Source organism: Prunus avium, chromosome 3 (genome assembly GCF_965620075.1).
Source record: "Prunus avium chromosome 3, drPruAviu1.hap1.1, whole genome shotgun sequence".
Lineage (NCBI taxonomy): Eukaryota > Viridiplantae > Streptophyta > Magnoliopsida > Rosales > Rosaceae > Prunus > Prunus avium.
In genome coordinates, this window is record NC_142286.1 from 12,749,147 (window position 1) to 12,820,464 (window position 71,318).

At 37.5% G+C, this 71,318-nt stretch overlaps 5 protein-coding genes and 1 pseudogene across 6 annotated transcripts; 3 read left to right on the plus strand and 3 right to left on the minus strand.

The window, feature by feature from the left end:
• The first annotated feature begins 6,427 nt into the window (after positions 1-6,427).
• LOC110767249 (transcription factor TCP4-like) lies at positions 6,428-9,417 on the plus strand. Its single transcript, XM_021970739.2, has 3 exons — positions 6,428-6,592; positions 7,004-8,546; positions 8,824-9,417. Exon 2 carries the CDS (start codon positions 7,399-7,401, stop codon positions 8,533-8,535), a length of 1,137 nt encoding a protein of 378 aa, XP_021826431.1. The 5' UTR covers positions 6,428-6,592; positions 7,004-7,398; the 3' UTR covers positions 8,536-8,546; positions 8,824-9,417.
• A 24,386-nt stretch (positions 9,418-33,803) lies between these two features.
• Positions 33,804-34,834, plus strand: LOC110767253 (E3 ubiquitin-protein ligase ATL41-like). Its single transcript, XM_021970742.2, has one exon. The coding sequence runs from the start codon at positions 33,916-33,918 to the stop codon at positions 34,693-34,695; it is 780 nt and encodes a 259-aa protein (XP_021826434.2). The 5' UTR covers positions 33,804-33,915; the 3' UTR covers positions 34,696-34,834.
• A 4,949-nt stretch (positions 34,835-39,783) lies between these two features.
• LOC148295657 (uncharacterized) lies at positions 39,784-40,351 on the plus strand (annotated as a pseudogene).
• A 1,460-nt stretch (positions 40,352-41,811) lies between these two features.
• Positions 41,812-43,190, minus strand: PDCB5 (plasmodesmata callose-binding protein 5). Its single transcript, XM_021970743.2, has 3 exons — positions 42,725-43,190; positions 42,523-42,550; positions 41,812-42,213 (listed from the first exon to the last, which is right to left on the minus strand). Exons 1-3 carry the CDS (start codon positions 43,056-43,058, stop codon positions 42,057-42,059), a joined length of 519 nt encoding a protein of 172 aa, XP_021826435.2. The 5' UTR covers positions 43,059-43,190; the 3' UTR covers positions 41,812-42,056.
• Positions 43,191-61,396: 18,206 nt separating this feature from the next.
• On the minus strand, positions 61,397-66,341 carry LOC110767252 (sodium/calcium exchanger NCL-like). The gene is made up of 7 exons (XM_021970741.2): positions 65,909-66,341; positions 63,859-64,044; positions 63,326-63,507; positions 63,035-63,180; positions 62,250-62,526; positions 61,852-62,151; positions 61,397-61,709 (listed from the first exon to the last, which is right to left on the minus strand). The coding sequence occupies exons 1-7, from the start codon at positions 66,294-66,296 to the stop codon at positions 61,461-61,463; spliced, it is 1,728 nt and encodes a 575-aa protein (XP_021826433.2). The 5' UTR covers positions 66,297-66,341; the 3' UTR covers positions 61,397-61,460.
• A 1,770-nt stretch (positions 66,342-68,111) lies between these two features.
• Positions 68,112-70,397, minus strand: LOC110767248 (uncharacterized). 2 transcript variants are annotated; one of them, XM_088249935.1, is made up of 4 exons: positions 70,234-70,397; positions 69,680-69,793; positions 69,247-69,323; positions 68,112-68,498 (listed from the first exon to the last, which is right to left on the minus strand). In XM_088249935.1, the coding sequence occupies exons 2-4, from the start codon at positions 69,778-69,780 to the stop codon at positions 68,338-68,340; spliced, it is 339 nt and encodes a 112-aa protein (XP_088106061.1). In that variant the 5' UTR covers positions 69,781-69,793; positions 70,234-70,397; the 3' UTR covers positions 68,112-68,337. The 2 variants fall into 2 exon arrangements, with proteins under 2 accessions (XP_088106061.1, XP_088106060.1); XM_088249934.1 differs by having other exon boundaries at positions 69,680-69,797; positions 70,234-70,394.
• Positions 70,398-71,318: the final 921 nt, after the last annotated feature.

Genomic DNA, 71,318 nt, shown 5'->3' on the forward strand with positions numbered 1-71,318 from the left:
CATGATTGGTATGACCACAAGCTCTCAAATCCTTTAGATGTTAATGGGAAATCTTTTTTCATTTTGTTTTTTTTCCCCTTTTGAGGACAAGCTCTCAATATTTTCGATGGAAGTTTTATCATCGCATATGTTATGAATATGTTTTCTCAATATTAAGCCTGAAAGTTATCACTATTGGTCGTAATTTGTCGAATTTTATACTTCAATTTTTGTAGTTTTCGTTTTAGTGATTTGACTTATATAGTTTGATATTCATCGCAATTTAAAGAGACGCTCAAATTCCGATCCAATCAATGTGAGAGATACGTCATTATCCAATCACGAAATTGTATGGATCATAAATTACTAGAATTGAAACCACAGATGAAACCGAAAGTAGATGTATGTAGCCATATGCGAATTTAGAATTAGGTCGATTGCAACTATGGTTGATGGTCTTGCAATTGCTGGCTTGAGAGCAAATAAAATGCTTTTTGTTGCAAACCTTAGCCATGTTCTAAAATTAATGTGATATATACATATATCTTAGAGACAGCTAAGGTTTGTCTTTTTTCTCTGCGTGTCTCTAGAAACTGGAAAGGCAGTGTCATTGTGTAAGTGGGTCACCGTTTAATTGCTTTCTTGCCATGCGCAATCAATTCATATCCATGTACAACAACACCCACATTGATGCCGATTGTGACAACATCAACATGTGAGTTGTGGAATCTTATATACCATTCAATAAACAAGATTCTTCAATGTCAAAAGAAATTTGTAGTCGTCCATGTAGTTTCATATGGTTTTCAATTAATTTCCTGCCTCTAATTTAAAAGCACACCCATCTAATTTACATTGCCCAAAATCTTAACTGTTGTGTTAATAAAATCGAGGCCTTTTTGTCATCAGCAAGGTTATTTTGGTCATTTTGTGCCTTGTTATTTTAGACCCGTAATCATTCATTTCGTTGTCTTGCAATAGTTGTGTTTTGTGTTTTGCATCTTGATATTGTTGGTAAAAGAATTTGTGTTCCTCTCTAGATCTGTCTCTGTATCTTGTATTTGGCCTTCTTATTATGAGGGTTTGCTCAAAAGCATCTCCTAACTTGGCTCTTTCAGCACTGCCATATAATGTAATCTAGTATGATTGGACGTTTTTAACTACACATAGGTACGATGTTGTAAACCCTAATAAACTGCATGCAGTAAAATTATCTTTTGGCATTTTTTTAAACCTTCTAAACTTGAAATTATGATCCATCTCACTTGAGGCAAGTTCGGGCAAACAATTCAGATTTTCATTGTAATTTTTGTTTTTTTCTAGTAGATTTTCATTGTAAAGCATGTCAAATGACCAATCGAACCAAGAGCTTGTAGCTCAGCATCCGAGGTCTTGTTTGTTCGAATCCCTCCTCCCCTAGTATCACTCATGTCAAAATTGACCAATCGATTACAGCAAAGTTACACTCCTCGTAAATATGCTCCATTAATTTTGATACTAATATATATAGAAACCAGAAGAACTGAAATTACATCACATTTTTGTCTAGCTAGCTTCTGATCTCTGTGTTCTGTGGAGTTGGGTAATAAAAAAGCTCTCTAACTCATCAAAATAACCATTTGGAAGTTGCTGCTGATGGTCCATAACTGGGGAATCAAGTTGATCAACTTTTGCGGCTATACTCTTTTACCTTTTAACTCTTTCCTTCTAGTGTAATTTGTTTTTCTTTGAAGAACTGAAACGTTTTTGGCATTTCTGAAGAACCATTAATATATAGCCTTGTAGCCTTTGGAGCTAGGGTTCAATCTGTAAAGGATACTTCACTGTCTTTAGGGTTTCTAGCTATAACCAACTGCAACTCATCAGAAAAATTCAAAAGGAAGAGAAAAAGAAGCAGTTTTAGAGCATATATAAATGCCAGTAAGCCTTTCATAAAGGGAAAGTAACTGCCTATAGCTCTGTAAATTTTTTTCTTATAAATTTTTTTCTTGTTTTTGGTTATAGCTTCCGCAGGCTGCAGTAAATTTAGAGTGCAAGTAAACGTGGGCTAAAAATGAAAGCTGTGTGGTTGCCATAGAAGAGAGGCAAAAAAAACTTTGCAGATTCTGCCATCTCATAAATAATTAATTGCATTCCGACAATATATTTGCTCTCTTTCTTCTAGCTCTCATTCAGAGACACACAGAGAGACACAGAGAGACACAGAGAGATACAGAATATAACAGTGGGACATTTAAACCATCTCGGATCACGAGCCTGATTTGTGGCTTTCACTTTTTCAACAGATGATATATAGAAGAGGAAGGGTGATGTGAATTAATCATCTGCTTCTTTTCTCTGCCATTGTCCTTTTCTAGGACTGCTCCACCTCATTGCTATAAATGACAGGGTTATTTATTTACTTGGTTTTTTAGATTTATTGCTGGAGAAAACTATATATATATATATATATATTCAAATTTTGGGAATATTTGAGACAAAATGCATCATTATTAGTTCAACAACTCTTTGTGTTGATGCAAGTTTTGTTGGAATATGAGCCCTCATTAACAACTTTGGTTGAGTGAGAAGGCTTATTAATGGGGGAAAGTGCTTACAAAAGCAAGGAGGAGAGACTTTTGGTTGAATTGGAAGAATCCATGATGATAATCTGCGCTTGGGGTTTGTGACATAGAGGAGCCCCTACAAATTGGGTGTCTCGTCTTTAGGAAAAAGAAACCTTTCAAGCCAAGAGCCCCTACAAATTGGGTGTGAGTTCCTAGCTCCCACACCACAACTGCTCAAGCCGAACTTAATCCTAATTCACTAAAGCAAGCATCCCCCGCAATTGATACCTAAATGAGTCAATGATCTCCAGCTCCCTAAGGTCTTCATATCATTTTGGAGTTTTTGGGCCTAGTTCCGGAAAATCAAAAAAGGGAAACTGAAAAATCATAAAAGGGGTACCGGAACTCTTTACTGTCCATCGAGCCAACTTGAACTCTCAACTAAAAATCACCTACCATAATTAATGAAATTATGAACTCATATCAAAACTTAAAATAGAATACCCCTCTGCAGCCCATTCTACTGACATGGGCTTAATCAAGTTGGCTAGAGCGGATGTGCTCCCCACTCTGCACCGGAGTTCGAATCTCCCTCCCTATAGTTTCGATTAGATTAACGTAGAATATCACTTATATAAAAAATAATAATAATAATAAATAAAGTTAGAGTTTTAATTAAATTCAAACTCATCCTGACTTTATTGTAACGACCGACTCGAATTTTCATTTATTTAGTTGAATTCTTGTGTGCTCTGCTTTGATCATTACGCCCTTTTAGTAACAGAATTATTGAAATATAGTGGCTCTCGTATTTAGAGGCTAGTGGTGGAATTTTACTTTGATCCATGACACAAGGCTCAAGTTCACGAGAGCGTGGCTCAAACGGAAATTAAATTGAAAAATTATGTCTCCTTGGAGTTGAGGGGCGTTTTTAAGAGAATTCCATTGTTAAGCTCAATAAGAAAATGTCAAATATGCCCCCTTATTCTCCTTAACGGATTTAAATAATAGATTGAATAGTTATATGGCTACTATTGCAATTCTCAAATCTCACTTTCTGATTGGTTCATACTTCTACGCTCCCTTTTTTTTTGTAAAGAGAAGTGCCATTAAACTGAGAGCTATTTAGCTATTCGGTATCATGTAACGAACTTAAAATGTCCAAAATGCCACAAACTAATATCACCTCGAAGAGTGTATCTATGATTGTAATAGTCGACGTAATGCTTAATTGTTTTTGCCATGGAAATCAAATCAAGATTAAGTTGGTAAGATATTGCGGCCACTATAAAGTTATACACGAGAAAAAAGTCTTAGATTGCAATATTGAAATTTTGGAAGTTAATTAATTTTAAGTTGAAATCTCCAACTGCAACAAGGTATTAGGCACACAATCATCCACCTCTAAAGCTACGTTGTTCTACGTTACCTACTCTAATATATTCATATTTTCCGCTAACCTAAACCTAGGAAGGAGGGCAAATTACTGCAGCTAAAGTTTGGTTAATTATTAGTAGCTATCATCAATTAAACATGAGGGTAGTACTTCTTTTTAAAACAAAACAAAATTAAAAAAACAGATAGGAGACGGGAGATACGAACTTGAGATCTCTTTCAAAACTGAAAAGAGAGGTACCACTAGACCAATGACTCTCTGGTGCTATACTCATTGAGATTCAATTGAATGCTCATACGTACCCAAAGGAAAAAAAATTGAATTGAATGCTCCGCCCACTTTTTGTAAAACAAAGACTAGTTTAAATTGGGAAAGCTGCTACCTAAATTCCGAGCTTGTAGTTTTCATATGATATATAGCAAGTAGGATAGGGCTTAACGCTACCTTAGTCGAAATAATGTAATTGTAGTCGATATTTAGTTGGCAAGCTGATTTATGAGCATCTCAAACCTTATAGGCAGTATCTGAAGTCTTAGGTTCGATTTCATTCGCTTAATATTACTTTTATAAAATAAATATAAAAACCCTTGTAGGCAGGCATGTAACATATCGCAATTATATCGTCCAATCGTTTCTTCCTTCTTGCTGTATATTGTACAGTCTTTCTTCTTTTCTTGAGACACTTCTCTTTAGAATTGATGGTGGTGATAGGCTTTGAGGTCATGATTTCTAATACCTTATCCAACCTTTTGTTGTGTCAATTATGTCATGCTTGCACTTTATGCATATGATTCTCGGTTTATATTCTTGAACGAACAGACTATATACTTCTAAAAAGACTTTGTAGCTTGCATTGCATGGTTACAACTTTTCCAACTTGAGGAAGAGAAAAGAAATACAATTTGGCAATTTCATTCTATACCCACTCTCCCTTTATTACCCACTTGCCCGTCAATGGAAGATAATGGCTGCACATAGAATCTAAACCTTTATATACTCCATATTTTGTAGCTATAAAAAATGAAAAGAAAAGAAAAAAAAAATCATGTTCATTGGTCCACGTGTTGGAAGCAAATGACATGGGCGGCCAATATCCATTTTGGTACAAGGACAAGGCCCGTCATATATGGTGTGCTTGAGAAAAGATGGAGAAAGCCCCTATGAAAATGAATTCTAGACATCTTCTTGATAGAGCCTTTTACATCAATAATATTCCTAAGTTTTAAATTAAAAATAGAAAATAGAAAGAAAATTGGAGAATGTATGGTGCACATTGCTGCTGCTTCTTTAGAGGCAAAGTTGCACTGCAGACTTAATAAAGGCTACAAGCCTAGAAGTCACACCCTCATATGCCAACCATGTACTCTTTCTCGATCTTGTGCATCATCACATTAAAGAAAGGCATCTCTTCTTGCCTCTTGCCCACATAAATCTACATATATATCTCGAACCCTAAAATAAATGTACCTGCAAGTTGATAGATTTACAATTAAACCATCTCATCAATTAAAGCTATACTACGTACGATGATTTGATTAGAAAATTAAAATTAGAATTTCTTAGAGAGAAAGTATGTGTAAATACCACTAATCTAACCACCTGATCAAGGGCGGAGCCACTCTTAGACTAGGATGGGCTCTAACCCCGTCCAAGTTTTTGTAGACGTATAACAATTTGGTGCCGCGTACTTTTTAGAAAATTTAGCCTACCAAGTGGAAATTAGCCCAACTGTTAATTTTTGCTTTAAAAATAGGTGGTAATACCAAAGTTTTTCTCTAAATTTATTATGAAACTTGGTAAAACCAAAGTTTTTCTCTAGTTGTATATGTCTCTTATTCGTCTCCCATCTTTTTCCCCTTTCTTGAGTCCCTAATTTATTTATTTTTTGAACACAAGGAGAGGAGAGAGAAGGAAAACTTGCTGCCCTTTGTTCCCTTTTGCATAAAAACAAACACGGCAGTGACTAAGCTTGCCAAGTAAGCTCCTGTCCTTTGTAGCCATGTGACAAACCCTGGATCGAACAGATTGTGGGAGTACAAAATGCATAAAAAGGAGCTGATCAGAAAAGTGTAGTTGAAGGGAGCACGTTTGTCGTTTATTTTAGTGAAACCATACATATCTTTGTGGTGGAACTATGAGCATAAATAAATATAAATAAAGAGAGAGTAAAGGAACCATAAAAGCTGTTAGATATCATTATCAACGCCTTCAAAAGGAGTGTGTGAAGGAGGTAGCCATCGACAGTCGCCTCTCTATGAACCATGCACTCTAATCATAGCTGATTAACCCTAAACTCTTTTAATAACATATGCTTAAAAAGTTACTCTATCTTATAAAAGTTTGAGAGAGGCCAACGAGATCTAATTCAGTGGCAAATGCCTTGACTTGAAGACCAATTGGCTTAGATTCGAACCCCATGACACATTGACAGTGCGTGAGTGAGAAAATATCCTCTCCAAATATCGCTTTGCTTTTATAAGATAGAGTTAAGAGTAGAAGGAGTTGGGCTAGAGTTAGACATTGACTTGTTGAGTTTTGGTTGGGACCTGGTTTGATATATATGTGGGTTGTGGGGTTGAGATGACCCAAGATTTTAATCTCCTCTAGCTCCCTGACCAAACTCTGCCACCCTTAACAGATTTATTTACAGCTCTCATGGTCATAGGCCAAGGTAGGAGTTTTCTTTCACATCTCTACATCTCCAAACCTCATTCACTGATTTCTCCTAAGCCCTCCTTCAAACCATTCCAGTTTTCTTTTGCAAAATCCCAAAGTTCTTCTGGGAGTCTCTTCCCTTTTTCTTGGTGGAATATATATATACACCCAATACAATTACAACCCACTTCTGTTGTTAATTGATTCCTTTTTTTTAATCTTTAATACAGTAGTTTTGTGCCCGCATAGAAAAACCCACCAACCTAGTCTGCATGCTCTTACTCTTTTCATGGAGATGATATGGACCAATAAGTTTACCTTATCTGTAAATTTGTAGAAACAAAACAGGAGTCAAATTTCTGGGTCTGTACTGGTGAGACTGGCTTTTTTGTATTTTGAATGAGGGTTGTGGAATTTTTTCTTGTAGGGTTTATTGGGGTTAGGAATCTGGAGATTGCAATGGCAGAGTTTTTGGGATTAGCAGCAGCAGCAACAGGAGTATCAGAATTGTGACAGCTTGCAAAGGAAGAGCTACAAGCAACCCCAACAACAGCAGTAGATAAGAGTGAAAGCAAGCAAAAGCAAAAGCAAAAGAAATCAACCATTTTTGAAGCCCAAAATCAGAGAAAAAAGATTAGGAATCTGGATTTCCAAGAGAATCAGCAATATCTCCAACTTCTCCAAAACCAGCATCAAACACATGGGGAGCTCATAAATTCTCACCCAGCACAAACACAAGTAGCTCCCAACACCAACAACAACCAAATTCTAGACCACCAAAGCATTCAACAAGAATATGCAAAGCAAAGAGGAGGAGAGAGAATGGGAATGAAGAGCGCTGGAGGAGGAGCAGGAGGAGAGATTATACAAGTTCAAGGAGGCCACATTGTTCGATCCACCGGCCGCAAAGACCGCCACAGCAAGGTATACACAGCCAAAGGCCCCCGAGACCGCCGCGTCCGGCTGTCTGCCCACACCGCCATCCAATTCTACGATGTTCAAGACCGCCTCGGCTACGACCGCCCCAGCAAAGCGGTTGACTGGCTCATCAAGAAAGCAAAATCCTCCATTGACAGGCTTGCTGAGCTTCCACCTTGGCACCCTATCACTGGTGTTGCAGCAAACAATGCTGACCCCAATCAATCCAATCCAAATGAAATGGTGATTGCAGGAGGAACAGAGGAAACAGAGTCCTGTGGCTACAATTTCCACCAGCTGCAGAGGCAAATGAGTGAGAATAACAACAACAACAACCAAGCAAATAATGTTTCAAGCTTCAACATTCCTCCATCTCTAGACTCAGACACCATAGCTGACACCATGAAATCATTCTTCCCCACAAGCTCAGCAGCCACTTCATCCATCAATTTCCAAAGCTACCCACCTGATCATGATCTGATTTCAAGAACCACCAACCTAAACCCTAGCCAAGACCTTGGCCTCTCTCTCCACTCTTTCCAAGACCAAGGCCTAAACATCCATCACACTCACAGCCAGCAATCCCAAGGAGACACCAACCACAACAACGATCAGATTCAGACCCTTTTTGCCGCGGGGGCGGGAGGATCAACGGTGGGATTTGATACAAGTTATCAGAGAATGGTGGCATGGAGCAATCAGAACAGAGGAGTTGATGGTGGATTTGTATTCAACTCACACACACAAGCATTGCCACAGCAAGCATACGCTCATGCTCAGGGGGGTACCCTTCAGTCCAGTTTTTCGCCATCAGTTTCAGCTCGGGCCTGGAACGATTCTTCTATCTTCGGCACACAGCAGAGAACACAGCAGCAGCAGCCAATGATTCACCATTCTTCAATCTTTGGCACCCGCTTCGCCTCTGATGGCGGCTTGCCTGTGTTCTGCATCCCCACGCGTATTGACGCTGAGGAGGGGGATAATGGCGGTGTTTCAGATCGACCATCATCCACTTCCTCTCCCAATTCCACCCACCATTGATTGGATAACTAGTATGTACTCCATATCCCATTGTTCAATTTTTTTTTTTAAAATTTTTTATTCAAGAACAGTATTCACGAGATTCAAACACACGACCTCCTTTATCAGAATGGAGAAATATTGCTTGCTCAAATATTGTTTCCATGGAAAGTGTAAAGGTTCTTCAAGATTGATTGGGAAATTAGTTTCTGTTTGCTTTATTGTACACCGTTTTTGTTCTTTTTTTAATTTTTATTTGTCAAAGACAACAGTTTAAATTTTTTGGTTTCCTTGGTGTGAATTTTGCAGATTCTACCTTCGGGGTATCAAATTGGGAGACAAGAAGGAAGATTCAGTCCAATTAAATGGTCTACCAAGGAAAGAAAAGTATCTGGTTTGGATTTTCAAACATTCTTTTCATCTTTGTTGATCTATATATTTAATTAGATTCCCTAGTTGTTTTTAAATTTGATGGGACTTTTTTTTGTTTATTCAAGTGGCTCAACTTTGTTTTCTTTATTACTACTTATCATTTTTATCCTTATGAAACCCCACATTTCCTTTTTCTTTAATTTGGTTGAACTAGTATTATAACAGCAAGTTGGCTCATTCTTGGTAATTCCCACATTAAGAGAAGCACAAGTTAGTCAATGGCTTTGCTTCAGCCTCCCCTGTTGTGCAAACTGGAAAGAAGCTTCCGCAACCAAAGTACATGGAGTTTTTGTACAACTGTTCAAATACTTCCTGGACGATGGTTCTGTAAAGAACATGGTAGTTCTTTTAAGGCTCGCGACTTTTACACTCTTATTTTGTCGGTTTGCGCTCATCGCTCTGTTTGTGTGTCATCTTACTTACTCCATTATCAGCACACAAAATAAAAAAAATGAGTGCGGAAATGATCAACCTTCTTTTAACATTGCTTTTATTAGATTTATCAAGTGTGCAAAGTATTCTGCATTTTGTTATTAAATGTGAAAGTACCACATAGATATGAATGGTAAAATATTGCTATGGTTTTGTCAATTTATTCATACAACTGTTCAAGTACCATCATGGTTTTGGTTTTACATGGAGAGAGACTATGCCCATAAGAAAATGTATGTTGTTTAGTAATGTTAGGGAGATTAAGGGGTGTATTCAATTCTAACTTTTATAGACTTTTAATTAGTTTAAAAGTCTAGAGGTATTCAACTATGACTTTTAAATAGTATTTAAAAGTCTAGTGGTATTCTATTGTGATTTTAAAAAGTCTTTAAAAGTTTTGTGCCATTCGAAAAATTAATGACTTTTGAAAACTTTGTTAAATGGATGACTTTTCAATACTTTTAAGCCTAATTCTTAACACCAAAAGTCTTGCTAATTTACCCAAGACTTTATCAATGAATTCGATCATGCTGCAACTTTGGCCATTGCGAGGGTGTGCCACCGTGTTTGGATCTCTAGACCCCCTCCCTCTTTGGTCGGTGTACTATCAAGAGATGGCCTAGATGGATCAAAGTCTTGCATCCCTCCTGGTTGTCAAAGTCTTACATCCCTTCTAGATGGATCAGTTTGAGAGTTGAAATCAACCACATATATGATTTATGACGAGAAATTTTTTAGTGTTATGGTGAACAACCATATGATTGAGTATCCATATGGTCTTAACTGTAGGCTAATTAATTTGATATAACAGATAAGGGCATGTTTGGGAGTGCTTCTTGAAGAACCAAAAGCGCTTTCTAATAACTAAAAACGCTTCTGATAGTGTTTGGCAGAAAAGTTTAGAAACGCTTTTGGGTCATAGAAGCGCTTCCTGGAGAAGGACATACTATGTGCTTCTTTAGGAAACACTCCCAAGTGCTTTTCCACGAAGCACTTTAATTTTTTATAAAAATTCAATTTTTTTATAATAAAAGCACTTTTGTTAGAAGCGCTTATGAGCAGAAGTACTTCATAGAGAAGCAGTCCCAAACAAGCCCAAAGTCTCACTTAAAGGCCATATATAAAGCCCTCACTATAGAATTTTTTATGTATGAGTATCCACAAAATTTGGTTGCCCAGAAGATATTTCTCGAGTTTAGTATATTTGGCCTACATTTAACTTATAGAAGAATTACCTACAAGCCCAATTTGGCATTCAAGTAAAACAAGCCAATTTTGCCTAACGCATTTGTCGTGTGAATTGTGCTTCAAATAATATCTATTGTATTCAGCCCAGCCTTTACCAACCCAAGTTTGCCTAACGCATCTAAGGTCAGAATTTCAGCCCAAAGTCATTCAATAGTGGTTTTAATTAGGTTAGTTCAAAATCATCTCGTTGCTCCAAGGTTCATAGAAGGCCCGCAGACATTAGAAGGTGGTTGTTCTTGTTGGAACAAAAATTTAACCGAAATTTATATTTGAACATTATTCAATTAATTTTGTCGAAATACGCCACCGAGGTCTAGCCTAGTGAAAAATGGTCTTAACTTGTGGACCAGTGGTCTCATATTTAAATTTCCATGGCACCTTGGTAGTGTGTGTGTGTGAGAAACCCACATCTCTTTTGTGGTTTAGACTAACGCTTGTATTAAAGTAAAAATAAAATAAAAAAATTCTCTTGCAATACATAAAAACAAGAGCAAAATGGCACTGTGATCGTGGAGTCTAACTTGGTGATGGTCGGACCAGGTCGTCGAACTGGACACGACCAACTCTAGTGGCCTGATCAATCAAGTGGATGTTGGGTTAGTTACAAAGGTCATTGACTAAGGTTCTACAATCATTGTGTTATGCCCGGGGGCGGGGGGTCAAGTGTTGAGGTTCAACTAGGAGTGGCAATGAGTTTTGTGGTGTCGGGTATTAATGGGTTAAAAATCTTCAACACGAATATGACTCGTTTATTAAACATTTCAGGAACATCCCACCCGAACATAACCTGTTTATTACACGGGTAACACGACAAGACCCATGTACCCGTTCACTAAATGTGTTGGATTGAATTTTTATTTAGATTAACCTGTTAATCGTTTAATTTGTTTGACACGATTAACTTGTTTGACTCGTTTAACTTATTCAACCTGTTTAACATATTAGAAAACATTCAATCTATTAATTTTGGTAATTATAATATAACTCATATATGCTAAGAAAGTTATGATAATATTGAAAATATTATTTAAAAAACAAATTTAATGTTAACTCGTTTTTTGGCCAAAGGTTAATATTAACTCTTTAAACTAACAAAATCAAATAGGTTTTTGTTTTAGAGAATTAAATAGTTATATATGATGGCTTCTGAATGGGTTCATTTATTAATTGTCTCTTAGTGGATTAACTCGAATTTGACATGAACTTTTAATTATCGTATGGGTTGACCTACATAAATTTCATGCATGTTTCTAGTCGTTTATTGGGTTGTGTGGGAATTTCTCGTTCACTGGTTTGGTTTCGAGGGTCACTTGGTTGGGTTCGGTGTCACTGAGTGTAGTCTGATGGCCACCGTGTCACTACTAGAATATCTGATTTTGAGAACAATTATTATTTGTGCTCTTTAACTTTTTCCAGAGTTTCGAGAAACCAAAAAGGAAAGAAGGAAACGCGCTTGGTTTTTTCTAGGGTTTCACGATCTTCTGGCTCTTTGTTGTGCTGTGACTGCTCCACCGCCCATGGTGGCGGATGGGATATCTGAGTTTGTGTTCGCTGCGGATGGTGGCTCGAAGGAGGGCCTGGTTGTTGGAGATAAGTGTGCTCGTACCCGGGAGATGCTGGATGTTGGTGGATTGGATTCTGAGGTGTTTCCTCCTTCTTTGCCCCCAATTTCAATGAGCTTCAAAGATAAAGTCTGTGGTGATTTTGGGATGGCTGAGGATAAGTTTGATATCAGTGATGATGATGTTGTAATCAAGCATGGGGCTATTCCATCCATTGTATTTTTTGAAAGGGTTAAGGATTGCTTGTACAGGCCTTGGAGGACTGCTGTGATTATCAAGCTAATGGGTCGCCCTCTTTCGTATACTTTCTTGCGTGACCGTTTGCTTCAACGCTGGGGGTTGAAGGGTCCAATGAGTTTAATTGATCTAGAAAACAATTATTTCATTGTCAAATTTCTTCTTGAGGAAGATAAGAGGTATGTGCTCACTGGAGGTCCCTGGCAAATTGCTGGGCAATATATTGTGACTCAGAATTGGAAACCTGGGTTTAATGCTAAAGAAGAGAGGGTTACTCACATGACAGCTTGGATTCGAATCAATGGGTTGAATGTGGAGTATTTTCGTACTGATGTTATGATGAAAATTGGAAATCTCATTGGTACTACCGTTAAGGTGGATGCGCATACTATGGGTCAAGCTCGAGGTAAGTTTGCTAGGCTGTGTGTTGAACTTGATTTATCTAAGCCTCTTATCCCTTTTATTGAAGTTGAGGGACGTACTTTTGGGGTTGTTTATGAGGGGATTCAGCTAGTCTGCTTTGAATGTGGTTGTTTTGGGCATGGTAGAGATTCATGCCCTGTTATTGTGGAGGCTAAGCAAAAGCAGTTTGCTGAGGATGATGCTTCTGAGAATATGGAGGGTACTTCTCCCGCTCCAAATGAGGATGTTGTTGTTGTTGACCCTGCTAAGTTGGCTACTGAGATTCCAGCTAAGATGCATGGTCAATGGATGTTAATGAAACCAAAAAATTTCAGAAAGAAGGTTCAACATGAACAAGGGCAATTGTTCTCTTCTACCAAGAAGTCTGATAAGGCTAGTGGTGTGAAGATTGCCACTAGCCAGTCTGTCTCCAGATTTAATATTTTGAGGGATGATGATGGTAGGGACGATGAGGATGCGGGTTGCACCCCTAATCCCTTTGGTTCCAAGAAGGCTACTAAGTCGGTTGCTTAAGCTCCTGAGCGTGCCTCCCCCATGTCTAAGTCTTCTAGGAAACAAGTTGGCACAGTGCGTAATGCTTCTACTTGGGTTTTTAAGAAGCCTATGAGAGATATCACCAACTCAGCAGATTCTGGAATTGTTGTTAAGCCTGACTTTGGTGCTCGAAGGGGTGGGAAGAATAGGGTCGGGAGTGCTTTTAATAGCTCTACAGGGCTGAATGCTGTGGGAATGCAAGTTCGTGGGGCTTCTGTGCAGGATGATGTTCTTGGGAAGTTTTCTTTCAATATGGAGGGGCCTTTCTTTTCCGAGTCTTCTCTAGGGAAAGGTGGGCTACTTCATGGTCATGAACCCCCTGACATTGGCCAAAAGGTTCTCAATGAAGCTCCCTCTTCTGGTGTAAGTTTAATTTCTGAAGATATGGACCACCATGGTGACTTTGTTGATCAAAGTGATACAGAGTTTGGTAGTGATACTGCTATGATCGTTGAACAAGCTGCCTCCACTAGTGGTGAGGCTGAGCATCTGCAGAATTAGGTTTATCCTAAGTTCTTCTCCATCCTCCTTTTTTTAATGATTATTGTCTCTTGGAATGTTAGGGGTGCTGGTAAGGAAAGTTGTGCTCGTACTATTAAAGATTTAAGAAAAGCTTATGCTATTGATATTTTAGCTATTCTTGAGCCTAGAATTGGTGGTTCTAGAGCTTTGCAAATTGCTAAGAGTTTGGGTTTTTCTAATTATCATATTGTAGATGCCACTGGTTTTTCTGGGGGTGTTTGGTTGTTGTGGAATGACAACTCTATATCTATTCAAATCATTGCTCATTCTAGCCAATCGATTACTGCTCTTGTGCAATTGGGGACTAACTGGTGGTTGCTCACTGTGGTGTATGCTAACCCTTGTCCAGGTATTCGTGAGTGTTGCATTCCTCAAAGGACACAAATTAATGTGCAAACAACCAATTAAAAATACCCGCAAGTGCACGAATCTAATGAAGTATAGATTATGTAAGTACGGGGTCGATCCCACGAAGAACTTGTCGGTTTCCTATAAGTTCTAATTTGAGTACGTAAAGAACACTAATTTTACACAACACACAAACACAATACAAATTGGAAACTAAAAATGAAGTAAGGAAGATAAAAGAAATGAAACAACACAAGAAAACAAAGAAAAACACAAACAGCACTTTCTATCACCCGTTTATCACCATTTGGACAGATTCGTTTCTCTGTTTTTCAGTTTCGACCTCTGTCCAGTTTTTGACCTATAACTTTCCAACCGTTTATCCAAAATTCACGTTCTTTATATGGTTGGAATCAGCACAGAAAATGCAAGAACACAACGCGGACCAAAATTCCAAAACAATTACGGAAACAAACAAAATTCAGTGACAAAGACACAAAACGTGTCAAACACGCAACTCACACACACATTGGGGGGGTTTTTTGATTTGGTTCAAGTGACCTATTTCTATTGCATGAAAGTAAATGGACTTTGAATTTAAATGTGAATGGCAGAGATGAATTATCAAAATGTGAAATTAAAATGTAACAAACACTAGGGTTTCGGAATCCACCCTAAACAATTCTACCCATGTTCATGGATACTCAAGTGATGAACTCTAAATGTATTGATGAAGATGTTCGCAATCAAGACCATGGGTCGTGGCTCAAGACGCATTGATTCTCTCTAATATACGTAAAGTGCATGGTTCGTGCTACAATACTTGTGCCCTCCTCATAACCGAACCTAGGTATGGTTCGTACTTCGATTCGATTGCAAGGAAAACCCATTAAGTTCAAAGAGAATATGAACATCACAAGAACCCTAATAGCATGGTGTTTACATTAGGTATTCAAGAAACCAATTCACATGGATGGTTCTTACTCCATCCATCTATTGCTTAGGAAAACATGAAGATACACATAATCCCAACAACCTCAAGAAGCATGCTTTCAAAGGTAATCAATCAAGGAAAACACACATCAAGGATAGATTAATTTGGTGAATTGGAATTCATCAATTGTTGTCAAGAAACCAATTCACATGATGCTCACTTAAACAAGTTCAATCATTTGTTGCTAATTAGAAATTGTGTTCTTGGTTATCTTACACAACTTCTCAACTTTAGCTACATGCATACAACCTAAGGTGATTAAGCAAAGGACGCAAACACATATCATAAAATTCAATTAGTGAATGGGGTTCATCAACAACATCTAGAAATTCATACACTCAAGCATCAAAACAATAAGGTAATCATGTTTAGGGCTTCAACCTAAGCCCTAGCTATGGAGTTTAGTTGCTCATACTTATTCCAAATACAAACTCGAAATATAACTAGAAGGAGTTTACAGATTTGGAAATGATGAAAGCTTGAAGTCTTCAATGGTGGAAGTCTTCTCCTTTCTTCCTTGGCTGCACCTCCTTCTCCTTCCTTGCTCTTAGCTCCCCAAAAGCTGCTCTCAAGTTGTGTAGAATGTGGAATAGCCTCATTTCCCACGATCAAAAGGCTCCCAATATCAGATTGCAATTTTGACTTCTCCTCCCTCTCTCCTCCTTTCCAGCTTTTACCTTTTAATATAAAACTACCACCTTTGATAAAGCCTTAGCCCATTGTCCCCTTGCCATGATGGAGCTTTGACTTCACAAAGATGGCAAAAGCTCAGAAAATATCTATTTTACAAATGTAATTCCTTGTTACCAAGAGTTATGGTAACAAGAAGTTAAGATGACACAAGGGAGGTAAAAGCTGGCCAAATCCGGATTTCCAGAACTGTGGTAACATGATGGATTGGTTGGATAGGCAATACTTGTCCAATGGAGCTCAAATTTGGATATGTTGTAGTTAACATCCATTGGAACAAGTCTCATGAATATCATGACCTCATCCGAGCACCAGAGCATGTTGATCCCAGGCCAAGAAGTTGACCTACGAAAATGAACAAAAACAGAATTTATAACTAATAATGCACTTTTAGCTCATTTTCATCCCAACCAAGGCAAAATCTAAGAAAACACAAAAAGGAAGTAAAAAGCTATAAAATGTCAAGAACTAACTCAAAATAGTGGGTGAATAACATGAAAAATCATGTGTAAAAATGAACCGAACAAACTTCCCAAACTTATCTTTTGCTAGTCCTCGAGCAAAACAGAAACTAAAACAAGACTCGAAACAAAACTTTTCGAACACTTTCCAAAGAGAGAGTGACTTATGCAAATGACTCAAAAATTTTCACAAGAAAAACTTAGTTTAGACATTAGTCACAAGGCGGCAAAGTTCAGAACACAACATGCTCAAGTGTAGTAGTGTGATGGCCAAATGAAACTCATTCTCCAATTTCAGTTTTCACACAACTTCAAAAAATCATACCAAGCACAAATGTAACTTCAAATCTCACCAAAGTTGTCCTCTCACAAATGAATCACTCGGGAGAGGGTTACAATGCATCACTCAATAATAGACATGAGAATAGAGTTAAACCATAAGGGACTTAACTCAAAATTAGCAAGCTGAAAAACATGCATGAATATGATCTCAAGAAGGATGCTAAACACTCAAAAGCTGAAAAATGTGTGCAAATCAACCACATGACATTTAGGATCAATTTAGGTCTTTATTATAGGTTGTAATGGGGCTAAGGGTGCAAGGTGAGTAAGAAATGAAGGATATGGATACAACAAAGTCCAAGGAACTCACAATGTAAGAGCATATAATCGTTGACTAAAAGACTTTGAAACATCACGCTTAAGATTTTCAATTTTTTTTTAATTTTTTTTTTTAGGGGTGATCAAATAGACCACAAAGCCTTGTACCTCCACTAATTATGATTCACACTCCTTCCTTCCATTCGAACAACCAAGAAACATGGAATTGGATTTGAAACCATTGCCACTTAACCACAACTTTTCTCTTTTCTTTCACCCTTTGAGTGAAGTACTTTTTTTTTTTTTTTTTTTTTTTTTTTTTTGAAATGTAATAACCCTTCCCAAACTTAGCATGAAAAACATATCTAAATTAAAGCTCATGAGTTCCTTAGAAAGGTATATTCTTGTTTTTCATGCTAAGGCTAGAAGTAAAAATTGGTTACTTGAAAGAAAAGGCTTACATACATATAGGCTCAAGGTGGTTAACAATGGAAAATCATGCTTAAGCATGCATACGGTTAGCTTGAAAGGCACAAACGGTCCAAAGAGGGCCTCAATATCATTTCTCAAATGTCATGTAATCAAATTGCACAAGAATGAGTGACTTTTAAGTGCTCAACCAAATCAATGAATAATGAGATCAAACAACAACTCGGATGACAAGAAAATAAGAATATGTGTATAACACTCATGAATTGAAGCAAAAGGCTCAAAGCTCACATTATATGGTTATACAAGTCTAATTCATGCTTGATACAATTCTTTGGATCATGCAAATCCCTCAACTGGAGAATTATGAAACAAATGGCAAGTGCATAGAGGGTTTCAAACATATCATGCTAGAACGATGCCATTTAGTGAATAACAAATTTTTTTTTTTTTTTTTTTTTTTTTAGCATTTTCAATCAAGTCATGTAAACATTCATCACAATCTCATCGTATATGTCCGAAAAGTGACTTGAAAACAAAAAGACTCAAAACAGAAATGAAAACAAAATAAAAGAAAGCAAGAGTTTAAGTGAAACGAAAAAAGACTTGCTATCCCTTCCCAAACTTAAAAATAAACATTGTCCTCAATGTTAAAGAACTTAGGCATCAACAATGTTATAACAAGAAATAAAGGGAATAAAGCAAGTAAAAACAAGAACAAACAAGAAATACAACTACAACACGGCTGCAAAACAAAACGAAACAAAACAAAACAAAACCAAACTGAACCAAACAAAACAAAACAAAACAAGCAGAACAGTAAGCCCTAACAACAGTCCTACGCACGCAGAAATCCAACCCAAAGAAACGCACAAACCAAAATGAAAGCCCAACCCAAAGGAAAGCCCAAAAGCGAAGGAAGTATATAAAACAAAGAAACTGAGTCAGAAACACAAAGAGCGAGGACTCAGAAAAATAAAAAAAAGTGGGCCCTGATGTCTCGGCTCCTGTGAGTCACGGGATACAAAGTGAGAGACGTGCCGACAAGCAGAGGTCTCTCTCACGGTCCCAAGCCAGAATTATTGCCTTCATAGGAAGGCGTGACGACTTTCGTTTCTTGAAAGCGCTGAAAGGCGGAAATGCAATTAAAAGGGTTGGGGGACAGGTGAGGCGATAGAGGGGGATAGGCCGCAAGGGCCGCGCCAAACCAGAAGCGCAGTGGCTAGGGTTACGTAGAAACTAACTCTATAAAAGAAGAAGAGAAAGAGTTGGGGCAAAACACACAAAACTCAGAAACACACAAAAGAGAAAAGCAAGAACAAAAGAAAAGAAAGTTCAAATGGCCTCTTCCTACCCATTCTCGCTGGATCTCAACCTAGCTCAACCAACTCAGACTCAGGGCCAAGCAGTGGCACCAGTGTGGATGCCCTACTTTGCCTCAGCACGGGGGCACGTGACAGTGAATGACTCGATACTGCTGGACAACGATGTTGCCCTTGGAGTTGCTAGAAATCTAGTGACTCCCAAGGATATACGGGTGCTGGGATCAAGGGATGACAACCGGGTCGTGAGCGATGCTCTGGCACTAAGCGTGCAAAGCACAGCAACAGTCGCAAGTGTGGGTCATCGCCTAATTGCGAAGTCCCATGAGGTGGAGGTGCTAAGAGGTCAGTTGGCGGCAGAGCGAAGTATGGTTGAAGAGTGCCAGAGTATTATTAAAAGTTTAAAAACAGAAAGGGCAAGGATACTAGAGGTGAATCGACACCAGCTGGAGGCGTTGCGGGAAGAGAACAAAAATCTCTCAAAGATGGTAAGTGTTTACGCCCATGACATGAGAAAGCAGCTGGAGGACATAGACCGACCGGGAAAACGCAAGAAAACAGACCGCGAGAGTGGTTACGCTCAAGCTAAGAATGCAATCTTTGGGAGCTCGAGTGATGAGCCCCAAGAGGCTGTGCGTGAAGCCCCGGAAGTGGATAGCCAAAGGGCTAAACTCAAGGGTCCTATGGTCGAGACACCGAGCACTGGAAAAAAATGATTCTAGTGTATTATTGGTGTGCCTGTTTGTCTTTGCCTTTCGGTGATTTTTTTTTTTTTTTTTTTTTTTTTTTCAATTTCTCGTTTTCGGAAATAAAAGAAAAGAAAGTTGCAAAAGACAAAGAAGAAAAACAAAACGCACTTCCCAAACTTGAATAAAGGGAATGCGACAAACTAAAAAGAAACAAAGCACACTTCCCCAACGGAAATAAAACAAAGACGACAAACTAAAAAGAAATCAAAACACAATGCACCAGAAAACAGGGAGGGAAAGAAAGTAAAGTGAAAGCAGAAATGCTTCCCTGTTTAACTTGACTCATCCGCAAATTGCTCCGGAAATACAAAGTGGTGTCGGCTCCCCTATGAGAATAAGTCTATTTAAACCACTTCTCGGTTGAAAGAAGGAGCATCCTGCATTTCAACCTGCAAACTCAAGAAAAACCATCAAAAAGCCCAGACAGAAAAATCAATGGCATCCCCAGATATGCTTGTTGATGACCTTAACCTTGAGTTGTCGCTTGCACCACCAAATGCCCAGATACGGGCTCCTCCAAACCCTATCTTCCCAAACTCCTCATACCATCATGGCTCGGCCTCAAACTTCTCTGAGGTGGTGCCGCGAAGGGCAGTAATGCCGGAGGGCATGACTGTCAGCAGACTTACAGTTGCAGATCATCTGCATGTGGCGCAGAGGTCTGACCAGATGGCAGTGGACGAGTCCCACAATCTAACCGTGCTCAACGCGGTCTCGGCCACAAATTTGGGCATGCGCCTACTGGCGAGAACACGAGAGTGCGGGGCACTGAGTGAGGAGGTGGCGGCCCTGAAAGCTCTGGTGGCGGACCTGCAGAAGCGGCTCTACAGTGCCAGCCAGCATGTAGAGATGCTGCAAAAGAGGAATGAAGATCATGTAGAGCTGTTGCAGGTTCTACAAGCAAGAACAGACAGAGGCAATTAGCAGAAGCCTCAGGTGGTGCAAAATGCAACAATGAACATGTGATTGAGAAATTTATGTTTTTTTTTTTTTTTTTTTTTTTTTTTTTTTCAAGTTTGTGTTTGGAATCACATGTATGGAATGAAATAAACATTTGAGCCAAAGTTCAGTGTGTGCAATCATGAAGCAATTTACTTCCCAAACTTAACAACAAAATAGAAACACAAACAAGTAAAGGAAAGTAAAAGTAAGAAAAACAAAGAGAAACAACAAGAAAATCGAAATTACCTTGGTTGGAGATTGAAATCCTAACTCAAAAGCAAAATAAATAAATAAAGTAAAATAAAAGTAAGTTTGAGTCTAGAGAAACTCCACTTTGAAGCGATTAGGACGACAACAAACTTCTTCTATTCACCTTGGGTTGCCTCCCAAGAAGCGCTAAGTTTAAAGTCTTTTGCCGGACTTCCAACATACTTGGGTCACTTGGGGGGTTTTGGCTCAATCACCTCCTTGTGCCGAACATGAAGTTTCTTCAAATCCCTTTGCCATCTAATCAACCCATTTCGTATTCTTTTCTTTTTATGCACATGAGTAGGTTTCAAAAGCAATTTTAAGCGCTCTTCAATACGTGGATTAGATGGAGGAGGCACATATTTAGGGTCGGGTGGCCTTCTCATTTGAGTAGAAGGAGTGACATTGAACATATGATTGGTGCTTGGAACATGGATGTTCAGCTTGTCTTCCTTTAGTACTTCAAAAACAGAATATGGCATTAGATTAATTGAAGCACCGAAATCAATTAAAGGTTCCTCAAACAATTTATCACCAACTATACAAGGAATTGTGAAACTTCCTGGATCTTGCAAATTGGGAGGAAGCTTCCTTTGCAAAACAGCAGAAACCTCTTCCGTTAATGCAACAGTTTCGCATTCCTTGAGCTTGTTTGCATCCAAGGAAGGAATATTGACTTGCACTTGCTTGAAAGTTTCCAATATGTCCTTGGCATGTTGATTTTTTCTAGAACTCATCAACCTGTGAGGAAAAGGAGCATGTAAGATATCTTCATCAGTAGGTTCACGACTTACCTTCTCCTTTCTTGCCCTTCTTGCAAGTTCATGCTTTGGGATCCACTCAGGTGAAGATGCTGCTTGTTTATCTTCCCCCATGTTGATTTCATCCTTTTCCTTAGGCCCAATCACTTGCTCAACCTGCATTTCATCAACATTGTGAATCAAATTTTTAGAACCATCAATTTCACCAATTACCTTACCAGTTCTCAAGGTAACTGCTTGAACATGCTCACGCCCATTTTGTATCACTGTTTGGCTAGACATTATCTTAGCTTCCCTTTGACTCAAAGATGTGACAATTTGCCCCACTTGATTTTCTAGATTGGCAATGGCCTTAACCATTTTCTGCATGTGGGTATCATTCCTCTGCATATGGGTGTCATTCCTCTGCATGATGAAACTATCTGTGTGTCTAACCATTGAAGCAACAATTTCTTCCTAAGTTGGTCCTTGAGGTGGTTGGTGAGATTGACTAAGTGGTGGTGGATTATAATATTGGGGTTGACCATAAGGTGGACAAGTATTATGTTGGCCTTGATATGGTTGATATGACCCTTGTTGAAAATTTGGATTGTCGGTCCACCAGAAGTTTGAATTATTTCTCCACTCCGAATTGTATGTTTGTCGGAAATATTCATTCATAGGCAATTCATTATGAAATGAGCCAAAAACATTTGCTTCTTCCATCACAAATTTATTGGAGTATTCTTACATAGTAAGTTCCACAATTTCAGTTGCGGCTGCCATTGGAGATGGTGGAGGTGACTCCTCGGATGTTCCTGTAAGAAAAAGAAACAAAAACAAATCAAGATAAAATGAAACAACAATCAATAAACAAAAATAAAACTAAGTACTCTAAACATACTCAAACAAAACAAATAAGCAACCGTGCCAGTTCCCCGGCAACGGCGCCAAAAATTGTTGCATTCCTAAAAGGACACAAATTAATGTGCAAACAACCAATTAAAAATACCCGCAAGTGCACGAATCTAATGAAGTATAGATTATGTAAGTACGGGGTCGATCCCACGAAGAACTTGTCGGTTTCCTATAAGTTCTAATTTGAGTACGTAAAGAACACTAATTTTACACAACACACAAACACAATACAAATTGGAAACTAAAAATGAAGTAAGGAAGATAAAAGAAATGAAACAACACAAGAAAACAAAGAAAAACACAAACAGCACTTTCTATCACCCGTTTATCACCATTTGGACAGATTCGTTTCTCTGTTTTTCAGTTTCGACCTCTGTCCAGTTTTTGACCTATAACTTTCCAACCGTTTATCCAAAATTCACGTTCTTTATATGGTTGGAATCAGCACAGAAAATTCAAGAACACAACGCGGACCAAAAGTCCAAAACAATTACGGAAACAAACAAAATTCAGTGACAAAGACACAAAACGTGTCAAACACGCAACTCACACACACATTGGGGGGGTTTTTTGATTTGGTTCAAGTGACCTATTTCTATTGCATGAAAGTAAATGGACTTTGAATTTAAATGTGAATGGCAGAGATGAATTATCAAAATGTGAAATTAAAATGTAACAAACACTAGGGTTTCGGAATCCACCCTAAACAATTCTACCCATGTTCATGGATACTCAAGTGATGAACTCTAAATGTATTGATGAAGATGTTCGCAATCAAGACCATGGGTCGTGGCTCAAGACGCATTGATTCTCTCTAATATACGTAAAGTGCATGGTTCGTGCTACAATACTTGTGCCCTCCTCATAACCGAACCTAGGTATGGTTCGTACTTCGATTCGATTGCAAGGAAAACCCATTAAGTTCAAAGAGAATATGAACATCACAAGAACCCTAATAGCATGGTGTTTACATTAGGTATTCAAGAAACCAATTCACATGGATGGTTCTTACTCCATCCATCTATTGCTTAGGAAAACATGAAGATACACATAATCCCAACAACCTCAAGAAGCATGCTTTCAAAGGTAATCAATCAAGGAAAACACACATCAAGGATAGATTAATTTGGTGAATTGGAATTCATCAATTGTTGTCAAGAAACCAATTCACATGATGCTCACTTAAACAAGTTCAATCATTTGTTGCTAATTAGAAATTGTGTTCTTGGTTATCTTACACAACTTCTCAACTTTAGCTACATGCATACAACCTAAGGTGATTAAGCAAAGGAAGCAAACACATATCATAAAATTCAATTAGTGAATGGGGTTCATCAACAACATCTAGAAATTCATACACTCAAGCATCAAAACAATAAGGTAATCATGTTTAGGGCTTCAACCTAAGCCCTAGCTATGGAGTTTAGTTGCTCATACTTATTCCAAATACAAACTCGAAATATAACTAGAAGGAGTTTACAGATTTGGAAATGATGAAAGCTTGAAGTCTTCAATGGTGGAAGTCTTCTCCTTTCTTCCTTGGCTGCACCTCCTTCTCCTTCCTTGCTCTTAGCTCCCCAAAAGCTGCTCTCAAGTTGTGTAGAATGTGGAATAGCCTCATTTCCCACGATCAAAAGGCTCCCAATATCAGATTGCAATTTTGACTTCTCCTCCCTCTCTCCTCCTTTCCAGCTTTTACCTTTTAATATAAAACTACCACCTTTGATAAAGCCTTAGCCCATTGTCCCCTTGCCATGATGGAGCTTTGACTTCACAAAGATGGCAAAAGCTCAGAAAATATCTATTTTACAAATGTAATTCCTTGTTACCAAGAGTTATGGTAACAAGAAGTTAAGATGACACAAGGGAGGTAAAAGCTGGCCAAATCCGGATTTCCAGAACTGTGGTAACATGATGGATTGGTTGGATAGGCAATACTTGTCCAATGGAGCTCAAATTTGGATATGTTGTAGTTAACATCCATTGGAACAAGTCTCATGAAGATCATGACCTCATCCGAGCACCAGAGCATGTTGATCCCAGGCCAAGAAGTTGACCTACGAAAATGAACAAAAACAGAATTTATAACTAATAATGCACTTTTAGCTCATTTTCATCCCAACCAAGGCAAAATCTAAGAAAACACAAAAAGGAAGTAAAAAGCTATAAAATGTCAAGAACTAACTCAAAATAGTGGGTGAATAACATGAAAAATCATGTGTAAAAATGAACCGAACAGTGAGTCCCTTTGGGCTTATTTTGATGGTCTTGCTCAGGCCTCTAAGCTGCCTTGGTTGATTTTAGGGGACTTTAATGACATTGTTTGTGCTGATGAAAAGTCTGGTGGCAACTTTGATTCTGGTGGACAGAATTTTATTGATTGGATTAACCGTAATCAGCTCATTGACTTAGGTTTCTCTGGAGCCAAGTTTACGTGGTGTAATAAAAGGAATGCGGAGGGTGTCATTTGGAAAAGGCTTGATAGGGGTTTGAGTAATATTGCGTGGAGATTTTTGTTTCCTGAGTCCTATCTTTCTCACTTGCCTAGGGTGAATTCAGATCACTGTCCTATCATGGTTAGATTGTCTTCTACTCATATCCCTGATAAAGATTGTGTGCCTTTTCGTTTTCAAGCCATGTGGTTCACTCACCCTGAGTTTTCTGAGTTTATTACTGATCTTTGGCAGTCTAATAATGGTAATGCGGTTCTTAAATCTGCTGGGCTTGTGTCCCCTCTTGTTTCTTGGAATAGGCAGGTTTTTGGTTGTCTCTTTCAAAAGAAACGAAGACTTTTGGCTAGACTGGCAGGTATTCAAAGGAAGTTATGTTTGAATTTTAACTCTCATCTCATTGAGCTTGAGAATGAGTTATCTTCTGAGTATAACTTGCTCTTTGAGCAGGAAGAGTTGTTTTGGCTGCAGAAGTCTAGAAATACTTGGTTGAAGGAAGGGGATAGAAACACTCGCTTTTTTCACTTGTCTACTGTCATAAGAAGGAGGAGGAATAAACTTGAAGGTTTGAATAATGAGGCTGGAAATTGGGTCACTAATAAGATCGGAATGAAGAAGATTATTGTCAATTATTTCCAAGGGTTGTTTGGTGATTCTGTTTTGGTTGATGACTATAGGTTGCTCCCGCATCTTTTTCCAAGGTTGGCTGATACCGATTTAGATGGTTTAAGTTGTGAGGTTACTGATGATGAAGTTAAAAATAGTCTGTTTGCTATTGGGGGTTTAAAAACTCCTGGATCTGATGGTTTTCCTACCCTCTTTTATCAGAAATATTGGGGGTTGTGCTCTACTGATATTATTGCTTTGGTGAAGGATTGTTTTTTAACTGCTTCTCTTCCTGAGAATATTAATGAGACGTTGATTGCTTTGGTGCCTAAAGTTGAGAGACCTGTTTCCTTGACTCAACTTCGCCCCATTAGTCTTTGCAACACCCTCTATAAAGTTATTTCTAAAATTCTTGTTGCCAGGCTTCGGCCCTGTATGGCTAGTTTGGTTAGTCCTAATCAAGTGAGCTTTGTCCCAGGGAGACAAATTATAGATAACATTGTTGTAGCTCAAGAAATGCTGCACAAGTTTAAGATTTCTAAGGGGAGGAAGGGTTTTATTGCCTGGAAAGTTGATTTATCCAAAGCTTATGATCGGTTAAGTTGGGATTTCATTAGAGAAGTGCTTTGGGAGGTTGGGATTTGTGGTAGAATTCTTGAGCTCTTAATGCAGTGTATTAACTCTGTGTGATATAAGGCGATTCTCAATGGTGAATTAACTGATACTTTCTCTCCTAAGTGTGGCATTCGTCAAGGGGACCCTCTTTCCCCCTATCTCTTTGTTTTGTGTATGGAGAAGCTTTCGCATATTATTCAGCAGTCTGTTCAGGACAAGGCTTGGAAGCCTGTGCAGATCTGCCAAAGTGGCCCTTTTATCTCTCATCTCTTTTTTGCTGATGATTTGATTCTCTTTGGTAAAGCTTTAGTCAATCAGGCTATTGTTATGAAGAACTGTTTAGATGGTTTTTGTAGGCTCTTTGGTCAAAAGGTGAGTTTTGAGAAATCTATGATCTATGTTTCTCCAAATACCTCTTCTGAGTTGGCTCATTCTATTGCAACTATATGTGGTTCCCCTCTCACCACTTGTCTTGGTAAGTATCTTGGTGTTCCTCTTATTCATACACGAGTCACTAAAGCTACGTATCAAGAGATTATTGATAAAGTCCAAAGGAGGTTATCCTCTTGGAAAAGCCATACTCTCTCTATGGCTGGTCGTTTGACCCTTTTGCAGTCTGTCCCTTCTGCTATCCCTATTTATTCCATGCAATCTGCTAAATTGCCTGGTTCTGTCTGTCAGAAACTTGATCAGTTAAATAGAAATTTTTTATGGGGGCATACTACTGATCAAGCGAAGGTTCACTTGGTTAATTAGGACACTGCTTGTAAGCCTAAATTTGCTGGTGGTTTGGGTATTAAGAATTCTGCTTGGATGAATCAAGCTCTTCTTGCCAAAACCGGTTGGCGTTTACTGCAACATGAGCAAGGTCTTTGGGCTCAAGTGTTTAATGCTAAGTATCTTAGGCATTGCGATATCCTTGCTGCTAAAGATCTTCAGTTCCAGAATAGCTCTAATGTTTGGAGGGGTATTTTATATGGTGCTCAAGTTCTTTCTGCAGGGATTAAGTGGCGTGTGGGGTCTGGGGATGATATCTTGTTTTGGACTGATAGATGGCTTAGTTGTGGTCCTTTGAAGCAATTTGCTCTAATTGATTTATCTGAGGACATGCTTCAATTAAATGCTAGTGACTTTTTGGAGGATGGGGTTTGGGATTTCAATTGCTTAGTGGAATGCCTGCCTATGAATATTGTCAACTTGATTCTTAGTACTCATGCTGGGTACAATGGTAGTGGGGAGGATAAATGCATCTGGCAGCCCACCTCTAATGGCCAATTTTCTGTTAAAACTGCTTATAGTACCTTTTATTTGGATGAGGGTAATGCTAATTGGAAATGGGATTTTATTTGGAAGCTTCATGTTCCGCCGAAGGTTAAGACCTTCCTTTGGGTTCTTTGTCATAAAAAGTTACTTACGAATGCTCAAAGATTGAAGAGAAAGCTCACTAATGTGGCTATTTGTCCTAGATGTGATTGTCCTTTGGAATCTTGTGCGCATCTCTTCAAGGATTGTACTGCCACTCTTGCTATTTGGAATAAACTTGGATTTGGGAGAGTGGAATCTGGTCATTTGATGGATGATTATGACGACTGGCTTTTGAATAACTTGAAATCAAAGAGGTTTGTTATCCATGGCCTGCCCTGGAATTTGGTTTTTGCTATCTTTCTTTGGTTTATTTGGAAATAGAGATGTAAAGTGGTTTTTGATCTGAATTTTCTTTTGCCTGCTGAACCTCACCTGTTGATTTATCAATTTGCTTTGGAGTGGTCTTCAGCTTGTAATCCAATGGCTTTTCTCCCTGAGCGTAGTGTTGTTCATCTCCATTGGATGGCCCCTCTTCCTGGTGTTTGCAAAATCAACACTGATGGTAGCAGAATTAACTCCTCTGGTCTTATTGGGGCTGGGGGTTTGTTAAGGGATTCTTGTGGGAGTTGGATCAAGGGTTTCTCTGTGAATCTTGGCTTTGGTTCCATCATTGAGGCTGAGTTATTGGGGCTTTTTTGGGGGCTTAATATGGCTTGGGATGTTGGTTTTCGCAGGGTGGAGATTGAATGTGATGCTACTGCTGCTGTGGCTTTGTTAAAAAGTCCTACTGTGTCAACACACCCTCTCTGTAGTATTATCAATTGCTGCAAAATGAAGATTCATGAGGATTGGTGCTGTTTTGTGAAGCATATTTTCCGTGAACAAAACTATGCCGCGGATGCCTTGGCTGTGAAGAGTTATGAATTTGGTCCAGGCCTCCATGTGTTTTTGGAGGCTCCAACCTTTCTTAGTACCATTTTAGTTGCTGATGTTCAAGGTTTTTCTAGACCTCGTCTAGTCTCTGTCTAGTTCCTTTTGGTTTGGGGCTTTAGCCCCCCTCTGTACCCCAAAAAAAAAAAAAGCACAATTATTCGTGCTCTATATTGATGACCACAATGCAACCACTTTAAAATAGTCGGTCTCCTATATAGGAATTTCCATTGTTCATAGGGTATGATTTTACTTTTTCGTATCTTAAACTCAAGACTTTTGGGCACGGATATGGCATATATCTGACAACATCGATTCACGCTTTTGATTTGACTTTTGTATATGCACACAAACCATTCATTTGTGTCCAATGTATTTACTTTTTCAAAACAAAAAAAAAAAAAAAAAGAATATTAGGGTTGCCAAAAACCAACGCACCACTCTCTCCACCTCTTACATCCCTCCACCACCCAAATCAACGACACTTCACCTCTCTCTCTCTCTCTCTCTCTCTCTCTCTCTCTCTAGTAATGCAAACACAATGAGCTCACTAAAATTAAAAATTTCAACCAAACTCGCACAAGTACATATATAATTAGATTTAAAAACTGGGTATAAATGAAAATTATGCAAATACACAATTTGCTCACTCAAATTAAAACAGTCAACATCTTTCAATACAGTCGGCATATGACATTAGACACCACCTTGCAATAGGGGTTATAGAATAAGGGGTCGCTCTCTCGCTACACGAGGAGAGCCGTGCGTTAAATATTAGGGTTTAGGTTTTTCATGTTTAGTCGTCATCCCCTCCTCGGCCTAACCACACTCGTTTTCATCCACGTTCAACCGTCGTCGTCGCCCTCCTCAACTTGACAACATTGAATCATTTTTCTTCCATGTCGAGTAGCTGTCGTCACTGCTCTCTTCAATTATGGGGTGTTGGCATCGTTGTTGTCTCTCTCAGATCCTGGGTGTTGGTTTCATCATTCTCTTTCTCCTCGATACGTCGGCATCTCTAGTGGTTGCCTTGGTATGGTGGTTTCAGCGAGTTTGCTTCTGCTATTATGCCACAGTCTCCAAGTCAACAATGATCATGGTGCAAGCTGCTTCGCTGGGTCGGCAGTCACGGTGGATGTGGCTTTCCTCACGCTCCCTCTGTTGTCCGATTTGCGATCCCAAGCCTTACCTTCAGGAGAATAGGGTTGTTGTCCGAAGATTTGGCGTGGTTTTTGGCAACTAGGGTTGTTGGGTACCATCTTTTTACCCATCATTACGAGTTTGGTTGGTTACTCTGTGATGGGAACTACGAATCCGAGTGATGTTGGTGTCCTTCTTGAAAAACCTATGGAGATTGGCCTAGTGGAGTCTCCTGGACGCCTTCCTTAATGTGTTCTAGGAGCATTCGTGGGCTTGGCTTCTGGCAAATGCCCTGATGCTTGATCCCCGTGTTCATGTTAAGTGGCTAAGCCAGTTTTGTTATTGTTACGTGGTGTTTTCTTAGTTCTCCCCTTAATTGATGTTTGATTCTCCTCTTGTCTCAATGACTATGTTTTCGTAGGAGTTTTCTTTGTCAATGTTAAGATGATAAGGGATGCTTGGGGGATTTTTTATTTATTTATAAATTTTCTTTCCTAGCCTGTTTGTGGTTAGTCTCTTCTTTGTGTTGCTCCTTGTAGATTTCTCTTCTTTCATTGCCAATTGCTATTAGAGGTGGCTGGAGATGGTGTGTTTAGTGGTTGTTTTCTTTCTTCTTGGTGTATTGTGTTCTCTATCGGATGTTCTCACTATCTTGTGGCTGTGCAAAGGACTATGATTTCATAGCAGGACTCTTTTGACAATTGGATTGTGTTGTAATGTTCTCATCGAAGGTCTTTGCATCGAAGGCCTATGTGTCAGTTTGCTATTTTATTTTATCTTGCTCTGGCATTGGTCCTGCGTGACTGTTTCAAACTCTCTTGTTAGTCTATGTTGTGTGTGCTACTCTTCCATACCCTGAGGTTTGTACCTCAGGAAGGTTTTGTCTTACAATTGGAACAGTGGACAACTCCAAACTTGTTAGGCTTGTCCTACAAAACACAAACTTTTAATTTTCGTTCATTTCACAAAGAATGTATTCGACAATCCATAAGAATTTATAGCAGCACCCGAGAGAGAGAGAGAGAGAGAGAGAGAGAGAGAGAGAGAGAGAGAGAGAGAGAGAAAATTATTCAAATTTTAGATATTTCATCACTTTCAATTTACAATTGTTCATGGGATTCTCATAATCTGTCTCCATCAGATCGATCTCTCTGAATTTTCTTATTCTTGGTCGTATTATTCAACTGCTCCAAGTGCTTTTCACAGTGGGGATGGTGGGAAGGATTGGGAAGATAGAGAGAAGGTAGGCATTAGTAAAATTGAAAAGGTAGGCATTAGTAAAATTGAAGGAGGAAAATAAATGAGGCTCATTTTGGATTTCTAGAGATAGAGTTATGGTCTTGGGGAAAGCAATGGATGGAGGAGTACTGATGAGGAAGGCAAAAATATATAAAACCTTTCAATGTTGTGGGGAGTTATAGTTTTGGAGAAAGCCATGGTGGAGGAGGAATGTCTTTCAATGAAAAAGATATATATTTTGGGTTATTTACTCAAATGGTCCTCAAACTTATACTCAATTTACATTTTGGTCTTTCAATTAAATTATTCGTTTCAATGGTCCATTAACTCTATATTATTCGGTCCATTAGTCCTACCATTATATTCTGTTAATATTTTTGTTAAATATGAGGACAAATTGGTCATTTCGTACGTTAAAAAATAAATAAATACTAAAAAATGAAATAAAAAGTTCTCTCTATCATCCATACGTACAGGGAAAAGTCTAGCTGACTGAAGCTACAACATGGACCTTGGTATTTGCATCCTTGAATTTGCTCCTCCTTGGATTAGTTCAAAGCTTGTTGATGATTTACTAGGATTTGCCCACAATCGGTTGGTTTCTTTTTTTTTTTTTTGGTGAAATAAGGGAAACCCCCAGAAAACAACTAAGCCCCGCACATGAGTCGAGGCCTAGCAAGACCAAGTAAGTCATCCATCAACAGATAGCTAACCCAGACAGGAGCCTCATCAAAGAAGCAAATTCCCAAATCCAGATTATAACTCCAGTTTGCCAAACAATCGGCAACACAATTCTTTTCCCTGTAAATGTGGACAAGGTGACAAGTTCCAATTTGTCGCATGAGATCACAACAACTATGCACCAAAGCAGCAAGAGGATGGCATTGCAATGAATTGATTTGTTGAACAAGTGAGACAGCAACAGCAGCATCCATTTCAATAGCAAGGTTAGTGACACCTTTTTGGGGCTTGGCCCCCCACCTCACCAACAAAAAAGTCTATCTCTCTCTCTCTAAACAAATACAAACCCAATTGAATTATACATATTTTAAAAAAAATACCAATTTTGTGGCTAACCCTTTTTTCCTTCTTTTTGGTTAACATTTGACCTGGTGGAGCTTGGGTCTCATGATTTTTCTCTTTTTCTTCCATATTTTCTAATTTTGTATTTATTTTAACCTTATTTTTATTTGTTAATTATGAAAAGTCATATTTACCCTAAATTTTGGTTAAATCTAACATAAAATTAAATGGTAGGACCAATTTTCCTAATAATATATAGTTGATGGACCATTTAAATGAATAATTTAATTGAGGGACCAAACTGTAAATCAAGTATAAATTTGAGGATCATTTGAGTAAATAATCCTATATAGTTTTCTCCTAAAATGAGGAGTTGATAAATTGAATAAATTATCATTTTTAAAAGTATATAAAACCTAAACGCATAGAAAGGTTTTTCGTGTCCTATGAAAAGCACAATTAATCATACTTTTAAACTATAATAATTATTCTAACTGACATTGAGGGGACAAGATGTAAGCTAATATTAGTATTCGACACAAAGCTCATGCCCAAATTTAAATGGGCACAAAAAAATTCAAATAAATTTTAAATGGACACATATTTACTATGTATGTTGTGTAAAAGACACGTTTAAGTATTTTTGTGCTAATAATATTGACAAAAGGCATGAACCCTTCTTCTGTGCTCTTTGAAATGTACCTTTAGAGAAATTTTCTACTAGTGTGCCTGGTAACATGCAAATGTATCCGTGGTTAAGAGGGGGCAGTGGTGGTCTAGGGTTGGTCTAGGAGTTGTTGCATGGGTGAGTCACATGTTTTAATTTCAGTATTGACTTAGTTCAACTATTAAAATTGAAAGTAACACCTATTTAGTTGGAACTTAGAAATATAGTACATGTTATAAGGAGTTCGTAGTATTTTTTTGGTGAAATTTTTAGTTATGTTGAATATTTGTTGAATTATAGTGTGGATGTCCAAGGCCTTTTTGGGGTCCAAGGCCTTGTTCAGGCATTTCGGGGGCCAGACCCAGGCATTGAGGAATCGGTTCTAGGTCCAGACGTTCTAGATATTTGAGTTTGGGACCGAACTGTGTTCCATGTATGTTGATGTAAAATTGATAAATAAGAAAACAAGGGAAAATGATAAAAAAAAAATTGATACTAAACAAGTTTTCAATTCTCAATTCAAAGAAAACAAAAACAAAAACTCAAAACCCAAAAACAAAATAGCTATCGAAACAAATCCTTATTAACTTCGTTGTACATTGTGGTGAAGCTATAATTTTATGTATGTGGGGGCATCTTACAAATTATAAAAATTCAAAAATTCAAACTCTCTGACTCTTGACTCTAGTTAAGTATAACTGAATCCATTACATTAGATAAAAGTTAAGTAAGTCCAGTTGTAATAAAGTAATTAATTTCTTTTCAAAAGCACTAAAGTCTTGTTTGTTGACTCTAGACCATTTAACACATCATATGCCATCACTATCACTACAACATTCAAGTCAAAAGCACATTTCTTTATATGAAAACTCGCTTGTTTTACGTTATTTTTAGGCCACCCAATCAAAAACTTATAACACGTATGAAAATGCAACGAAATTTCTAGATGCCAAGTTACCATCACTTTCTGCCAAAAGTCTGACAAAATAAAAGCATTACATTAATTTTCAAAGATAAAATATATAATTAATATAAAAAAAGAAGATAAAATATGTAATTATGTAAGTAATTACCCGACGACCGACCCTGCCTGCTTGTATAGAAGGTGTGCATTGGGGTAATCTGCAACACCCGAAGCCGGAAGTTATCTATCTCCAATTTCCACGAAATGGACAATAGAAATTAGAGATTTGACCAAAATTAATAACGTTCACATAAGCAGATTATAGAAAGAGTTTAAATTTTAAATATATATATATATATATATATATATATATATATATATATATATATATATCTTGCATCCTATTTATACTATTTTCTAAGAAATAGTTTAAATTAAATGACACGTTAAGAAAACTCTTTAAAACAAGAGAAAATGATTTCCAAGACAGAAAATAAAGAAGAAAGAAACAAGTCAACATTCAAACCTATTGAAAAAACCAAACGAGTATTCACACCAAAACCCAAAACCAAAACACAAACTCTCTGACTCTTGACTCTCAACTCCAAACACATAAACACAATTTTCAGCTCCCCTCTCAACAAATTCATCTGAGAAGCTGAGTGAGGCACCAAAGCAAACCACGAAACCATGTCTTCCTCCTCACACCCAAATCCGATGCGCCTCCTAACAGACGACGGCGAGAGTGATCATGGATTTTATGGTGGAAATCACAAAAACCCGTACGACTTGAACAGCAAGATCATGCTCACAGCCGTCATCTCATTATCTGTCGTCGTTTTGTTAGTGATCGTGCTTCACACCTACGCAAGGTGTGTCCTCCGACGCCAGGCGCTTCGCCGAGCCGCCATGCGTCATCATCTAGGCTCGACCATGGCTCATGTCCACTTGGCGGAGCCGCCCAAGACCGGCCTGGAGCCCTCCATCATTGCCGCCTTGCCCACTTTCGTTTTCACACGTGTGGACGGAGAGGATGACGGGAGAGACAACGCAATAGAGTGCGCCGTGTGCTTGAGCATGTTAGATCATGACGAGATGGCAAGGCTGCTTCCAAATTGCAAGCATAGTTTCCATGTGGAGTGCATAGACACGTGGCTGAATTCCCACACCACCTGCCCTATTTGCCGGACAGAGGTACAGCCGCGTCTCCAGCCAGAGCCACGGGAGGATCCCGTGGCAGGTGGGCCCACGGCTCCGCCTCTGGAGCCTCCATTGAACTCTGCGTTTCCGTCATATATGGAAGGGACATCAGATGGTGCTGCCCAGTCCAGCTCTGGTACTAAAGCGAATGGCTCGATTTCGAGGTTGAGTTCTTTCAGAAGAATGCTTAGCATGGACAGATCTTCAAGAAGGATTCAATCTTGTGGCCAAGAGGATGGTATAGCAATAGAAGATTTAGAGAGACAGTGAATATTGCATTAATTATATCATAATTTTGCTATATATACTTTAATTACTTGTTACAATTTTGGTTTTGTTTCGTTTTTATTACAATTTGAGTGCTGCTCTTATTGCTACAGATGATTATAAACATTAAAACTTTACTCGATTTTGATTGTTTGGCTCTGGTGGTTATTTTATTGGAAAGTCTCTGTGTATACTCGATTGTCAAACGTGAAGGATATTGGATTGTTAGTTATTGTTTGTTGTTGTCTTTTACTTGGTCTGACGAAGACTTATTCGTGGTTTGGTAACCTAAAAATTAATGAAGATGGTAATTAAGGAAGATAAACCAAAATAATTACGTGTGTTCCACGTGAATAAGAAAAATTAATTAGCTTTTGGCCAGGCCAGAGTAAGTTTTTCTTAAGAGATGCAGATTTCCAACCCTTTTGTGATTAAAAACAAAGATTTTCCCCTTTTTAAGGGATTCATTTTGATTTTCTGCAATAAAAGAGAATCCAATAATAGCTGGTATGTTCGTGAATTATTATTATATATGGCAGGATAATCTACACCCCAGCCGAAGGAGAAACACTTATGTGTAATGAGGACAATATGCCACACATGATAACTTTTTCATGTGGCCGTCTGTGATTGATTAGGATAGCCAAACAATATTATTCCTGTTTCACACAAGTTTTTCTTGAAATGAACATCTAAATAAAATTTTATAAATCAAACAAGTTTATTCACATAACGAGCAAATATAACAAAGAAGTACAAAATACAAATAAATACTAAATTAAACACATATTGTCCAACTTTAAAAAATATATATGTTCATTGCATAATCCAAACAAATTGCATTAAAAAAAAAAAAAGAGCGTTGCCTAGTAAAGTGGATAAGAAAAAGAATAATCCCAACAAATTCCATAAGAAAAAATCCCCAACATTTAACACACAAATCCTAAATCATAACAATTTAACAACAACAATTAAAATTAGATATTGAATAAAAAGAAAGAGAGAAATTTACCAAGACTGAAAATCCCACTAAAAATACCACTAAAAATAGGTTGATAGAATTTTGGGGGAGGAGAGCTACTTTTTCTAAGCTCTCAAATGCAAATATGTAGTTATGGGTGGCTAGAAATATATATATATATGATATCTGTTGTAGGGTGTACAGATAGCTCAGAGGTGGGCTTATTTTTGCATAGAGGGGTGGACTTCATTCTACATGGAGGGGTGGGCTATTATTTGATTTACCTAGATTGGGCTTGTATCACTTAGCCTATTCTCCAAAGTCAGCACCGGGCTGGAGTGTCTCCAGCCTAAATGCAGATCCGCCCTTAGGTGTAAAGAATAACAATAAGGCATCACTAGTCCAATGAAAAAAGGGCTTAACTTGGAGACCATTGGTCTCATGTTCGAATCTCCATGACACATAGGTAGTTGGTAACACCCTTCCTCCTTCGTAACTTCGGGAAAAAAAGAAAGTAAAAAAGAAATGGCATATGTCACATCATTATGTTTAAATCAACATTGACACATGTATCTAGTATGGATTGATTTCTTTTAACACATACATTTAAAAATAATAATTTTTTACTTAACCTAAAATACACCACTGCACAGTACCCAATATTTTATCCAGGACAAATCTTGAAATTTTAAGGGACCTGTACGAAACGTAAAATGGGGCCTTCACATTATTAAATATGAAAATAATATTTACAAAATTTATCATAACATGTAATTTGAACTTAAAATATTCATTATCAATTAACATATATAATTAATCAGCACAACAATTTTTCAAGAAAACATGTGTGGTTAGTGGCATGGCATGGTAATTTTGTCTATTTGGACTTGGGTACACTAAACCATTTTTTCCTTCTAATTTAATATTAAACCATGAAAAGTTACCTTAAATTGATTTCTATAAGTACCAATTTCACACTAAATAAAAGCCCACCCTTTGAATTTTGGAATATCAGCAATCTACAAAAGAAAACGTAATTCACAGGGTACGTATAGAAAAAGAGATTTAGAAAAGAAGAATAAGAAAGATTTATAACAAGAAAAGTCTAACATTAAACCTGGAGGAGTGGAAGCGGTGCAGATGTTCCAACGTTATCTAAATATTGTTTTGCCAAAAATATTAAATAAATATATAATACATAGATAATATAATATAAGCTTTAAATTTTTTTTTTTTTTACCCTATACAATCGGCCCAAGGAGGAAGCACCTCCAATCCCTGTCCAAGACCGACACTGGTTTTAGTACCTCCCCCCCCAACCCAGCCTTCACCGCTATACCACCAGATATCCAAATTAATCATGAAATAAATACGAGGCCGACCTTAGATCATAATAACCTCACCTTATTAGACTTGGTTGTGATAGTCCGTGTTCTTAAATGATGATTAAAGAAAGATAATTGATATATATTTATAAATAATTATCTATATCTTATTCTATTATATATATGTATATAAAGATCAGTAAAATGTTTCTTGATAACGTGATTAGGTGTCAATAAAGCATGCTAGTAGCAAGGCTATGATTACTAGCCTTGTCAACTCACCATGAAAAATGTTAAATTAGGATTGGAGGAATTGGAGGAGTCACAACGTGTCTTATAGGAAATTCTTCTTATCTACAAGACCGTATTAATATATATATATACATTACTTGGATAGTAAGTACATAAACCGCCGTTCACCATCCAATAGAAAATGAGTTGTAGCCGACCTATCCCTTGTATATATAGAAGTCATTAGTTGCATAGCAAAGGAACGAAGAAAGCAAGAGAGAGAGAGGTAAAGAGAAGTACGATTGTTAAGAAAAAAAGTGGGAGACTGAGTTTGTGGATGCGGTGGAAAATTGGAAAACACCTTATAATTCTAGCAAAAGCTTTGGTGTCAAGGTATGGGGTTTCTTGGGGGGCCCTTTATAGGAATTGATTTAATTAAATTTCGTGAGCACTATATTATGCGTGATATTATAATTTGATGGATGTTCTTGATATTATATAATGTTCTTCATGTTGGGTGTTTACGTGTTGTTAATTATTTAAACAATATTAGCATAATTATATATACATTAGTGATGTTTTAAATGGTTACATTGTTGTGAGATACATAGGATATGAGAAGGGCATAATTATATCATGTCATGGGAATTTGCTGGAATTGTTGGATTGAGAAAATAATGATGGAAAAGAGGGTAGTGGAAATAATCTTTTGTGTAGTTGACTCTAACTCTTGGTAGGTACCAGATCTCAGGGATCTCACCGTTCACATGATTTTTATTGGGTGATGTGGGATTGGCAACAAAGAGTTAGACAAGATAACTAACAAAAGGAGAAATTATGGGATGATTGAAATGAGTGTTAGTTCATATAAATGGGCATTCGGGGCCAAGTGGTATAAGCATGGTATGGGACGTGTAGCTCTGCTTGTCCAGTTATATGAATTAATTGGAGTAGGTGAAGAGCATTCATGCATTATTATTAATAATGTGATATTTGGCAGTGTGATTGTATGTCACTTAATTTAGTAATATCAATTTACTGTGAAAAGATTTATGTCTGTGCTGAGCTGTGGTTTTGTTCACCCCTTTATAGATATTGCAAGTATTGAACCTGAAATCTAGGACTTATGATGATTTTGGCATGTCTATAGAGTGTATTATGTACATAGCTTGTGGTTGAATAATGAGCTACTCTTTTAATGAACTCACGTACCTGCATGGTTTTCATTGTTTCAGGAAAATATTTCTCCAGGAATCTTGTCTCAAGGGCAACCCAAGTTGCAATCTCAACATCAGAACTAATATCTATAATTTCAACGGGAGGGATAACAGGCTCAGGATATTCATTCTCATCATCAGAACTCAGGTTGATGACAATTGGATTAGACTTTTCTATTTGTGGTCTAGTGATAACCACTGAAGCAGCAGACGCAACAGACTCAGTAGACAGAGCATCAAGGTCCAGAAGTTCCAAATATGCTTCATCTACTGGGTTTGGGACATGGGGTAAGTCTAATCCTTATGGTTCTAGAACATAAGGTAAGTCTATCCCTGGTGGTGGCCAAATATCAGCAATTATAATCGCAGCATCTTGCAACACTTGGTTGTAAGAGTGTGCTTCAATATTTAATTGGTATTGACTCCTAACATTGTTGGCCTGCAACCGATGTCTAACAACCATTCTATGCATCTCTAGTGTATAGAACATCCTCCTATATCATGTATCAACAACTTCATTAACTATGTCCAAATAAGCCTGGTTGCGTAGACGGCTGTGGTATACTTCTTCGTCTACTAGGATGAGGTCATCGAGTCCCATTTGGGACCCTTCCCATGTATCATCACTGTGATAGGGTTGCATCCTAAACATTAATTTAACACTAGAGATGCAGAGAATGGTTGTTAGATATCGGTTACAGGCCAACAATGTTAGGAGTCAATACCAATTAAATATTGAACCACACTCTTATGACCAAGTGTTGCAAAATGCTACAATTATAGCTGCTGATATTTGGCCACCACCAGGGATATCTAGAACCACATGGGTTAGACTTACCCCATTTCCTAGACCCAGAAGATGAAGTATATTTGGAACTTCTGGACCTTGATGCTTTTTTTGCTGAGTTTGTTGTGTCTGCTGCTTTAGTGGTTATCAATGGACCATAAAAAGAAAAGTCTAATCCAACTGTCATCAACCTGAGTTCTGATGATGAGAATGAATATCATGAGCCTGTTATCCCTCCTGTTGAAATTATAGATATTAGTTCTAACTAATAAAATGGATAGTGTGAACCTAACAGACTAATTTTGCTATGGTGGATTTATATTGTTTTTGTGGGCAGCCTTATGGAGGTCTTGGAGTAGGGAGTTCTTTGTAACATAGGTTTGTGACTGTTTTGTTAATTTTTGTGAAATAGGTTTGTAATAACTTATAAATGTTTAATAAGCATGTTTGCTTTTTCTATAATGTTTTTCTAGTGTAATTTATAAATGTTTAATATTGTTTTATTTAATTTTTATAGAATATATATATTTTAATCTTGTCGAATTATTTGGTAAAGGTTCAACTGTTAAGATGGTTGGAGTAGAAGGACAAAATGAGAATGATGTGAGTGATAGTATGAGAATAATGTTAGCCATTCGGGATATGGCCTTTGCTATTCGTGAAACGAATCAACATAATCATGAATCGCATCAGAAAACCCAAGATGATTAAATAACGAGAGTTCAAGGAGAATTTCGTAAGAGTTGGCCACCTGTCTTCAAGGGTGATCCAAACCCTATGGCAGCAGAAGAATGGTTAAGACAAATGAGGAGAAAGATGAATGAACAAAGAGTTCCTGGAACCTGAAAGTGACCATTGCTTCTACCTATTTGGAAGGACAAGCTTGTCATTGGTGGGAATCTGTTTTGGCTATGCCTGATGTTGAGATTGCAACTGGGTTGCCTTTGAGGCAATATTCTTGGAGAAATATTTTCCTGAAACGAAGAAAACCATTAAGGTACGTGAGTTCACTAATCTTTGTCAAGGTGATATTACTGTGGGACAATATTAAGCTAAGTTTGAAGAATTGATGCGTTTTGGTCCTGATGAGTATGCAAAATCGAAGAAATTTGAAGAAGGATTGAGACTACAAATTTGAAGAAGCAAAAGTGCTTATGACAGCATTTGATAGAAAATGTTAGAAGTGCTTTTAAGTCGTGGAGCGCTTTCTAAAGAAACACATAGCATGTTATGTGCTTCTTCATGAAGCACTCCCAAGTGTTTTTCCAGGAAGCACTTGGATTTCTTATGATAATTTCAACATCTTAATAAGAAAAGTGCTTATAACCATTTGATGTACAAATGCTTTTAATCATTTGATTCAAAATAATGCTTTTTAAAAGGAGTGTTGTGGTTTCTCACATCGTGTATGAATGATTTCTATACTCAAGTTACTTTACTATCCCAATTATACTATTTAAATGCTATGTCTTGATACCAAATTCGAGATAAGGTCTTGCCAAGTAGTCAGGTGACTAGTATATCAACTCGATATCAAGCCTTGAACATAAAACTACATAAAGGCTAATTAACAAGGTCACAGAGTGCCCATAAATTATCTTGGCAATCATCTAACTATAAAAAAATGCCCATAGAAAGAAAGAATGATCATTTGTCTATGAAGATAATAATATACGTATAAAAGTGTTTCCATGTTTTGAACTAGAAGTCTACTAAAGAAACATAAGAGTAAAATATGAAACAAAACTTACTTAAGGATAGCTTGCCGGAAACTATAAACTTTTTGAAGGAAAATGAGAACTCAAGGTGATATTGACCCAAAAGAAAGAAGGCCCAACCTTTAGCCATAGGCCTGATTTCTTTTATCTTTTCGGAGGATCCAATCTGATATAACGATCTTTTGCATCTTTTTTATTTTTTATTTTTTCTCCGGGGTCAACTTTTTCATCCTTTTTGTGTACTCAAATTGAACTCCCAAATAGAGAAAATGAAGAGCTGGCTTCCAATATTTTTGCTCACTTTCCATCCACCAACGAAGCTAAACCCTAAACCTAGAGTCTAAAAGCAATGCCTGAATTTCCATAGGAGGAAAGATGCATGTTGGTTTTTTTTTTTTTTTTTTTTTTTTTTTTTTTCCAAACTTGCACTTCCTTTATATTTTGATACTTTCCTTTTTCTTTGCATAAAACGAATTGGAAAGAAACTAAATAATTGCTTGAGTTGTCAGGACGCAAAATAATGCAGTGCAGGCTGTTTTTTGGGAAGTGGTGCAATGTACCTCTCTAATAATTCATGTCATATTGAACAGTGTGGTAAATTCTCCAATACTCCAAATAAATAACAAATGTTAATCTGATAATCATCAGGGGCCACCACATGCTCATTGTCTTTTATACTCAAAAACTTTTTCCCACATATTAAAAGGGTTTTGTTTTTTCCAGAAAAAAGAAAAAAGAAGCATTTTCTTTTGCTAAAATCCTGAACATGTTTTCCCATGTTACAATTACTTACCGCGCGGCGAATATAATTGCGGATCAATTAGCTAAATTAAAGCATAAGTATAATAACTCTCGTATTTGGTTTAGTTGGTAAAAAAAATGACATAAAATGCGCCACAACACTCCAATTGGTTGCAAGACACATAATATATTGATCTGCTTGATTTTGTGAACCAAATTACAAAAAGCTCACACAGATAACAAAATCGAAAGCAATCTAATTCTATTTTTAATCTCCTAGGTGTCGAATTGTCATGTAACAAAAAAACAAAAAGGGTCTTCGTTTTCGTTTTCCCTTTTTGTTCCCCTTGGCGTTGATAGCTTTAATTCAATGAAGGGGCAAAGCTAACCCATTAACCATGAAAATGCAATGAGCACAAGACTGGTCATGAGATGCCAAATCCATAGCTGAGAAATCTGATTGCTGCCGTTGAGATCTTCACTGGGCCCCATTCCATACGCTGTTGATGGACTTGAAAGGCTTGCATTGCTCGATGACAAGCTGTGCATCATAACAACACCAATAATGAAAATCTTGGGTGACAAAAAGCCAAGAAAGATGAACAAGATTTGAAATAAAGCACTGCTCTTACTCTATGCTTAAACCAATTACCCCAAATGGGCCAAACCCAGTTATCAAAATTTAATTGAAAAATGAGGGACTATAATGAGGCGATCCTTCATACTCATCCGATCAATCACAGAGCTATTATTGTACGACCAAATTAAAACCCTCGACGCAACCCCTCACCATAACCCCTCATTTGAAAGCTCCCTAAAAATTACAAGTAAAGAAATTGCAATGGGTTACCTGGATGGGAATTTGCACTTATTATAACCTGAAATTAGAAAAATAAAATAGTAAAAATAAGAAACAAGTTATTTAATCCGAATTAGATCTATATATCTAAACCCACCAAAAACCCATCTGTGATCTAACTTCTTAATCTCCAATTAAACCATAAACCCAGAAAGAAAATTTAACAAAAGATAAAAAAAGAGAGAACACTTACTGGGGTTCAAAGAAGTGAGAGCGGCAGTGTTATCAAAGTTGCAGCTTTCGTCAGTCATGCCGTGTTTTAGAAAGTAGTCGTTGAAGGCGTAGGATGCGGTGTTTTGGATGTCGGTGGGGTCGTAGCAGGGCCCACCTTGCTGGATTGGGCTGCAGTCCACCCCACCGGCTCCGCAGGCCCAGTCCAGTGCCGACTGCAGCTGGGCGTCCTCGGCGTTGTTCTTCGCCACGCACCACAGCTCCATGGTAACGACGCCGGCCCTGGCCATGGAGGCCGGGATCAAGTTACAGAGTGAGAGTGAAAGGAGGAGGCAGAAAGCTAAGCCTTTGTGCATTTTGGGAAAGAGAGAGAGAGAGAGAGAGAGAGAGAGAGAGAGGGAGAGCAGATGATGGTAAAGTTAATTTACAAAGTGAAATTGGCGTAGGGTTTTTCGAGAGACAGAGAAATAGAGAGAAGGGAATATAGCCGTTTGGTTAATTTATTAATTGGGGAAGATGAGAGGGCCTTATGGGGGAATGGAGGAAAAGTGACCGTTACTGTTGGGAACTTATTAACAGAGAGTGAGATGGACAAGAAGAGAGACAGTGAACACAACCAAACTGCCATAGACTGCTGTTTATGTAATTGTCAACCAGTCACCCAGTCACCCAGTCACCCAGCCATACAAATGTTATTTATTTATTTATAGTGTGGGTGCAAACCAATATATCTTGTGTTCTGTAACAGAACTTCTGTTTTCGTGATTCGCGAAGGCAGTACCGGATGTGTCAAATAGGCCCACTCAACCAGTCACCAAGAAATGAGTTCTGACCAAAACGACCTTAAGGGCCGGAACGGATACTGCAAAAGTCCGACCTGAGGTGTATTCAATTGATATTTTAAGGGTAAATGACAAAAAACACCCTGTTGGTTTGGGTTGGTTCTCAATATGGATCCCAGGGTATCAATTTCATCAATTTACATCCTTATATTTGCAACATCGTCCAATTTCATCCTTCCGTTAAGTTGACCGTGTGGTCAATCGTTAAATGCAGACGTGTCTACTGTAAGATCCACCTACTTACCAATCAATTCAATAAAAAAATTATATAAAATGATAAAATAACATAAATTTTTTTTAAAACGTCATCTTCCTTCCCCAGGCCAACAAACCCAGCGAGCACCCCCTGTTCACCCTCTCTTCGTCCCGCTCTCTCTCTCTGTCCCACTCGATTTGGGCTTGCTTTTGGAGCTCCGACTCCTTTTTCGGGCTAGAGTATGAATTCTCAGAAAAATGGCTCTCACTTCACTTCAAGCTCTGAAAGGAGAGTAATAATCATATATTTGGCAGTTGAATGACCTCCTTTAAGCCTAAAGAAATTTAAGGCAATAGGTAGGTAATAGTAACCCAGATAGAAATAGCTAAATAATATCAACATTTTGACTAGTAAGTTCTCACTGGTTTCTCCTATTTCTTCATACCAATCTGTGCACATAAAATCTTACAAAATAAATGCCTTCCAAGTTCTAACACTCAGATATCTGCATTTGCACCCCCTTAACACTTTCCCTCTCGGCTTTACGCATGCACCCACATGAAGGAAAGAACACTAGGAGGACTTCTCAAATGCCTTAATTATAGCAGCCTAAAGAAGAACACTCACAGATCTAGATCTTCCTGGTAAACTTTGGTGAGATATATACATATACATACATAGTTTTTGTTTAGGATCAAGTCGCTTAATTTAGGAAATCAGTTCACAACCCCTACACAAATTAGGAACACAAATATGTGCTTGCAAAAGAGAAGCCCAAGCCTTGCTTGAATTTGGTGGCTCCTTCACTGCGCCAAGTCAAGTCGTCGTAGTACACCGCAGCTTTTGCCTCCTCCATTTTCGAGCTCAACGGTCTGCAACAGTTGATGGTCTGAAGTGACGGCTTTAGGGCCTTGGTTCTTTTGCGCGCTGGATTGGGACTGGTTCTTACTGAAATTGGGTTATGGTGTTCCGCCGCCAGAGAGAAAGGAATAGGGGCTAGGGTTGGTGCGGGGTGAGGAGGGGTGAATAGGTGTTGGGTTTGTTGGCTTGGGGAGGGGTGAGATTTTTAAAGTCTATTTTAAAAAAAAATTATGTTATTTTATAATTTTATATAAATTTTTTAAGGAACTGGTTGGTAAGTAGGTGGATCCCACATTAGACACGTCAGCATTTAACGATTGACCACACGGTCAACTTAACGGAAGGATGAAATTGGACGATGTTGCAAACGTAAGGGTGTAAATTGATAAAATTGATACCCTGGGGTCCATATTGAGAACCACCCCAAACCAACAGGGTGTCTTTTGTCATTTGCCCTTAAAATATCAATTGAATACACCACAAGTCGGACTTATGCAGTACCCGTTCCGGCCCTTAAGGTTGTTTTGGTCAGAACTCATTTCTTGGTGACTGGTTGAGTGGGCCTATTTGACACATTCGGTATTGCCTTCACGAATCACGAAAACAGAAGTTCTGTTACAGAACACAAGATATATTGGTTTGCACCCACACAATAAATAAATAAATATCATTTGTATGGCTAGGTGGCTGGGTGACTGGGTGACTGGTTGACAATTACCCTGGCGTCCATATTGAGAACCACCCCAAAAGTCTGGTGGTATTCAATTAGGATTTTTAAATAATTAATATAAGTCCAGTGGTTTTCAATAAAGACTTTTAAAATATAATAAAAGTATCGTGATATTCAAAAACTTATTGATTTTAATGTATTTCATTAAATAGTGTATTGTGTGAGACTTTTGAGTGTGTGATTGTTTGTACCCAATTTTGGTCAATGGACCAAAAGTGGTTCCTTCCTCAAAAAAGCATGGCAAGGGCCCAAGCCCAATAGTTGTCTTTTTATTTTTTTTATTTTTTTAAGAGGCCCCTTTCTGTTTAAAAGAAACACCAAGAGAAGACAGGACCAAAACCAAAGCCCAAGAGCAGAGGGCCCAGAGTGATTGGACTGCTGAAAAGCGAAAAAGAAAAAAATCAATAACTGTTCCCCCAGACCCATGCGAGGTTGGAGAAAGACCATCAACATTTAATGACGAGTTGACTTTTCTCTCTTCCAGCAAGAAAACTAGCCGCCTAAGGAAGCCACCAAACCGGGAAAAAGCCAACTTGCCTATTTGATCTTCAAATACAAAAACGCTTCAAACCAGGGAGCTACTTCGAAAGCCTGGCGGTTCTCATCAGAATGTCTAATCACCCCCACTATGGACCATTCCAGGACATCAAATCAGCAAGCTGACTTTGGACAACAGCCAAACATCCTTGCTCAGTCATCATCACTTGAGATCTCCCATACACCTATAAATAGAGAACTTCCAGCACAGAAGAAGGGGACTCTCTCTCCAAAAACCAGACGCAAAGTCTTACAAAACACTCAAGATATTTTCAATCAAACTCGCCCAAATCTCAGATAGCCAAACGACTCCTGTGTCTATCTTTTTATTTCTCTGCCATCTTCATGGTATGACTATTTCCTGAGAATGTTCAGTTTGAATTTGTATAATCTAGCTGACTACAACCTTAAATCATCGTAATAATGTATTTTATAATCCGGAATCAATAAACATGGATCTTTATTATCTCTGCCTTTGATTTGAAAACTAAACAAGTAAGAATGATGGAACCTGCTTTTAAGTCACTCTACTATGCTTGTATCTGCACTTCTCTTCATACCTACGGTATTTAAGTGTTTTCCCGCTTCTGTTTTGTTTAAGTTGCAAAATCATAAAAGGTTTTTAGCCCGAATAAGGCCATACAAGTTTAAGGGATATAAACCAATTGGGCCCGAAAGTTACATTGTTGGGCCCGAATTTGTGATCAGTTTATAAATATTTATTTAAATTCAGGTTTAGGTTTGTAAACCCATGTGAGGTGTTTATTAACCAAGAGCCTTGTCCCTTTCCCTTGCTTGGTTAGGTGTCGCTCGCATCAACCAGGACCGACGTATACACGAAAGAAAGAATGTTGAAGTCCTCTTAACTGAGGCACAGAAAAGAACTAGTCCAGGCCAGTACCCCACTTGGAGCACAATGGCTTGAACGGAAGTCTAGAAAGAAGGCGCAAACTTCACAAAACACCCATCACGTTCGCTCATACCAGGTCTGTTGGACTGGTTTCATACCCAACAGTGGCATGCCTACAAAGCAGATTCATGAATCGGGAGGAGTCCAGAAGTTGAGCCCATTGCAGGGCCAAGCTTGATTATGTCAAACTGATTCAACTTTCAATTTTGTTGAAAATTGAGATAGCATCTCTGCGTGAGCCAGAAAGATACAATCGGGGCATTGGTGTCGGTCCAGCAGTTTCTGTACTCTTCCGAGCACGCCAGTCACAACATTCGGCGAAAAGAGTATCTGACAGGAAAAAAGACCAATAGTGATATACATACCAAATCACATAAAAAATCCTCCTATGCTTGATTCTCATATATGCTCTTATACTTTTTTTTCCCCCACTATTTTTTCATGCTTTCTACTGTACCAAAAAATAAGAAAAACTTTTCATAAGAGAGATGATAAAAGAAACATTAACAAGAGAGAAGATATTGTCTCTTCCAGAGTTAATGGTAGAGCTGACAATATTGTACACGAGCCGTTAACACGACACGAATTGGCTTGGGGAGGGTTGAGATTTTTAAAGTCTATTTTTTAAAAAATTTATGTTATTTTATTGTTGAGGCCCAAAAAATCAAGGGTTGGGCCCAAATAAATTCCCGGCCCAGTACGACACCTTATTAAGAAGAAACCCGATGCGGAGCATGCGAAATTCTTCATGCACGCTTGCACGAACCACGATCACATGCCATGCCAAATAAATATGCAATTTATCACGCTAAGAATTAAAATGAGCCTATAAAAGGCATTGGCTCTACAAGCTCATGCTAATTATTTTGTCAAGTATTATGTCTCCTTTCAAAGACGACAAAATTCAAGCACGCCAAGCAACATGCCATGCCAAGCAGGAAATCATTATTTCACACATAACCACGCTACAAGCTTAAGTGGGCCCAAGCCACGCAAATGCTCGGGGCTTGCTGAGTGGGTTGTGGTATGGATGGTAACAAGCTTTCATAAGGCCCATTGATGAGCCGAGAAATGGAAGTTTTGGGTTTCTTGGGAGCCCAAAACTCAAGCCCATTTCTTGAGCCCAAATATGTGGGTAAGCATAAAAGAAAGAGAAAAGGAAGCCCAATACTCTAGAAAAATTAGCCCTTCACCTTAATAAAATAGCCCATCACTTTAGGAAATTAGCCCATCCCCTTAATGGGCTAACCCATCACCTTAGAGAGGCCCAAGTAACCAAGGAAAATATCTGCCATCTCTCCAGCATTTAGCTGGAAACAAAAACAACGACAAAACCAAAGCTACCCATGTGAATGGACTGCTGGGAGCCTCCAGCACATGGCCAAAGACAAATCCCAACACAAGCCATCCAAAAAACCAAAGGATACTTGAGCAAAACACCATTCAGACCAGCGCCCTTACCAATTTCTTTCTCCCACCAGGTCTGGCCATAGAAGAGGGAACGAAAGAAGGTGAGATGATAACCAAAAATAAGAGTTCAACGCTGGAGCAGTTGCGGGAAGGCTTTAGAGCTCCCAAAAACCTTGTCTTGGTGTGTTTGGACTGAGGAAAATTGCATAAAAGAGGATGAATCGAAAGGAGAGAAGAAAAAGGGAAGGGGAGACTTGGGAAAATTGGAGAAAAGCTTTTAGGGTTTCTTGGGAAGGAGGAGCTTCCATCGGCTATAAAAGGGAGTGTCTTCTACCCATTGAAAACAACTCAATCGAAGGCAAGCAAAACCAGACCCAGAGAGCAAGCATCATCTCTCACCTCTGGAACCCTTCAATTTCGAGCCACAACTCTCCATCTCCTCCAATTTTCTCTTCTAGCAAGCTATTCCAGATCTTGATAGACTTTTCGTCAAGCTGCTGAAAATTACTTAAACCACCCATCGTTCCTCCTCATCTCTCTCCCCCCTTAGCCAACCTTCTTAGAATCACTTCCCTTTCCTTAGAACCCCTGTTCCTCATAGGAATTCACAGTCTTCTCTCTGTTTATGCTAAACTCATGCTTTTCTCTCTCTCAAATTGCTAAACTTGTGAAAGCTTAGCTCCCATGCCACAAGCTCCTCATGCCAAGCCATTCCATTGCTAATTTGTCACGTTTATTTGGTTGATTAGTGAAAGAATCCAAGGTGTTTTCTAAGGTTGTCACTACTCCTTTCAAAACTCTCTTGGAGCCTGGTCTTTGAACTCAGAAACAGGGGCAACCTCCTCCGCTCATCCTTTACAGCAGCCCAAGCCCATTCGTCTGGCTACTGGAAGAAAAAGACCCCTACATTTATAATTTTATATAAATTTTTTAAGGAACTGGTTGTTAAGTAGGTGGATCCCACAGTAGACACGTCAGCATTTAACGATTGACCACACGGTCAACTTAACGGAAGGATGAAATTGGACGATGTTGCAAACGTAAGGGTGTAAATTGATAAAATTGATACCCTGGGGTCCATATTGAGAACCACCCCAAACCAACAGGGTGTCTTTTGTCATTTGCCCTTAAAATATCAATTGAATACACCACAAGTCGGACTTATGCAGTACCCGTTCCGGCCCTTAAGGTTGTTTTGGTCAGAACTCATTTCTTGGTGACTGGTTGAGTGGGCCTATTTGACACATTCGGTATTGCCTTCACGAATCACGAAAACAGAAGTTCTGTTACAGAACACAAGATATATTGGTTTGCACCCACACAATAAATAAATAAATAACATTTGTATGGCTAGGTGGCTGAGGGACTGGGTGACTGGTTGACAATTACCCTGGGGTCCATATTGAGAACCACCCCAAAATTAGGATTTTTAAGTCATCAACAAAAGTCTGGTGGTATTCAATTAGGATTTTTAAATAATTAATATAAGTCCAGTGGTATTCAATAAAGACTTTTAAAATATAATAAAAGTATCGTGATATTCAAAAATTTATTGATTTGAATGTATTTCATTAAATAGTGTATTGTGTGAGACTTTTGAGTGTGTGATTGTTTGTACCCAATTTTGGTCAATGGACCAAAAGTGGTTCCTTCCTCAAAAAAGCATGGCAAGGGCCCAAGCCTAATAGTTGTTTTTATTTTATTTTTTATTTTTAAAGAGGCCCCTTTCTGTTTAAAAGAAACACCAAGAGAAGACAGGACCAAAACCAAAGCCCAAGAGCAGAGGGCCCAGAGTGATTGGACTGCTAAAAAGCGAAAAAGAAAAAAAAATCAATAACTGTTCCCCCAGACCCATGCGAGGTTGGAGAAAGACCATCAACATTTAATGACGAGTTGACTTTTCTCTCTTCCAGCAAGAAAACTAGCCGCCTAAGGAAGCCACCAAACCGGGAAAAAGCCAACTTGCCTATTTGATCTTCAAATACAAAAACGCTTCAAACCAGGGAGCTACTTCGAAAGCCCGGCGGTTCTCATCAGAATGTCCAATCACCCCCACTATGGACCATTCCAGGACATCAAATCAGCAAGCTGACTTTGGACAACAGCCAAACATCCTTGCTCAGTCATCATCACTTGAGATCTCCCCTGCACCTATAAATAGAGAACTTCCAGCACAGAAGAAGGGGACTCTCTCTCCAAAAACCAGACGCAAAGTCTTACAAAACACTCAAGATATTTTCAATCAAACTCGCCCAAATCTCAGATAGCCAAACGACTCCTGTGTCTATCTTTTTATTTCTCTGCCATCTTCATGGTATGACTATTTCCTGAGAATGTTCAGTTTGAATTTGTATAATCTAGCTGACTACAACCTTAGATAATCGTAATAATATATTTTATAATCCGGAATCAATAAACATGGATCTTTATTATCTCTGCCTTTGATTTGAAAACTAAACAAATAAGAATGATGGAACCTGCTTTTAAGTCACTCTACTATGCTTGTATCTGCACTTCTCTTCATACCTGCAGTATTTAAGTGTTTTCCCGCTTCTGTTTTGTTTAAGTTGCGAAATCATAAAAGGTTTTTAGCCCGAATAAGGCCATACAAGTTTAAGGGATATAAACCAATTGGGCCCGAAAGTTACATTGTTGGGCCCGAATTTGTGATCAGTTTATAAATATTTATTTAAATTCAGGTTTAGGTTTGTAAACCCATGTGAGGTGTTTATTAACCAAGAGCCCTGTCCCTTTCCCTTGCTTGGTTAGGTGTCGCTCGCATCAACCAGGACCGACGTATACACGAAAGAAAGAATGTTGAAGTCCTCTTAACTGAGGCACAGAAAAGAACTAGTCCAGGCCAGTACCCCACTTGGAGCACAATGGCTTGAACGGAAGTCTAGAAAGAAGGCGCAAACTTCACAAAACACTCATCACGTTCGCTGATCGGTTCATAATTGTATATCATTTTGTACCCTTCTAGCTTATGATTTGGTTATGTTTTTTAGTTAAACTTGTGCTTTTAATCCTTTTTGTGTTTATCTTTCAGTTCATTGAGCTTTAGGTAATAATGAGGGCTTTGGATAGTAAATGATGCAATCCATGCATGTTAGGGCCTAATTTGGATGAATGGATGAAGAGCTTAAAGACAAACTCAATTTTGGCTACAGTCCCCTGCCAGCCCAGTTTCGTAGGTCATATTGCAAGCTTTGTTTCAGCAACCTACATAGCTCGGATGAGGCCACATTCTTCATGAAAGTTGTTCCAATGGGTGTATACTATAACACATCCAAAATTCAGCCCCATTGGATAAATATGGAGTCTGTTACCTAGCAAACACAGAACCATGCTCATGATGGATTTTATCAGCGCGCAAAATGAGTTAGCAATTTGTTTTGGCCTTAACTTCCTCCTCCGACCTTGGATTGGCCCAAATGATATATGGCTGGAAAGAAGACATTCTGAACTTCAAGTTTGAGTGCTTAAAGTCTTAATTTGCTTAAGGGAAGCCCAATTCGTAAGCCCTTGAAGTTGCTGGTCATGCTGACCTCAGGATGAGCTATTATTTCTGGTTGGAAGCTTGGTCATGGTGACATGAAGATGAGCTAGGGCTGCTGGTGGGATTTATTAGTGAAGTGCATCAACCATTTCAGATTTTATAATGGAAGTGTTGTATGCATTAGTGAAGTGCATCAACCATTTCAGATTTTATAAAACAAGTGTTGTATGCATTAGCCATACTTAATTCAGATTTTCAGCTTCCTTAGGCCTATATATAGTGAGGTTTCCCAAGCTTGTAAACACACCCCAAGGGGGGGAGCTCTCAAACACTTCTCTAGAGCTCCCTTCCCTTCTCTCCCTCAAATTCTCTTAGTTTCTCTTTCTAGTTTTCAATTGTTGTAATGAAATCTTTTGTGTTGAAATTTTCCTTAAGTTTTTCTTAGTTCCACTTTACTTTTCATTATGTAAATTCTTTTCTTTAGTCTCAAGTTTGATTAGTTTCCAAGTTTCAATTATGGTTCATGTTCTTATTCATTATGCTTATAAGTTAATATGCTAGTTTGAATGATTGATCACCATTTAGGCTTGCATGTTAGCTATCTTGGTTTGAATTAAGAGTAGACACCATGCTTTAATTCGAATTGAACTATGAATAGGAAGAGTATGTATGGACATTCGACAACAGGGATTAGATACATACTTGGTTGTTTAAAATGTTCTTCTATGCTTAATGGGTTCCTAATGCTTAATTTTAGGTTAGACAACAAATGATCAAATTAGGGAATTAGGAACACAAGGTTATGACCACACACCATGGCTTAATCATACTTTAGCTAGAATCAATCCATTAATCTAATTGAACTTGGGAACTTATCTGCTTGAGTTAGTTATTTCTTTCTTCCTTGTTTTATTTATTTCCTTTCTTTTTCATTTCTGTTTTGTGTAGGAAAAATGAATTGGATCATTCAATCACCAATCCTCGTGGGATCGACCTCGCACTTACATATGCTATACTAACAAACGGCTCGTGCACTTGCGAGTATCACAAGTTGAGGATGCAACTGAATCCATTTTGGTGCAGCTGTATCTACGCAACAAGTTTTTGGCGCCGTTGCCGGGGATTGGCAACATAGTTTGGTTCTATTTCTTTTCCCTACTTGTTTTATTTTTATTTTTCATTTTCATGTTTTTCTAGACAATTTCTTGTTTTAAAGTTAATGACGTTAATGGACCAGTTGTGTTTGTAGTCCAACAGAAAAGGACAATTGCCCAACAAGCAAGAGAACTGGGTTTAAGTCCCAGCTTACACAACCCATTGGCGCTTGTTGCTTTGAAGCATGGAATTGGATGTGTGTTGATTTTCCTTTTCATTTTAGTTTTTATTTCCTAATCCTTTTAATTCCATTTCAAGTTTGTGTGTTTGTTTTAGCAATTTATGATAGCTTAATAAAAATGGAGAGAGATGGCAACCTCAATCATAAGAATGGGAAGTGTGGAGCAATGGGAGAAGTCGCGACCTCCAAGTGCATCACACTCGACCTAATCGCTTCAAGGGGGAGCATTTCAATCCTTTCTCTTCTTTGAATTATGTTTATTTCCGTCATTGTTTTTACCTTTTGGTCTGCGCTGAGTTCTTTGTTTTTCTGTGCTGAATCCAACCATATAAAGAACGTGAAATTTGGACTTACGGTTGGAAAGTTATAGCCTAAAAACTGAACACAGGTCGAAGCTGAAAAACAGAGAAACGAATCTGTCCAAATGGTGATAAACGGGTGATAGAAAGTGCTGTTTGTGTTTTTCTTTGGTTTATTGGTTTGTTTCTTTTAGTACAACAATTTATGTTGTTTGTTTGAATTTGTTTAGAGTACTTAGTTCATTTTCGTTTATGGTTTGTTGTTCCATTTTATCTTAATTTGTTTTTGTTTCTTATCTTAAAAATTTTAAAAAGATTTTTCATATGAGCTGACTTATGGTAACTCCAGTGAGCACTTCCGTCAATACAGTGTCTAGGAGTTCTATAGGCGACACCTTCGGTGTCTAAGAAGTTTGGGTTTTAAGCGGGACCATTGTGACCCCTCCAACCTTCCCGGATCCCCTGGCTGTGTTTTCTGAGGCCCTTAACTGGTCATCCGTGAGTTGCTTGTATATTCGTGTATTTTTAAATTAAGTTTATTTTTATTTTCTTTGTTTTCTTTTCTGTTGAGTCTTTGTTTTTGATTTGTTTTTGTTTTTGTTTCGTTAAGTTAGTTTATGTTTTTATTTACGTGGTTTGGTTGGTTAGTTTATTTCTGAGTGTTAAAACACATTTTTATTTCAAACATTGCATAAAAAAAAATAAAAATAAAAATAAAAACAACAAAACAACAAAAACAAAATAAAAACAAAAACAATAAAAAAAAAAACAAAACAAAACAAAACAAAAAAAAGAAATATTCTTCATCTTCTTCATCATCATGGCTTGCCTCTATTTTCTCTTACTTGCAGAATCTGCAGCAGCTCCACATGGTCCTCATTTTTTCTCTGCAGTGCTTCCACGTGCTGATTGGCACAGTAGAGCCGCTTCTGCAAGTCCGCCACCATAGCCTTCAAGGAAGCTATTTCCTCGCTCATCGCGGCACACTCCCGTGTTCTCGCCAGCAATCGCATGCCCAAATTGGTAGCCGAGACCGCGTGGAGCACAGTTAAATTGTGGGACTCCTCTACTGCTGCCTTATCAGACCTCTGTGCCACATGCAGATGATCTGTCGGTGTGAGCTTGCTGCCAATCATGCCTCCCAGCAGCACTGCTCTGTTCGGCACTGCCTCATAAAAGTTCGGTATTGCCTCAGCAAAGTTTGAGGCCGTACCGTGATGATATGTGGAGTTTGGGAAGACTGGGTTTGAACGAGCCCTTATCTGGGCATTCGGTGGTGCAAGTGAGAGCTCAAGGTTGAGATCATCAAGGTGAGTGCATGAGGATGCCATTTGTTTTGTTTCTGGATTTTTTGATGTTTTTCCTTGAGTTTGCAGGAAGAAATGCTGGGTATCATCCGCTTGTAGAGGCGTGCTTTAAATAGACATATGCTGATGAAGGTGCCAACACCATTTCGGATTTCCCGGGCATGCTCGACCTAATCGCTTCAAGGGGGAGCACCTTTACTTTCACTTTACTTTTCTTTTTTCCGTGTTTTCTGGTGTTTTATTGTTTTGCCCGTTACTTTCATTTTCTAGAGCTTTGTGTTTTTACCTTTCCCTTTCGGCTATCATCTTTATTTTATTTTAGTTAGGGAACTGTGCTTCCATTTCCGTTTGTCGTCTTCGTTTGATTTAAGTTTGGAAAGTGTGCTTTCTTTTCCGTTTTCTTTTTCCTTCTGCAAATTTACTCTTTTATTTCCAAAACAAAATAAAGACAAAAACAACCAAAAAAATAAAATAAATTAAAATAAAAACATCAATAATGCAGTAGAAGTCATTTCTTCACAGTGCTCGGTGTCTCGACCATTGGAGCTTTGAGTTTGGCCCTCTGGCTGTCCTCTTCCTGGGCTTCATGCACAGCCTCTTGGGGCTCACCACTTGAGCTCCCAAAGATCGCAATCTTAGCTTGAGCGTAACTACTCTCACGATCTGCTTGCTTGCGTTTACCCGGTCGGTCTAGGTCTTCCAGCTGTTTTCGCATGTCGCGAGAGTACAACTCTACCATCTTTGATAGGTTTCTATTCTCGTCCCGCAATACTTCTAGCTGGTGTCGATTCACCTCCACTATCCTTGACCTCTCCCTTTTCAAGCTTTTTATAGCAGTCTGACACTCCTCAACCATACTTCGCTCCGCCGCCAACTGACCTTTCAGCACCTCTACCTCATGGGACTTCGCAAGTAGGCGATGACCCAAACTTGCGACTGTTGCCGTACTCTGCACGCTCAGTGCTAGGGCATCGCTCACGACCCGGTTGTCATCCCTTGTCCCCAGAACACGTATATCTTTAGGAGTCACTAAATTTCTAGCCACTCCAATGGCAACATCGTTGTCCAGGAGTATTGAGTCAGTTACTGTCACAGGCCCCCGTGCGGAAGCAAAGTAGGGCATCCATACTGGTGCCGCTGCTTGGCCTCGTGTCTGAGTCGGTGGAGCTAGGTTGAGATCCAACGAAAAGGGGTAGGAAGAGGCCATTTGATTTCTCACTTCTTATCTTCTTTCTTTCTTTTCTCTTTTGTGTGTTTCTGAGTTTGTGTTTTTTACCCTTTCTTTTTTTTACCTTTTATAGACTTAGTTTTTGCTAACCCTAGCCATTGCGGTTCTGAGTTCTGTGCGGCCCTTACGGCTTATCTCTATATGTCGCCGCACCCGTTTCCCAACCCCCTTAATTGCATTTTCACCTTTCACCACCTTCAAGTGAAAAAGTCGTCGCGCCTTCCTACGAGTCTAATAATTCTAGCTTGGGGGATGTGAAAGCGGCCTCTGCACGCCGACACGTCCCTCGCCTATTTTCCCCTTGACTTCCCAGGAACCAAGGCATCAAGGACCACACTTTTTCTGTTTCGTAAATACCCGCCTTCGCACTCCCAATTCACGTTTCATTAAATTAAAATAAATAAACAAATAAAATAAATTAATAATAACATGTGGGCTTCGGACTTCATTGTGGGCTTCGGGTTTTCACCGTTGTTAGGTTTCAAGGTGGGTTAACATTCTTTTGGGTTGGGCTTTCAATTGTTTGGGTTTTGGTTTGCGTAAGACTGTCTGTTTAGGGCTTACTGTTTTGTCTGTTTAGGGCTTTCTGTTTCGAGTGTTTTACTGTTTCATTTTTTTTCTTTTTTGTTTATTTGTTTGTTTGTTTTGTAATTTTTTTTTTTGTAATTTTTTTTTTTGTTGTTGTGTTTTTTGTGTTTTTTTTTTTTTTTTTTTTTTTTTTTTGGTTTATATTTACTTTAGTACCTTTCATTTCTTGTTATGACATTGCTTGTTCCTAATTTTTAAACATTGAGGACAATGTTCATTTCTAGGTTTGGGGGTATTGGAGTTTAGCATGTAAAATTGGTTTTTCCTTAATTTAATTAAAAAAAAAATTTATTTGCTTGTTTTTATTTTTATTTTATTTTGTTAAGTCTTGCTTTAATTTTGATTTTGATTTTGATTTTGATTTTATTCACTTTCCGAACACATTTGATGAGATTGTGATAAATGTTTGCATGACTTAAATGAAAATTGAATTTTATTTATTATTTATTTTTTTTCCTTGTAAATTTTTATTGTAAAAAAAAATAAAATTAATTAATTGATTAATTTGGCATCGTTCTAGCATGATATGTTCGAAACCTTCTTTGCACTTGCCATTTGTTTCATAATTCTCCAATTAAAGGATTTGCATGACCCAAAGAATTGTATCAAACATAAATTAGACTTATATAACCATAAATGTGAGCTTTTGAGCCTTGTGCTTCATTTCATGAGTGTTATACACATACTCTTATTTTCTTGTCATCAAAGTTGTTGTTTGATCTCATTATTCATTGATTTGGTTGAATACTTAAAAGTCATTCATTCTTTTGCAATTCGATTTCATGACATTTAAGAAATGATATTAGGCCCTCTTTGGATCGTTTGTACCTTTCAAGCTAACCTTATGCATGCTTAAGCATGATTTTCCATTGTTAACCATTTTGAGCCTACATGTAAACCTTTTCTTTCATTTACCAATTATATTTCCTTGCCTTAGCCTGAAAAACAAATATTTACCTTTCTAAGGAACTCATGAGCTTTAATTGGGATGTGTTTTTCATACTAAGTTTAGGAATTGGTGTTACATTTTGAAGAAAAAAAAAAAAAATCACACAATTGGTGAAAGAAAAGAGAAAAGTTGTGATTAAGTGGTGGTTGAATGAAATTTCATTTTTGGGTTTCATTTTTGGGCCTTCAAAATAAATTGGTGTTTAAGGAAAGGAGTATGAATCATTGTAAATGAAGGTATAAGGAGTTTTGATCGCGTAAAAGAAAAAATCTAATCGTGATGATTCGAAGTCTTGTAAACAATTGTTTTATGCTCTTATATTTTGAGTTTCTTGGACTTTGTTTTATCCATACCCTTCATTTCTTACTCACCTTACACCCTTGGCCCCATTACAACCTATGCTAAAGACCTAAATTGATCTTAAATGTCATGTGGTTGAATTGCATTCATTTTTTCTACTTTTAAGTGTTTGGCATCCTTCTTGAGATCATATTAATGCAAGTCCTTCATCTTTTTATTTCGAGTTAAGTCCTTATGGTTTAACTCTAACCTCATGTTTATAACTGAGTATTGCATTGTAGCCCTCTTCCGAGTGATTCATTTGTGAGAGGACAACTTTGGTGAGATTTGAAGTTGCATTTGTGCTTGGTATGATTTTTGAAATTGTGTGGAAACTAAGATTGGGGAATTTGTTGCATTTGGCTATCACACTACTACACTTTGAGCATATTATGTTTTGAACTTTGCCGCTTTGTGAATAATGTCTAAAATTGAGCTTTTATTGTCAAAACGTTTAAGTCATGTGTATGAGTCATTTCTCTTCACAAAATGTTCGGAAAGATTGTTTTGAGTTTTTATTTTGATTTTGTTTTTTTTTGTTTTTTTTGTTTTGTGTTTTGTTTTTATTTTTATGTTTGTTTTTGGTTTTGGTTTTGCTTAAGAACTAACAAATCTAATAAGTTTTCTAACCATTTTGTTTTGTAGAGTTAGAAAAACGTTTGTGGGTATCGTAACTGTTAAACCCTCAGGAGACACAACTCCTCCTACTAGGGATGCCTAGAGGTTTAAAGGCTTGTTGCATTCGCTCAATGCAATCGAGTTACCTACGAAAGTGGTCTAGTTAACTTCTTGTTTTGTTTTTAACTTTGTTTTGTGTTGTTTTGCTCGAGGACTAGCAAAATCTAGGTTTGGGGGTATTTGATCGGTTCATAATTGTATATCATTTTGTACCCTTCTAGCTTATGATTTGGTTATGTTTTTTAGTTAAACTTGTGCTTTTAATCCTTTTTGTGTTTATCTTTCAGTTCATTGAGCTTTAGGTAATAATGAGGGCTTTGGATAGTAAATGATGCAATCCATGCATGTTAGGGCCTAATTTGGATGAATGGATGAAGAGCTTAAAGACAAACTCAATTTTGGCTACAGTCCCCTGCCAGCCCAGTTTCGTAGGTCATATTGCAAGCTTTGTTTCAGCAACCTACATAGCTCGGATGAGGCCACATTCTTCATGAAAGTTGTTCCAATGGGTGTATACTATAACACATCCAAAATTCAGCCCCATTGGATAAATATGGAGTCTGTTACCTAGCAAACACAGAACCATGCTCATGATGGATTTTATCAGCGCGCAAAATGAGTTAGCAATTTGTTTTGGCCTTAACTTCCTCCTTCGACCTTGGATTGGCCCAAATGATATATGGCTGGAAAGAAGACATTCTGAACTTCAAGTTTGAGTGCTTAAAGTCTTAATTTGCTTAAGGGAAGCCCAATTCGTAAGCCCTTGAAGTTGCTGGTCATGCTGACCTCAGGATGAGCTATTATTTCTGGTTGGAAGCTTGGTCATGGTGACATGAAGATGAGCTAGGGCTGCTGGTGGGATTTATTAGTGAAGTGCATCAACCATTTCAGATTTTATAATGGAAGTGTTGTATGCATTAGTGAAGTGCATCAACCATTTCAGATTTTATAAAACAAGTGTTGTATGCATTAGCCATACTTAATTCAGATTTTCAGCTTCCTTAGGCCTATATATAGTGAGGTTTCCCAAGCTTGTAAACACACCCCAAGGGGGGGAGCTCTCAAACACTTCTCTAGAGCTCCCTTCCCTTCTCTCCCTCAAATTCTCTTAGTTTCTCTTTCTAGTTTTCAATTGTTGTAATGAAATCTTTTGTGTTGAAATTTTCCTTAAGTTTTTCTTAGTTCCACTTTACTTTTCATTATGTAAATTCTTTTCTTTAGTCTCAAGTTTGATTAGTTTCCAAGTTTCAATTATGGTTCATGTTCTTATTCATTATGCTTATAAGTTAATATGCTAGTTTGAATGATTGATCACCATTTAGGCTTGCATGTTAGCTATCTTGGTTTGAATTAAGAGTAGACACCATGCTTTAATTCGAATTGAACTATGAATAGGAAGAGTATGTATGGACATTCGACAACAGGGATTAGATACATACTTGGTTGTTTAAAATGTTCTTCTATGCTTAATGGGTTCCTAATGCTTAATTTTAGGTTAGACAACAAATGATCAAATTAGGGAATTAGGAACACAAGGTTATGACCACACACCATGGCTTAATCATACTTTAGCTAGAATCAATCCATTAATCTAATTGAACTTGGGAACTTATCTGCTTGAGTTAGTTATTTCTTTCTTCCTTGTTTTATTTATTTCCTTTCTTTTTCATTTCTGTTTTGTGTAGGAAAAATGAATTGGATCATTCAATCACCAATCCTCGTGGGATCGACCTCGCACTTACATATGCTATACTAACAAACGGCTCGTGCACTTGCGAGTATCACAAGTTGAGGATGCAACTGAATCCATTTTGGTGCAGCTGTATCTACGCAACATTCGCTCATACCAGGTTTGTTGGACTAGTTTCATACCCAACAGTGGCATGCCTACAAAGCAAATTCATGAATCGGGAGGAGTCCAGAAGTTGAGCCCATTGCAGGGCCAAGCTTGATTCTGTCAAACTGATTCAACTTTCAATTTTGTTGAAAATTGAGATAGCATCTCTGCGTGAGCCAGAAAGATACAATTGGGGCATTGGTGTCGATCCAGCAGTTTCTGTACTCTTCCGAGCACGCCAGTCACAACATTCGGCGAAAAGAGTATCTGACAGGAAAAAAGACCAACAGTGATATAAATACCAAATCACATAAAAAAAATCCTCCTATGCTTGATTCTCATATATGCTCTCATACTTTTTTTCCCCCACTATTTTTTCATGCTTTCTACTGTACCAAAAAATAAGAAAAACTTTTCATAAGAGAGATGATAAAAGAAACATTAACAAGAGAGAAGATATTGCCTCTTCCAGAGTTAATGGTAGAGCTGACAATATTGTACACGAGCCGTTAACACGACACGAATTGGCACGAAATGTAATAACCCGATCCTAAATTTATAATTAATTATTCATTTATTCAAGTAAAAGACAATTTTACCCCGAGAATATTTTAATAGGTTTAAAAGTTGACTTTTTGTTCGGGAAAGATTTTGGAGATTTGAGTAGTCCTGTTGCGTCGGGCTCGTCGAAACGAGTTCGTAGATTGAATTAGTTTCCTTGATCATGTTGAGATTGAATTATTCTTTCTTAAGTTCCTCTTAGGCAACGCTTGGACTTTCTAGAATGTGAATGCTGTTGTCTACTGAGAAGATTCACTAAAATACTATTTGATTAACAAAGAAAAAACAAAAATATATACTAATGGTGCCTGCAGTTTAGCTGAATATTCGCACTTTCATTTTTGTAATTTCTTTGTATTATTCTTTCTCGTTTTAGTTCTTACCACTTTTGGTCTAAATCATCAATAAATGAGTTCATATTTTCTTTTTATTTACTTCTAAATTTACCAAGTGACAAAACAATTTCTTGGTTAGGCTTAGGAGTCCCTGCAGAGTATCATGGCATACTTGAGGAATTGATGCAAATATAAATTACCAAGAAGATACAAGAAAGCAAGAGACATCTGATACAAACAAGTATTAGGTTCAAATTATGCTGCCAATTGAATTTACCATAAGCTGCTTAAATATAAAAACTGATGCAGAATGAATCTAAGACCACCCAAATACATAGTCAAGAATATAAACCAGCAACAGAGAAAGTGGATAAAGCAGCATAGACACCAGAGACATCCAAAGGGGGAAGGTGGTGCGGAAACTGGCAATTGCACCCATTAGAATGCAGACAACTACAATAACGAGAACTTCAGCGGAAAAGCTCCAAGTCAGGTTGCGAATGTAAACCAGACCCAAGAAAACTGCCAGGGAAAGGATGTTGCTCATTGTTACTGAGCCATATATCTGCACCACAAAGAAGGATAGATCAGAGAACATCATATATAGTTCACAACCCTAAACTAGTACAAAATTCCCAAGGTGTCTTTAATTTTGAGTGTTTAGCATACACAAAAGAAAAGGTAGAGATTGTTAGCAAACTGTCTACCTCAGAGTATGCCAATGAGGCAGTTCTCTGCTTTTTCCGGCTGACGAAAATTAGAGTGGAGACTATCTCACTGGAGCTAGCAAAAGGTAGAATGACGAATGAGATGAAGAACGAAGGGATACTCGTAGCAGTTGAGAAGTCGTCAACAGCATCAACAAGAGGATCAGCAAACACTGCAGCAACTATTGTTCCCAGAAGCAGCAACCCTACTGCTTTGGAGGCATGCCACTTGACATTTTTAACATCCTCCACAACCTCATCCATTTGATCCATAAACTGATCCTGCTCTTTCTTTGTTTTCTGAATATGCGGCCACAGATGTCATTAACTAAGTGACATATATATATGTATATATGTATATATCGGCTAGAGAAAATGAGAGGATTTAAACAACTTACCTTATCAAAATCCTCTAACAGTTTCATCGATGGTGGCAGCTTTCCACGCTCCATTATTGCGACACGCTTGGCCTTGTTGATCCATCTCGAGATTCCTTTGAAAAATTCATCCACATCAATCTTTGAGTCATGAGATGTATCAAAATCTCTCATCACTTGTGAAATTGCTTCATCGATGTTTACGTCTGTATCGTCGAACTGGATTCCGATAATCAGAGATCTTAAGTCTGCGGTACTTAGATAACCATCCGAATCCTGATCAAGTGTCTTGAACAACCTATCATTAGATCAATAGATTATTTAATATCAGCATTGACATTATAATCTGGAAGCTAGTCAAAGCATGAACTAGGCGACTAAACTTTTTTCTATCTGTATTACAGTAATAGGACACACAACTTTATATATGCATTGTAAATGAAAACCCAAAAAGAAAAATATCCCAACTAGTTGAGCAGCAACATAAGTACTTAAAACCTATATTCCCCCATCTCAACTAGTTGTGGAGCAACATAAGTACTTAAAACCTAGATAGGTTTGAAGAAGCATTATCTATTAGAATGTGAGCATCTAAGCCAAAATTAATTGGGAATGTGGTAGAGAAGCCCAAGATCCTGTGAAATACTGATGCAAGGCTTCCTTCCAACGTGGGATAATGCGTGCCGAAGCAAATAATTTACATCATATATGGAATTACTAGTGAAGTTGTACATGCCTGACTTATTGTTTGAAAAAATAGAGCCCAATGGAATTGACAAAGAATGGAGAGTTTAATGAAGACTAACTTTTCTATAACAACTTTGTTAGGATCACCATCATTTGTAAGAAGTCTTCCCAGCGCATTTGTTTTCAACTGTATTAGAATTTCTGACATCACATGCTTATGCTTTGATAATGCAAGTTTTCTCCTCTGAATCCATGGCCGAAAAATCTGCATCAATATATATTTCATAGATATGATGCAGCGATTAGTGCAGAACGGAGGGGAAGATGCTGAGGTTATATACAAATCAAACAAACATGAAATTTGGTAACTGAAAAATATCTTTTTGAAAACTAGACTTTCAGCTAGCTACCTGATAGAGGCTATAAGCAATCACGAAGCAGATGGCAACGATGAGCGAAATCAGAATTGCCAAGCGATTGTCAGAAGTTGTGTGAAAAACTTGGGGTAATTGGACAATTACAAAAGGAATAATAGAGAAAACCATGATCCTTGCAGCATAGCTTGTCCAAATATCCGTGCTCACTCCAGATCCTGATAAAAAATAAAAAATAAAAATAAACAGAACAATGAATATATATATCAATGTACAATATTATTGAACATATGGAGAATCACTTCCGAAAATAATCACTTTAAGTGATTTTATGGAGAAGCACATGAGAGGTGCTTCTCCCTAGAATCACTAAGTGATTTTCTGGAGAAGCACGTGCGACATGCTTCTTCCCAAAAGTGATTCTGGCCTATCCAAAATCACTCCCAAACAAGCCCTAATTCATTTAACTCTTACTGATTCTGGAAACTTTTTCCACTTTATTTTTCATAGAATTCTATAAACATTGAGTTACACACATTAAGCCAAGAACAGGATAGGAAAAAGTATACCAGTTAAGCTAAATAGTTTTTCATCTTTTTGATCAACTGCAACTGAATTTTCAAGGTCACATTTGCCAACTAGGAGACAGGTGCCCCATAGAATTGTTAGAAGCATAACATTTGATCCAGCTAGCAAGCCCATTCCCACAGAGACCTGACTTTGAGCCGTTTCTGTGTCTCCAGAAAGTCCAGATGCTGTTAAGAAACACCAGAAAGAGCACAGCCAGTAATTTACTCCATCATACGTATTACGTACCAACTAAATAAATAACACATAAATTGAAATTTCTTCTGCAAGAGACACAATTATTTGTATTTAGGTAAAGAAAAAGATGGGCACTAAAAGAAGTGGGCTTGTCCATCCTAGAATCACATACATGACTTCATTTTTTTTCATTTCTGCATGTACTTGGAAGATTGAATATGCAGCGACAAGTTTTCTTTTATCTCCTTAAGCAATTCGACCCCAATTTCTTTGAGTTTTTCTTTTAAGAGAAGGGGTAATCCGTTTCATAAGCCAAAGAAGGTCGAGGCATACCTAACCATGTTCAACTTTATTAGCTTTTTTTTTGTGTTTTTTATTTTTATACAAACAATATTTTACTTTAATTTAATATAAACTACGGGAACGTGAGATTCGAACTCGGGTGCAGAGTGGGGAGAGCACATCCACTCTAACCAACTGGCTAATGTATGATTATTAGCTTGTTAATAATATCGTTATTTCGTTAATGGGTGAGAGGTAGTTAGTTGTTCAAATCTGAGCAGCAAGACTTTCTTATAGTCAACAAAAGATTTTTTATTTTTTATTTTTTATTTTATTGTTTGAAAATTACTAGTTAACCAATTTTTATAACTGGGCCAAGTCATTAGTTAACGTGATGAGCATGGACTAACAACTCCACTATCACATGAACATGTCAAGTACTTACGCAATAAGGCTACTTGAAATAAAATAATATTTATGCACATAATTAACTTAAGTTGCGTCATTTGAACTTACTGATAATGACATAATTTTGCAGATAATTTTTTTGGGTTATTTATTTTATTAGTCCTTGAATTTTGACCCGATTTGTATTTGAGTCCCTAAATTTTCAAAATTGTTCCCATGGTCCTTCAACTTTAGTTTCGTTAGGACAAATGGTCCTACCCTCAATTTTGTTAACTTTTTCTGTTAAATGCAGGAGTAAAATGATATTTTTGTATTATTTTTAATTTTCAATTTCTAAATATTCCTTTCACCCAAAAAATAAAATTAAAAAAATCTTATTCCTCTCCTCAGTCAAACTAAAATTAAAAATTAGTTCTTATGCCTAAAAACTTGAATTTTTTATTCATATTTTAATCAATTTAAAAATTAAAAATATAAAAATACCATTTTACTCTTGCATTTAACAGAAAAGTTAACAAAATTGACGGCATGATCATTTGTCCTAGCAAAACTGAAGTTGAAGGACCACGATAACGATTTTGGAAATTGAGGGACTCAAATGCAAATTGGGTCTAAGTTTAGGGACTAGTAAAAGGAATAACCCTAATTATTTTTCTTCCTTTCCCAGTGCAAATTAAATAGAGGACAAGAAAAGTCAATGCATTGCTCGGATAGCATAACACGTTAAACTAAGCACACAACTCATCCTTAAAATCAGCTTATTAATACAATTAGAACATATATATTCCAATTCAAAATCAATTGAAAATAGGTGAAGACACGATACATACCATTATATATAATATGTGAACTTTTCATTTTTTCAGTATGGTTATTGGAATGATTTCAATTTACCGACTTTCATGTATGTTACTAACATATGAATATTGAAATTATTTCAATTCCTGGTTACCCAACACGGATGCCCAATAAGCATGTTGGGCAATAATAGGAAGAATATATAGAGAGATAAACTCTATTTTTTAATTTTTAATTTTTTTTTTATTTTTGTGCAGAATGTAGTCCTATAGCAGGTTAATAAATAACTAATTTCGGATTAAGAATTAATGTTGAGCTAGCTAGCTTTATATATTATATAGCTAGGTTGATGAAAGCTAAGCTTACCAAGAATAATGGTGGCATCAGGTATAGAGCTCAAAAGAGGCAGGAAGAAACCACCAACGATACCAGGCCCTAAAATCTGCAGCAGAATCTCACTTCCATTAGACAACAGCTTGGCTGATAGAAACATCAAGTAGCCATAAACGATGATCAGGAAAGTATTTCCCAAAACTGTGGTTGTGCATGGCAAGAACCCGTATGTCTGGTCACAACTATCTGAAGAGAACAAGCTGCCGGGCAGCCAAATGGAATTTGGTTTCGGAGTTTTTTCGAGTACTCCATCGGAGACCATGCTCAACGGCAAGTCGTTTGTTATGGACCGACTTTCGCCGGAGCTGGCTTGTTGAAGTAACAAGATGGCTAGCAAAAGGAGTGTGAGTTTCTTTGCCATGTTTTGGCTTGGGGAAGAAGCTTGTACACTTTTTGCATTTGCTTGTGTTGCTTTATATATATATATAGCTTTAGATGGTTCATGGGCATGTTTTAGGTGTAAAGTTTGGATGCTAGGAATTTGTTTAGGTGGGGTCGAACTTGGGAGACAGGTCAGATGAAAATAGATCCAAAACAGTAGATGGGCAATGTATATGTGACCGTAGAGGAAGTATAACATGCAACATATTTTAAACTTGGTGGCCAAGTGGATAAATGAGAGGGAAAAAATATATATATTTAGAAGAAAAAAGAAAAGAACCATAGAAATCAAAGACTTTTGCTAACCTAAACAACTAGATTTGAGAAGTCTTGTTTGATAAAAAAAAATAATAATAAAAAGATTTGAGAAGTGTTGACATTGCTTAGTGTGAAGACAAGTCAGCTTGGATTGGGAGGGAGTACAGTTGTCCGAAAGACTTTTGCTGAGTTGGCTAATGAATACAAAAACTCATAATTAGATTGACAATTCTAATTAAGGACTAAATTGAAATTCAAATCATTTGATTCGAATTACAAAAGTATAAATATAAAGTTTATTTGATTCTATTTATTAGCACTTTTGGTTTAACTGAAGAGGACTCGTTTTAATGGTTCGAGGTGCCTCTTGATTTCATTCAAGACGCCATGTTATTCAATTCTATATAAGTCAGTATATTCCCTTATATTTTTTCTAATATTCAATAAATTTCCCTCGTATAGTTCATGTTCATAAAAAAAATATAAACAGTTGAAATAAATTAATCCTAATGTTGATGCAAAGGTTTCGCTACGTGACGGGGGCAGTTTTGCCGCATAACAAATCCATAGAGGCAATTTGAGGGCGCAGCCCTGTGATGTCAGAGTGTCTTCCAACTAAATATTGAACCATTGGCCCTCTAATTTACTGTTTTTTCTTTTTTGTGATTGGACGAGCTCTCTAATTACAGTGGTTGAATTATTTGTTTCTTTCCTTTTTCTTCATAAAATATGGATTACTTGATCACACTCAGTTAAATGCAGCAGCCAGAGGGTCATAAATGTAATCTTGGTTTTATCCATGTGCTCATAAAATATACAAGGAAGATTCTAATTACATGTTCAAATAAGCTGTCGAAACCATAAATCATCCGAGGCTAGTTGATCTTGAAAGAGATTATTTATATAGGAAACTTTCAAGGAAGATTCCAAGTATATGTTTACAAATTTGACCCAACTACCATTATAGAATGCATGTGATTCAGTGGTTATCTCAAAATTTAGAACATGTTTGGTTTCTTGTACAACGAGTACAATTCTTTTTTTGTCACTAAAATTATAAAAATAGAAAACAATCCAATGACACTCAACCATGAAAGTTTGGTAGTTTCAAAGAATTAATGTTGACAAGCAATGTTCAGTTAGATTTTTATTTTATTTTATTTTATATATATATATACACAAAAGCAATGTTCGGAAAAGGGGCCATCGAAACCTAGAACCTCAGGTGCAGAGATAAATGATCTTAACCACTTTAACAACAAGCCCCTTGCTTCAGTTATGAAATTTTAGAGCAGTTTGAAAACTGTATTTCAGAGCCGTTTCTGAAACCTCAACCAAACGGTTGTTGTGATAACCCTCTTGTTAATTTCTTGTCCTACAAAGAAAGAATCAAATGCCAAACTCTTCGCCTTGAATTTTGAACTAGGTCCCAATTCAGAAAAATAAATAAATTACTAGACATCACAACTTCTGAATGAGGCTTGTATTGCCCAAACTGATGCAGAAAATAGAACTAATGTGCATGTGAAGCAATAAGTTTAAAGTGTAAAAAACAGAGGAAGCAACTTTCATAACGGAGGGTGACGTTGGAAATATCGTGCAATAACATTTGCTTCCCTAAACCAAAACATTCTGTTTTAGTGTTCGATAACATATGTTTGAAAACAGAAATTTCAGAACAGATCCCATCTCTTTTACCTTTGTCTAATTTAATTCACATCATGTCAATTTTACTGCTAGCAGAAGAAGCAACACTCTCAAAACTAAGATATCAAGGGTTTATTTTTTGAGTCAATATCCATGCCATTCACGGATTTGCTCATTCTAAAATCAACGACAGCCTTGTCAAAGGTGCTCCTCACATGTTGGCATACAACCATCAGATCCTGGCTTGCATCTTTAAATACATCTTTCGCTGCAGCACCTGTAAAGTTTCACGAAATATCCACGTTATACGCATTATAAACTTCAAGACTGATTTCAAAACTGCAATTCCTTATAAAAACACCAAGGAAGTTTCTAAAATTTTCCCTGTAGTGTAAGAGTGAAGTAAGTTTTCTTGTAAATAACTCCTTGGCCTCCATAACAAAGACTACATTTTGGTACATTGGATGGGATTCCTTAACCTATCTCCTAGTCCTACACCCTCTTCCCTACTCCTCCATCACCACCAGGGCTAATGCGTACCCTCCACAGCAGCACCGCTTGATGCATTAATTATCATACTATAACTTTTAAGGGGTCCAAATCAACTATCTTGAGATGATAATAGGTTTACATGTTCAAGCAGAAACTCCATTAGAAGTAATATAGAGCCCACACTTCTGTAGGGTATTGATTAAGCAGCTGTTTTATGGGTACCTAATGTTGCTCCAATCAATTAACTGATTCAGACTCCACAACTTGGCTCCAATGACAGATATGATCAGGCAAAGTATCAAATACACAACTCCAGTATTTTGGAGGCATGACCAAGTGAATAGAAGATATTGTTGTAACTATTCATAATAAACAAGTACTATATGCATACAACCATCAGTCTCTATCTTACATTAAAATAAATAAATCAGAAACAAGCGCAAGGCCAACAATTATGAGAAACATAGTTGATAGAACAAGAATCATTATAATACTCCATATATATCGCTGAAGGCAAGGCATATATATGTTACCTGTTGTTTGGACTCTAATATTAACTCGGTTATCGGATGGATGAGGAATGCTGTACCCACAAAATTTTGTCCTTGGACTGCAACATAACAATAAAACTTGATTTAGATATCATTAAACTGTTATTACCACCACTACTACTTATTATTATAATTATCATTTTCCAGTTACTTAATCATATCCTATGGAAAGATTTACTTCAACAGGGAAAATATGATCAGGATTCTGAGGAAATTTTGTAGAATTAAACTTATAATGCTTTTCCCACTCTGCTCATTCCAATTGAATGGTAACCCAATTTAGCAAGATTTTCTTCAACATGTACAAATTCACAAGGATTAACTTATGGTTCATGCTTAGAAAGCTATAGTAGGAGCAATTTTATAGAAGAAGCAGATTATTGATCCATATCAACAGTAATTAGAAAGCACTTACTCCTGATTTAAAGTGAACCTGATCGCATTCGCATATGTATGATCCTCATCAATCAGAGAAAATGTGGATTGGCTAGGATCAGATAAGGACCCATGTTCCATTTCTCACTAAACCCTGCCTACCAACAAAAACAGAAACAAACAAACAAAACAACAAATCTAAATTACACTACTTAACAATAACATTCTTTAAATGAAAACTGTAACTCCTACCGATGTATTTTTCTTCTGTTTTTTTTAAAAAAATATTGGGTAAAAACCAATGTATTTGTTACTAATTATCTGGAAAATAGAAATTTACAAATTTGAACTAATTTGGTAGAAAGTAAAATACCTAGTTCAGAAGTTTGTTAACTATTATTTTATAGAAATCAAAATGCAACAAATGAATCCCTAACGTGCAAATATACAAATGCGAAATCAAAATCAAAATTCCCAAATTAAGTTCAGACGTTGAATCTTGGATGGGTCTCTATGACGCGAGAGAAAGCGAAAGAAAAAAGTTAGGGCTACAGAAATTAAACAGAAAACGAGAAACAGCGTGCAGAATCTTACCCAGAGGTGACGACTGAAGTTTCAAAGAGAAATCGTGGAGGCAAATTGGAGATAGCTGATTCTGTTGGTATGCTGGTTGTGGCTTTCTATATGTTTGTCGACTGAAGCTTACGAGTGACCGTGAAGTACAAGAAGAAGGCGAGAGACGTGAGGTAGGGTTTATAAAGATTAGAATTGGACCGTACCACGCTTATCCCCTGAGCCCTGTTTGGTGGGCTGAACTGGATTGGATATATGCAATTAAAATGGGCATGAATTCAGTCCGTTGTTTGGTGGGTTTTAAGGCCCTATTTGGTGGGCTGGACTGGATATATGCAATTAAAATGGACATGGATTCAGTCTGTTATTTGGTACAACTGATTGGATATGGATCTTTGTAAGGATTGTATTTTTAAGTTTGGCTCTTCTCTTGTAACGTTACAAAACCATTGTATTAATTCTTAACTTCTAAGATAGATTAGAGATTAAGCCTGAAATAGATTGAAGATCATCCCAGTCCTCATGTTGCTGCCAAAGGTAAAACTCATATGCATTTTTCACTGGATTAATACATGTTCACGTGTATTGATCAAACTTTCATTTTTGCCTGTTTGCTGCAGCATTTCTCTTTATTTCAGCTTTAACGCTTTTCTAATCCTTCCCTTCCAAAAAGGGTTGACGAACACGTGAGAATAATTTACTTACTCTCAAACGGTTTTGTTTTCTAAAGATTCAAGCATTTCATTTGTTTATTAGTTTTTAACCCATACCTCTTGGTTGTTATCTTCATGTCTACCACCTTCTCCAAGAGATGGGTTATAAACTATTTTTTTAATCCCACTCTTCAGACCTTGATTCAAAGTGCGGCTCCTTGGGTTTATTAAAAAGACAAACACATGCCTTCTGTTTTATTCTCTGAGCTTGCTGTTTGTGTCTTGCACCGCTCCTTGGTTGAAATGCTTAGGACAATAGCTTTAAATTAAAATATGTTTTTAAAACTCTCTATATACGCTACGTGTTGGACAGACTGTTTTTCAAGGGAAAATCATGCATTTTGAATAGATGTCACTTGCCTTCCTACTAGTCATGCTTTTCAACTAAAAATC

What these genes read in the sequence shown, in the direction of transcription:
- LOC110767249 (XM_021970739.2), top strand. Translation starts at nt 7,399, where the DNA reads ATGGGAATGAAGAGCGCTGGAGGAGGAGCAGGAGGAGAGATTATACAA.
- LOC110767253 (XM_021970742.2), top strand. Translation starts at nt 33,916, where the DNA reads ATGTCTTCCTCCTCACACCCAAATCCGATGCGCCTCCTAACAGACGAC.
- PDCB5 (XM_021970743.2), bottom strand. Translation starts at nt 43,058, where the DNA reads ATGCACAAAGGCTTAGCTTTCTGCCTCCTCCTTTCACTCTCACTCTGT. An exon ending in TCTCACTTCTTTGAACCCCA is followed by an intron (nt 42,551 to 42,724) that starts GTAAGTGTTCTC and finishes TTCTAATTTCAG; the next exon opens with GTTATAATAAGTGCAAATTC. An exon ending in AAGTGCAAATTCCCATCCAG is followed by an intron (nt 42,214 to 42,522) that starts GTAACCCATTGC and finishes TATGATGCACAG; the next exon opens with CTTGTCATCGAGCAATGCAA.
- LOC110767252 (XM_021970741.2), bottom strand. Translation starts at nt 66,296, where the DNA reads ATGGCAAAGAAACTCACACTCCTTTTGCTAGCCATCTTGTTACTTCAA. An exon ending in TGTTAGAGGATTTTGATAAG is followed by an intron (nt 62,152 to 62,249) that starts GTAAGTTGTTTA and finishes CCGCATATTCAG; the next exon opens with AAAACAAAGAAAGAGCAGGA. An exon ending in CCTCATTGGCATACTCTGAG is followed by an intron (nt 61,710 to 61,851) that starts GTAGACAGTTTG and finishes TTTGTGGTGCAG; the next exon opens with ATATATGGCTCAGTAACAAT.
- LOC110767248 (XM_088249935.1), bottom strand. Translation starts at nt 69,780, where the DNA reads ATGGAACATGGGTCCTTATCTGATCCTAGCCAATCCACATTTTCTCTG. An exon ending in AGGTTCACTTTAAATCAGGA is followed by an intron (nt 69,324 to 69,679) that starts GTAAGTGCTTTC and finishes GTTATGTTGCAG; the next exon opens with TCCAAGGACAAAATTTTGTG. An exon ending in TATTAGAGTCCAAACAACAG is followed by an intron (nt 68,499 to 69,246) that starts GTAACATATATA and finishes GAAACTTTACAG; the next exon opens with GTGCTGCAGCGAAAGATGTA.